This window comes from Euprymna scolopes, chromosome 45 (assembly GCF_053919585.1).
Source record: "Euprymna scolopes isolate OS-2025 chromosome 45, ASM5391958v1, whole genome shotgun sequence".
In the NCBI taxonomy this organism is placed as follows: Eukaryota; Metazoa; Mollusca; class Cephalopoda; order Sepiida; family Sepiolidae; genus Euprymna; species Euprymna scolopes.
The window spans coordinates 51135302-51207390 of record NC_136526.1 but is presented as its reverse complement, the minus strand read 5'-3'; the positions used below and the strand labels follow the sequence as shown (position 1 = coordinate 51207390).

The 72089-nt window shown below is 33.0% G+C and overlaps 1 long non-coding RNA gene across 1 annotated transcript; it reads right to left on the bottom strand.

The window, feature by feature from the left end:
* Positions 1 to 19279: 19279 nt before the first annotated feature.
* On the bottom strand, positions 19280 to 43304 carry LOC145269611 (uncharacterized). The gene is made up of 3 exons (XR_013865133.1): positions 43038 to 43304; positions 26525 to 26638; positions 19280 to 20604 (listed from the first exon to the last, which is right to left on the bottom strand). It is a non-coding gene; the product is annotated as an uncharacterized LOC145269611 (long non-coding RNA).
* Between the last annotated feature and the right edge of the window lie 28785 nt (positions 43305 to 72089).

Genomic DNA, 72089 nt, shown 5'->3' with positions numbered 1-72089 from the left:
TTTCTGCATGTTATATATTTCCGTCTGCTACCGACTTAAATCGCAACGCTAAAAGTGTGCGTATTTAAAAAAAAATAGCACAATATTTTATGTACAAGAACACGTTATGTGCAGATTTTAATAATAATTTAAAAAAATATAAGTAAACCTCCTTTTTTTTTCAATAACAATGTTATCATATCTATACAGGCGCACACTCTAAGCAAACAACGAATTTCACGACACGGAGCTGCGCCAAGCGACAGTTCTTCAAGAGGCTTTCATCGGCTGCCTAAAGCGTCTAATCCGTGCATGCATACAAGAGAATTCCATTAAGAAAGTGTAACTGTGAAGGCACCTCATGGAAGTCGCCACACAAGAGGGCCTCACAATGAATTCCAAGAAATGCGAGATAAAACGCCAGGAAATCTCCTTCTTCAGAAATATATACACCCATTCTGGAATGAAACCTGACCCAGAAAAGGTACGAGACCTACAGGAAATGCCAGAACCACGCAATAAAACAGAACTGCAACAGTTTCTAGGTGTAATGACATACCTATCCCGCTTTATTAAGGATTTCAGCTCAAAAACCACTGTATTACGTGACTTACTTCACAAAGAGTCAGAATTCCAATGGGAGCCACACCACCAGACGGTTTTCAAAAACCTGAAGAGTGAAGTGTCTGAAACGTCCCTGCTTCACTACTTTGACCCCAAGCGCCCAATCTACTTACACTGTGACGCAAGTCTTCATGGAATAGGAGCAGCGCTTCTACAACCAGACTCAGCTGGCAATTTAATGCCTGTCTTATACGCAAGCAAGAGTCTGACACAAACAGAACAACGATACGCATGTATCGAGCGGGAACTACTGGCAATCGTGTTTGGCACACATAGATTCCACACATATTTATACGGTCATGGTTTCCAAATTGTCACAGATCACAAACCTTTTGTCATGATCATTGACAAACCTCTCACCTCAGCTCCAGCTCGCCTACAACGAATGCTCATCCAGCTACAGGGATATAATTTCAGATTATCCTACAACAAGGGATCCGAAAACATATTGGCTGATGGGTTATCACGCCTGCCATCACCTGGTAATTCGGACTCTATCAATCTGGATGTTCGAGTTGACACCATTCGTTTCTCTGCTGACCGCATTGAAAAACTGAGAGACTGCACAACAGCTGACCCTCTGCTTAACCAGCTAAGAGATACCATTGTCATGGGATGGCCTGAGACAATCAAGCAACTGCCTACCGATATCAGAGAATTCTGGAGCCTAAGAGATCAGCTATCAATTGATGACGGCCTTATCCTTACAGGACAACAAATTGTCATTCCTCAGACCCTCCAAGAAGATATCCTAAAGCAACTCCACACCGCTCACTTAGGACAGGAGAAAACCAAACTCCTAGCCAAAGACACTGTCTATTGGAAAAATATAAACAGAGACATCGAACAATTCACAAGCTCATGTAGCATCTGTCAACAACATCAGCCATCACAAATGTCAGAGCCTCTTCTGCAGCACGACATTCCGACAAAGCCATGGGACGTAGTTGGAACAGACCTTTTCGAGCTCCATGGACATCAATGGCTGATCATAGCAGACTACTACTCCAAGTACTCTGTTATCAAACAGTTACCTGCCCACTCACCAAGCAGTGTTGTCATAAAAATAACGCAACAAACCTTCGCGGAGTTTGGCATACCGTCAAAAGTGGTTAGTGACAACGGGCCGCACTTCTCAAGCGCCCTTTACCACGAATTTGCCACAGAATGCGGTTTCAACCATCAGACCACCTCACCTCGAAGACCACAGGGAAATGGTTTCATAGAGCGCCAGATAACGACCATCAAGACCATCCTCAAAAAGGCCAAGCAATCTAGGACAACACCCGAAATTGCATTATTGCACTGGCGCTGCACACCTATCTCAAACGCCATACCCAGCTCCGCACAGCTACTCATGGGTAGACGAATCCAATCCCCAATTGCAACAAAAATAGAAAACAACCACCAAGATCAGGATCAAATATATGATGCTTTTAAACAAAAGCAACACAAGCAAAAGAAATATTTTGACCAGCATGCGCTCAAGGAAGACCTACCACCTTTATATCCTGGCCAGAGGGTAAGAGCACAAAACCCTACACACGGAAACTGGGACTTAGCAACCGTAGCTTCTCAAGCAGATGGTCCCCGATCATATCCCCTACAAACTGCAAACGGATATATGATACGGAGAAACCGGCAGCATATTAGGAGTGCTCCAATAAGGCCAACACCACCACAAACGCCAAAGCATGTAACATTTGCAGAACCACCTGCATGTACAACTCAGTCTCCACAAAGAGACTCCCAACAATACACTCGCAGTGGCAGGATGGTACGACCACTATCAAAAATGAACTTGTGAACATTTTCTAGAGAAGTATAGCAAGCAATTCATGGGGCAGAATAATCCCCTGCTTCGCTGTAGCTATTCAGGCAGTCTACCCTGAAGTAGCCTTTACCTTTTATCATATATTGAATATGCTCAATATCATAATCTTCATATTGGTAAAGGGGGGATGTAACGATGTTATCGTTTCGCTTCGTTACAATCCTAGTTTTGTAACAACGTTATCATTTCGTTTCATGACAATCCTTGTTTTGTAACAACCACGCATGCGCACTGGAAATAAAGGCCTCCATGTTTTATATTTAAAACTAACAATTAGCGTCTTTTCGTTTCTCTCTATTAACCAACCACACAACACGAGCAAACACAGCGTGACAGACTTAAGCTTTGAAAATAAAATGAATGCCGTTAAATGATCACAAAAGAAAAGAGTTGGGTTTTTTTTTCTGCAGCTTGCAATGTTTTTGTAGGTGTATCAGAATTTTTGTAGGAATTTTTGACACCCCTAACACGAGACTGCGAATAAAATATAAAAAAACACGTAATTTCTCTTTTAAAAGTGGGTTGTTTATTTTCTTTATGGATTATATTTCCAAAATAAACTAATAAAGGTTTAAAAGTAATAAAAATATCTTTTTTATATATTTTTTAAAAAACAGTAATGAAATTAATTGAATTTTACGGGCTCAGTACTTTTCAATTTTTAAATTTTAAAAATCTATCAAAATTTTTCTATTGATTCTATTTTTACGATATTTTCAGGGTCAATGTGAAATTTTATGCCCTTTTCAATAAACCGAATATAATATTTTAGACTGTGGGTACGGGTTTAGGTTCTTCCAAGTCCCAAAACTACCGACCAGCTTTAATAATTACTAAACGTACAACAAGTATAAATGACAAGAATTTATTAACAAACATGAAAACATGACAACACTGCAATTCAGAACATTAAGGTAAAAAGATTACTCACTTCAATAGTGGGGTTTACGGGAAGAGTGAGGACTGTATTCTAGAGTTGTACTCTGCCTGTCCAACATTGTCTTTTAGGAGAAGAACTTTTTTGCGTCCGTGCCTCATGTGTACGGACTCTCCTCTTCTTTCTCCAGGGACCTCACTCCTTACCCTACACCGGTAATCCGGTGCTCTTATTTATTCCCCTACAGTACTCCCCCCCCCCAAAATACGGAGTACCTGAAATAAATGGGCAACATTTTTAATTTTATTTAAACCGTCACAAAATTTTTTAAATGTGCTGGCCATCTGACATGTCTACCTGACCGTGTCTTTTTCTTTTCTACTTTCTGAAGCGTCATATCTACCGGCATGGCGTTTGGGGGTGATACTTTCAGATATGTCTCTTCCAGTGCTGCGGGTTTTAACCTGTGTACCGAAATGTTTTGTTCCTCATTCTTGATAAGCACCTTGAAAAACTTATTTTGTCTCTCCACAACCTTAAAGGGGCCACGATACGGCGGTTGCAGGGAATGCCTCCTTTCCGTATCATGGATAAAGACGTGCGTGCAAGTCTCTAAACCCTTAGGTACATATGGGACCATGTTCCTATTCGAGCCTGAGGGAGAATATGCCATCTTGGCCATTTTTGTTGTTAGCCGGTCGACAAATGCTGTCATGTCCATAACTTTTTTTGGTGCTTCAAAAAAATATTGTGCTGGAAACCACAATGTGGTTCCATATAGAGCCTCCGCTGCTGAGCACTCCATATCTCTTTTCACCGTTGTCCGCAGTCCCAACAATATTAGTGGCAGATGTTCTAACCACCTTGTATTGTCCGTAAGCTGTGCCCGTAAGGAGGCTTTCAGACTGCGATGTAGTCGCTCGACCATGCCGTTTGCCTGGGGGTGATAAGCCATGGTGTGTATACGCTTGGTGCCCAAAAGTTTTGCAAGTTTATGAAAAAGGTCTGACTCAAACTGTCGACCTCTGTCTGATGTAACATTTTGTGGTACACCGAATCTGGCCACCCAGCCAGCAAGGAATGTCCTGGCAGTTGTGTATGTCGTCATGTCTGGCATCGGTAGAGCTTCAAACCATCGTGAGAATCTGTCGATACATGTCAGCAGATAGCACTGACCTTCACATGTCGGAAATGGTCCGGTAATGTCGATAGGAATGTGCTGAAATCTCTCATCTGGAACTGGAAACGTGCCTAGAGGAGCCCGCGTGTGACGACCAACCTTGGCTTTTTGACACTCCACACTTGTTTTCGCCCACGCTCTTGTATCAGCTTTTATTCGCGGCCAGACATATCGGTCTGTTAGTAGCCTTACAGAGGCATTGGCCCCTGGATGCGATAGACCGTCTACTGCCTTAAATATGTCTTTGCGTAGCGATGCTGGAACGTATGGTCGCAGTTTGTTTGTGCTTGTGTCACACACTACTTTTGTGTGGCTGGTAGGGTTGGTAATTGTTACTAGGTTCAATGAAGTTGGATTATTCTGCAGGAGATTTTGTAAATGTTCATCCTTCTGTTGTTCTTTAGACAAGGTATCGAAATCAATTGCCGGCTGCAACAGGAAGGAATTAATTCCCCGCGATAAGGTGTTTGCTGGGATGTTGTCTGTTCCCTTGATGTGCCGGATATCCGATGTCAATTGAAGGATATAATCCATCTGGCGAATCTCTCTGGGAGAATATTTGTCCGAGGAAGACTGTAAAGCGCCTAACAGGGGTTTGTGGTTCGTGAGGATATGGAACTGCTGACCTTCCAAGAGCTGCCGGAAATGGCGTATCGCGGAGAATGCAGCTAACAGCTCTCTGGAAAATGTACTATAGCGTTTCTCGGTCTCTGTTAATTTTTTTGAGAAAAAGGAAATGGGTTTGCAGTCCGCATCACATTTTTGTTGTAGGACCGCTCCAATTCCAATTGCGGATGCATCCACTGCTAGGCACAGCTCCTGGTTGGGTTGGATGTGAGACAATTTTGCAGTCTCCTGCAACATAGCCTTGGTCTTGTTGAATGCTTCTACCGCGTGCTCTGAAAATACAATGTCACACTTCCTCACATTTGTCAACAAACTTGTCAATGGTAAAAGTACTTGTGCACAGTGAGGTAAGAACCTACGATAAAAGTTTATCAGCCCCAAGAATTGACGCAGCTGCCTCATTGTGGCAGGGATAGGGAAATTTTGAATGGACTTGACCATCTCTGGTGATGGGGATATTCCCCCCTCTGAAATATGGTGTCCTAAAAAAATTACTTCCGATTGACCAAAAGCACATTTGAATGGGTTTAGGACTATCCCATATTGCTTCAAACGTTCGAAGACCTGTCGCACATGACCGATGTGTTCCTTTCTAGTTTGGCTAGCAATAAGTACATCGTCAATATATGCACAGACGAATGGCAAATCTGACAACACCTGGTCTATGAACCGTTGGAATGTTTGTGCTGCATTCCGCAACCCAAAAGGAACTCGCATGAACTCGAACATCCCGAATGGGGTGACGATAGCCGTTTTATGAATGTGTTCGGGCTCCACCGGTATTTGGTGATATGCTCGAATTAAATCCAATTTTGTAAAAAAACGGTTATTTTGAGCCACTGCTGTCACGTCCTGGACATGTGGTACTGGGTATCTATCTGGTTTAGTGACTGCATTCAGTGCTCTGTAGTCCCCACATGCCCGCCATGTGTTAACACCTTTGTTGACAAGATGAAGAGGTGAAGCCCATTCGCTCTTTGAAGGGCGAACTATGCCTAACTTCATCATTTGCTGAAATTCAGCCTTGGCCGCTCTTACCTTTTCTGGTGCTAAGCGCCTAGCTTTGCTATGAACGGGCGGACCATTTGTTTCGATATAGTGTGTGGTGGAGTGTGGCAAAACGTCCCTATGGAAAGAAGGCACTGAAATTGAACGGTATTCCTTCAAGAGACTCAGAAAATCGTTATCCTGGTTTGCATGTGCCACAGCTGGACACAATGGAGTACCAGTCCTAACTACCCCACACGCTGTGAGATGCGTTTCTGGATCTTTCAGACACTGGCCTGTTATATCCACCACCAAACCGAACGCCTGTAAAAAATCGGTACCTAAAATAGCACTGTCTACATCCGCCACTATAAAAATGTGGGTAAATGTTCTATGCAGGCCTAAATTAAGGTCCATACACTTCTCCCCATATGTGTGTATTAACGAGCCATTCACAGCTCGTAGTGTGAATTTACAGGGAGGGGATTTCTTGTCGGCTGCAGTCGCAGGAATGAGAGACACCTGTGCCCCGCTGTCCACCAAAAAGGATGTACCTGAGTTTTTGTCCACCACATACAATAGGCGGCCTGAACGAGATGCACCGACAGTTGATGCCGCATTCTTCTGTCAGTTTAAGCTTTTCCCGAACTCTTGTAACTACACGGTGGGATACAGGAATTTGCCTTCTCCCCAAATCTCTTGTGCTTCCAGCAAATGGTCCTATCCTGCCTCAGTTCTCTGGAGTGGCTGCGCGCACCCCCCCCCTCGCCTTTGCTTATTCTCGAGGGTAAGTCTCGCGATGTCCTCCGCCATTTTGTTCATGCAAGCTTCCAATCTAGTCTGTCCCTCCATTAGTTTGGAGAGTAGCTCGTCTTTCTCCGATGTCTGAATGCCAGCCACCGTTGACGACCGTGTCGACATTATATCGGCAATATGGTCGGCTATCTCAGCCACTCGTTCCACTGGCATAGATTCATCTTGTGCAGCTATTACCACCTTATACTCGGTTGGTATGCGCTGTAGGAAGATGTGTTTGACAATATTATTGTCCATTGTCCCTTCAGCCAACTTCTGCAGGCGCTTTAGAAACTGTGACGGCGTGCTATCCCCCATCGTTTCCTGTTCTAATAATTGTGAGATTCGTCTGTGTGCTGAAACTGACACAGCAGTTGTCACTCTTTCTCGTAGGGTGTCATATGGTTTCTCCGTGGGAGGAGATATAATTAGGTATCTCACCTCGATGATAACATCCTGAGGTAATATAGTCGCCACATGGCAAAACTTTTCAGTTTGTCCTGATATCGTTTTCTGCCGAAAATATAAATCTAGCTGTGCGAAAAATAAAGCAGGGCCATTCCGTACATCCGTTGGAATCAGACTGAATGTGGGCGACGCCATTTCACATTTATTTATGATTTTTATTATTATTATTATTATTATTATTATTATTATTATTATTATTTATTTTTATCTTATTCACTTATTTATAGCAACAGTTAGCTAGATGACACCGTATAGTAGTAATAGTAGGGACAGAGCAAGAGGAAGACGAAGTGTGACGTAGTGTTCACATCAGCCAATCACGAGACTGGCGCCGCGTGCAAATTGAAGAAGACGCGGTCGGCCATATTTGTTGTGCGAGAAAAATGTGAATATCCCGATGAAAGGGTAACGATACTTGTATAAAATAAATCTCGGCACAAAAACGTAACTAGTCATTATTTTTTTAAATTTATTTTTAACTTACGTACGTAAATGTTTTGTTTATTTATTTTTAACTACTCTGACGCCGGGATTCATGTTATGGATTATTTTTATTTAAAAATAAACTTTAATTTTACGCATTTTCCTTTTGTTATTAAAACATAAAAAAACGTTGCTTTGCGTATTCTATGTTGCTAGTTGGGGTCACCACTGTTGGTACGGGTTTAGGTTCTTCCAAGTCCCAAAACTACCGTCCAGCTTTAATAATTACTAAACGTACAACAAGTATAAACGACAAGAATTTATTAACAAACATGAAAATATGACAACACTGCAATTCAGAACATGAAGGTAAAAAGATTACTCACTTCAATAGTAGGGTTTACAAGAGGAGTGAGGACTGTATTCTAGAGTTGTACTCTGCCTGTCCAACATTGTCTTTTAGGAGAAGAACTTTTTGCGTCCGTGCCTCATGTGTACGGACTCTCCTCTTCTTTCTCCAGCGACCTCACTCCTTACCGTACACCGGTAATCTGGTGCTCTTATTTATTCCCCTACAAGACAAACGTTTTTTTTTTTAATTCACGCCCCTCCATTTTCAAGTGTCTATTAAAAAGTAAATAATTAATTTACTCACCAAAGTTTTATATATCACAAATTGAAGATAAAAGATCAATGAATAATATAATCAAATTTTTAAAAAAAGTAGTGTTTTTTAGAAATTTACCTGTAAAGTCCGAAGTTTAAACCTTTTTTTTTTAAACACGTTGTTTGTGTTTCTTTTGTTATTTATTTTTTAATGAAACCCTGGTCCTTGCTCCTTTAATTGAAATAAAATCAGGGCTTGAATTACATTTTTCGAGTAGTTATAAGCTTGGAAAGACAAGGGGTCGAATGATTTCACGCCTCCCATTTTGAAATGTCTATTAAAAAGTAAATAATTAATTTACTCACCAAAGTGTTATATATCACAAATTGAAGATAAATGATCAATAAATAATATATTCAAATTTAAAGCAAAAAAGGTAGTGTTTTTTAGAAATTTACCTATAAAGTCCGAAGTTTAAAACCTTAAAAAAAAAACAAAAAAAAACACGTTGTTTGTTTGTGTGTGTGTGTGTGTGTGTGTGTGTGTGTGTATGTGTGTGTGTGTGTGTTTGTTTTAATGAAACCTTGGTCCTTGCTCCTTTAATTGAAAAAAAATTAGGGCTTGAATTACATTTTTCGAGGAGTTATAAGCTTGGAAAGACGGGGTGGAATTATTCACTATTTTTCACGAAATTTCTGACACACCTGCTTTTGGTACACTCTAAAACGAAAATCCTTTTTCTTTTCCTGTTTCGACATGCATAGAAAATCGTCTTTCTTTCTTCACACTGACACACGAATAAACTGTATGTTTAAACGACCCCGAGTCATCAAAGAGAATGCACTCGCCAATAAGAGAAATGCCAGCTTTTTTATAAACTCATATTCGACCGCATCTTAATTTGCATATGTTAGCTTTTCATTTCTTATCCATCGGGTTTTGAGTTTAAGTGTCGATGACTTTTTACACGCCAACATTATAGGCATGTTTCTATGACCGTTGTATTAGGTGTGTCAGAAATTTCGTGAAAAATAGTGAATAATTCCACCCCATCTTTCCAAGCTTATAACTCCTCGAAAAATGTAATTCAAGCCCTATTTTTTTTCAATTAAAGGAGCAAGGACCAAGGTTTCATTAAAAAAAAAAACCCAAAAAAACAAAGAACGTGTTTTTTTTCAAAAAGGTTTTAAACTTCGGACTTTATAGGTAAATTTCTAAAAAACACTACTTTTTTTGTTTTAAATTTGAATATATTATTTATTGACCTTTTCTCTTCAATTTGTGATATATAACACTTTGGTGAGTAAATTAATTATTTACTTTTTAATAGAAATTTCAAAATGGGAGGTGTGAATTATTAAACCCCCTGTCTTTCCAAGCTTATAACTACTCGAAAAATGTAATTCAAGCCCTAATTCTTTTTTCAATTAAAGTAGCAAGTACCAAGGTTTCATTAAAAAAAAAACAAAAGAAAAAACAAACAACGTGATTTTAAAAAAAGGTTTTAAACTTCGAACTTTACAGGTAAATTTCTAAAACCCACTACTTTTTTTTTTAATTTGAATATATTATTTATTGACCTTTGTTTCTTCAATTTGTGATATATAACACTTTGGTGAGTAAATTAATTATTTACTTTTTAATAGACACTTGAAAATGGGGGGGGGCGTGAATAAAAAAAAGACGTTTGTCTAAAATATTATATTCGGTTTATTGGAAAGAGCATAAAATTTTACATTCACCCTGAAAATATCGTAAAAATAGAATCAATAGAAAAATGTTGATAGATTTTTAAAGTTTAAAATTTGAAAAATATTGAGTTCGTAAAATTCATTACTGTTTTTTAAAAAAATATATTTCTATTACTTTTAAAACTACTTTAATAGTTTATTTTGGAAATATAATTCATAAAGTAAATAAACAACCCACTTTTCAAAGAGAAATTACGAGTTTTTTTTTATTTTTTAATATTTAATTCGCACGTGGGTATAGAAAGGTGAACGCGCGCCGCGAATTTCAAAAATATTTTTCTGACAGCTTTCGCTGGAGCCGGTCTGTCACATTTACATGTGAACCCAAATTGCATTGCGCATGAAACCCATCCGTCAAGCTTAGCACAACATGCTGTAGTACCTATTTACTATGCCTCCCCACGGGACAGAGTTAGACACCAGGGTCGTTTTTTAACGTGGAGAAAAGGTACAAAAATAAAAATTGTCTCAGTCGTGAAGGATTTCTCCTCCACCGAAAGAGAACAAGAAACAGAAGTGCCGCATCTGAAGAACAGATACTACACTTTGATCTTGTCCCGAAGGCCAAGAAAGTCCTTGTGACGTTAAACTCGTACGCACCTGTCATTTAATTATCAACGTGGAAAAGAATGTCTACCCTTATCTGATGTTTTTGTTGAAGTAAGCAATTGAATTCTGATTGTTTTAATTTCGTCAAGTCGATTCAGATTTCCCTTTCAGTGCAGACCAGTACCAGTACCACGACTACACGCTCCGTCTTGTGACGTTAAACTATTAATATGACTTTTCGCATCTTTCACCTGAAACTTATAAATCTCCCTGGATTAATTACCGAAGGAAAAAATATATAACTTTGTGTTGCATCAGATATATTCACAAAACCGATTAAAACGTTTTCCTTTTCGTAAAGAAACATTTTTCTGCAAAAATCACATTCTGCCTCAGTCAGAGAAAGATTTCTCTCTCTTGCTTCTCATTACACATTTTCATTCAAATCATATCAGACTATTTTAGAATTATATATAAAGCTTTAGCGACCATATATACAGTTACACCCCTTGCTTTATGCTAGAACATTTATTTCCAGAACATGTTTACGTTCTCAGAAACTTCGGACGGTTTATTCATTTATTACTTTCTTGCCTCGTGTGTTGCATCGGCAACTCGCATAAAAAATACGTCAACAATAAAAGCAGGATTCATTATTCCTTGCTATGTTAAATAAAAGCAATAATATTAATTATTATATCCGATTTCATCTTGATGCTGTTTTTCACACCTTTTTTTTAATATTTTGTTTACGTCGAGAAACCAGAAAAACCTTATTGCATTCACCCACGTAACACTGATGACACTCTTCGTTGATCTGGTCTCTTGACGTAACACTGTTGACCCCCCCCCCCGACAAAATCCGGTGGAACATGCAGCAAATAATAAACGAACAATGAAGGGTCCTCCGTCGTGACTAACACTGGTGTTACAGCTTTACCTTATCATGTGCTACAAAAAATATTTCTTCATTTCTTTTTCTCTCTTACCTTTCCTCTCTGCGCCGCTGCTCTAACCAAGTCTCTCGACCTATTCTACAAATCCCAAAACTCCATCATGAAAAGTCTCCAGCAAAAATACACAACTAAACCCAAAACTCCGACTTCCCACATAGACCACTACCATGTCTCCTTCTCCAATATCAGAGGTCTATATTCCAAGAATCCAGAGGTTAAAACTCAATTACAAAAGACTAAACCAGACCTATTATTCCTTAACAAAACTGGCATTGGACCGACTATTTCCCTAGATGTGTTCGTAATTAAAGGATACTCTAACGTTTCATCCAAATCTAACCCCCAAGATTGCCATGGGCATGAAATATGTACCTACATTAAAGATGGCTTTCGATTTGGTAGGGATATCTCCAGAAATCACCCCAATTTATACTATATGTGCTTCCGGGTTGCTCTTGATCGCACGACGGCGTTTATATTTGCCCTCTATTGCCCCTACAATAGCAGATTTACTATCTAAAAGCAAATTTGAGAAAATTCACCACATCCTGTCTGCTCATTTTTCGGTTAACATTCACGTCTGTGGAGATTTCAATGTTCACAATGTGGAACAGTTAACCCACTCAAACAAGACAGATGATTAATGGAAGTTCTCTCATGATTTCTCTATTGCTTATAACCTCACTCAGATTGTTCATGAACACTCCCATGTGTCCGATACTATCAGGGTACAAGTCTCCTAGAAATTTTTCCTACAACTTGCCCTGAGCTCTATTCATCTTCTGTTCTGTGACCACTGGAATCTTCCGATCACTCGGTTGTATCAGTTAAGATGAGAACAAAATGCAATCAGTCCTCAGACGTACATCTCCATCATACAGTATACCGATACTGTATGACTGACTGGGATAGCTTCCGTACATTTATATCAGATCTACCTCTGCATTCCATATTTAAAAAGAATGGGTCCTCTATAGTACAGAATTTACCTTACAGAATGGTTAATTTTAGGAATAGACCACTGCATACTCTCCAAAAAGTTCCAGCAAAAACCTTACAGCCAGCCATGATTCTCTCTGGAATGTGCTGCTGCCATTGCGCACAGAAATCTCTTTTCCCGTTGCTACCTATGTCATAGATGTACTGAAACTAATGCCACTTTCGAATTGTCAGGAACTACGGTAAAAGAGTACTAAAGAACGTGAGAGAGTTATACACTCAGTCCATTAAGTCCATAGTAGCTGAGAAGCAGCTTAGTTCCGACCAGTTTTTCCAAATTTCAAACAGGATCCTGAATAGAAGCGAGTGCTTTATCCCAACCATCATCAATGGACCTAAGGTAATCTCATCAACATCAGACAAAGCCAAACTCTTTTCCAAGAACTTGGCAACTAATGCTACCCTATGCAACAAAGGCTGCCAACCTCCATATTGCCACCTGTATCAGAAAACACGCTATGCAGCATCCAAATATCTGTGCGTAATGTTGCTAAGCTAATCAAAAGCCTTGATTCCAGTAAAGCAACTTCTGGAAAATCTCATCAACATGCCTTGTATTTAAGAAGTAAGGTGATTGGTAATCTTCCTCTCAGTACAGACGAATAATCTCCCGTGCATCCTGAGTAAGTTGCTGAATTATGTGTTAAATAGAGAAATAGTCAACCCCCTTAGCAAAAATAGCCTTCTTAGTAACATGCAATATGGTTTCCGTTCTGCTAGATCTACAAAAGATATGCTCACGGTTATATCTCAAAGAATGTGAATCTCTTGACGAAGGCTTCATTTCTAGGACAATTGCTCTTGACATATAAAAGGCCTTTGATAGGGTATGCCATAAAGGTCTACTTCACAAATCTCCAGCTATCTAGAAATGTTTTCTCAATTTTTAAATCATTTCTTTCGTGATCTTAGGTTGTAATTTGGAAAATCATTGATGGAGATCAAGAAGAGAGTTGAGCCCAGGATGGATCACTGATGGACTCCAGCATTAATACTATAAGTTTATGATTTCTGCCCATCAACCACTACTTTTTGCCTATCAGACAAATAATTGAGAAGACATTCTCAGCTATACTGCACCTGGAGATTTTGTGAAGTAAACCGTTATCCCATACCCTATTGAAGGCTTTTGATATGTCGAGAGCAATTGCCCTAGAAAGGTTGCATCTGTCGTGAGATTCGCTAATCCTGAGATATAACTGTAAGCACATCTGCTGTAGATCTAGCAGAACAGAAAACATATTGTGTGTCACTAAAAAGGTTATTTTTGATGAGATGGTTGATTGCTTCTCTATTTAACAAAGGTTCCAGCAACTTACTTATGACACACAGGAAACTTATTTGCCTGTATTGAGAGGGAGATTACCGATCACCTGAATTGATAAATACAGGGCATGCTGATGAGATTTTTTAGGGTGATGGGAAGCAATTCTCCTTAAGACAACGCTTAAACAGTTTTGTAAGTATGAGCGCTAGTTCTGGTTGAAGTTTTTTGAGTACTATAATGGGATTACCGTCAGGGCCGGTTGCTTTACTGGAATCAAGGTTTTTGATATATATATATATATATATATATATATATATATATATATATATATATATAGCGGTTAAAATATCATGAAAGGTCCACACAACAGGGGGTAGATTTTCCATATCTTTATTTTTCGAGTGTTAACCAAAAGAGAGAAGATTCTGAAGGAAGAAAGTTCCAAAAATAAGAGAACATCACTCAGAGTGTAAAAGGTTTACCTTATAAAAACGATTACTAGTTTTCAAACTAGAACACGTTTTCACAATATTTACTCAACTGATTTTAATGCAATCCTGGTGGATTTATTTTTTGTGTGCATGTGTGAGGGAATGGCTGTAGGTTATCGTTCGATTCTGCTTTCATAATAGATATTAAGTTAGACTTCATCATTGCATGATGTAATATGTGTGTGTGAGTGTTTATGAGAAAATATGGTTATTCAATTATATTTCATTTGTAACAACAGAGCATATACAAATAAATGACAAAATACTATATTTCATATTTCAAGATACTGTCCAGTTATATGCTGCTTTCAAGTATGTTAAAATGTTCAATCTTTGACAGACCCCTTTTTGTAGCGAAGAATCATTCATTTAATGCAATTAAAAAAAATTATTCTGCGCTTAACTCATCAGACGGTAAAAAGCTCATCAACTTTCAAAATAAAGGAATATGGTTATGATTAAAAATCCGAAAATCGGAACTGAAGGGGAAATTTTGTTTTCTTTTAGTTTCGCCATCTTGGAATTTTAATATAGACTCACCATTGCTAAATCTACGTATTTATAAATTGTATTAAATAGTAATAGTTATCATAAAAATAATTTATAAATTGTATTAAATAGTAATAGTTATCATAAAAATAATTTATAAATTGTATTAAATAGTAATAGTTAACATAAAAATAATTTATAAATTGTATTAAATGGTAATAGTTATCATAAAAATAATTTATAAATTGTATTAAATAGTAATAGTTAACATAAAAATAATTTATAAATTGTATTAAATAGTAATAGTTATCATAAAAATAATTTATAAATTGTATTAAATAGTAATAGTTATCATAAAAATAATTTATAAATTGTATTAAATAGACAAAAATGTTGTATATGGAAGGGGTAATTAAAGAAACAAATTAAATAGGACTGAAAATGATATTTATTGAAGCCAAAGACTAGAATCGAACCAAGTAATCAAAAGTTGAAAAGAATACATATTGCATTTTAGATGTAATCCTTGCAATGTGGAACATTGTTCATTGTGTTAGAAATAAGTAATATATATATATATATATATATATATATATATATATATATATATATATATATATATATATATTAGTTATGCCAGAGAGTAGAATGAACACTTCATTTGTGGACTTTTCTTTGTTTCCAAATATAAAATGTAATATGTAAATTCATGTAAGGAGACAATCACATGTTTAGTCACGTTATGAAAGAAAGATAGGTGAAAATATATTCAGTAAGTTAGGGTTCGATAAGCGGTCAGTCAGAGAAGTGAGAAGAGTTGAGTTGACAATTAGAGTCGGGAGAGTGAGTTGGCCCCTTTCAAAAGAACCAGAAAGCAAAACAAAACAATGCAATTCTGCAACGCATTCAAATACCTGATCATTCATATCATCATGTCATTTATAAGCCTTTGTCTTCGTCATAATTTCAACCAAAAGGTAATGTGTTTTTTTATTCCTTTTATAAAAATACTTTGTATGAAACCCCCCTTCTAAAGTGTTAACTGTATCCCCTCATAAATAATGAAGCTCTTCTCTGTGAAAAGAACTATTACTATTGTCACGTTAGGACATCACAAAGAAAGATAGGTGAAAATATATTCAGTAAGTTAGGCTTCGATAAGCAGTCATTCAGAGAAATGAGGAGAAGAGTTGAGTTGACAGTTAGAGTCGGGAGAGTGGGTTAGCCCCCTTCAGAAATGAACCGGAAAGCAAAACAAAATAATGTAATTCTGCAATGCATTCAAATACCTGATCATTCATATTATCATGTTATCATGTAAGCCTTTGTCTTCGTCATAATTTCAACCAACAGGTAATGTGTTTTTGTGATTCCTTTTGTAAAAGAACTTTGTATTAAACCCCCCTTCTAAAGTGTTAACGGTATCCCCTGATAAAGGAAGCTCTTCTCTGTGAAAAGAACTGTTTATTCCTACATAACTCCAGCATCTATATCCCTTCTACTATTAATACAAATTGTTATCTTCCATTACATAATCTAATTCTATTCACAAGTTTTTATGAGCTTTAACTGAATAAATGTTATTATTTTCTAATTCAGTTTTTTTTAATTTATCTAACTTTTTATCATTTACTACTGGGGGTGCCCGGCATTGCCCGGGTGTGGTGAGATGGGGTGGGGGTGGGAGTAAAAAAATGGAAAATAAAGATTAAGCGAACGTAATATTATATTATATATTATGTTTAAATATTATAACTGTATTTTAAAATCGGAAAAAATAGCGGACATGATGATTGAGAATAAGCAAACGATGTTAGAACTTTTTTAAAAAACTGGAAAAACAGAAACCAAAAAACAGAAACCAAAAAACAGCGAATGCGATTGAAACATAAACAAAATGAAAACTAGCATAAATAACCCAGTTTCAATATTAAAACTTTAAAAATCGAAAAAAATATATCTGATATCTTGGCTTGAAAGAGCAATCTTAAGATAACGACACTGCTGCTATCACGACAGGTCTATTACCATGTGAGCGAAATAAGGTCAGTTCTTTTAATATTTAAACTAATTCAAGAAAGAACTTTTTTGCGCATGCATGTTTGGCTAAATTGTCATGAAAGAAACGATTTTTGGCTACCCCTCCCTTTAGAAAAGTGCCCAGTTAAGGGAGATAGAATTAATGTTTTCAGGCAATTTTTCGATATTTGTCGTCCAAATGGTTGAACTTAAAATGATACAGATCTTGTGAAAATCCGTCGCTACTGTCAAAAATTTGTTGTGATACATACATACATTTAAGCAGACAGGTGAGATTTATATTATAGATGGATTAAATCATTTATTAGAATCTTAATATTTTCAAACAATTTTCAATATATTCAACATTTTTCAAATGTAATAACAAAGATATTTTTGATTATCACTGACATAAACTTAGTAAAAAACAATGAAATACAATATTTCATACACAAATTAGTGTCTGGTGTGCGAATTATTATAGAAAAAACATTTTTAACACAACACTGTTTCAAATCGATTTTGTGTTAGAAAATATTTTTACAACTAATCAATTTCTGCATATATTGCATAAATCAGGCATTTCAGATTATATTGAATAAATCATTAAATAATAGTTTTATTTTGGTAATATTATAAATACTTGAAAGAAAATAGACAAATTCATATACAAGTACAGAAAAGAAATGCACAACCTTTCTATGAAATTTTGGTTATTTTATTTTTTTATTAAATTAGAAATTTATAATTACAAATATGATTTAAAAATTATCATTTTCTCACATTAAACAAGAAAACATTTCTGATAAGTCAGAAAGATCAGCCACAAATTTTGTAAAATGTTCAAATTAGTTTTTTGTGTGAAAACAAACGATTTTTTTTGCACAAAACATCCATATTTTCATTTAATTTAAGAAGTTAATCGTCTTTGTATTAATTTATTTTCTACAAAATATGTTTAAACATATGCACTAACAAATTGTTTCAAATGTTTATATCATTTTCCAATCGATTTTGTCTTAGAAACCATTTTCTTTTATTAAATAGAACAAACCAGTTATTGCAAAGATAAAATAAAACGGAATAAAAGTACAAGTTCTCCATGCACTGTCAATAGTATTCATGCTAATAATAATTATAATATATTTGCATATGTGTAAGACGGTCACACACTCCAAACTATGTGTTCGACTGTATGGCTACATAAAATTACTAAAATACTAGATTTATAACATAGACAGAACCACATAATATATGTCTGTCAAGGTAAGATTTATTAAAAATATGATTTCGCTTACAATACGTATTCGTAGATAGCATATGGATTTCTTATAAAAAAGGCAAGAAAGATAATTCACAAGAATATGCATTCATTTTAGTTTGGTCCTACTCTTGTAAAGAGCTACAGATTTGCAAGAATGTTTTGTTATGTTTTAACATACTTTGTGCATAAAAGAAAAGGAACATATTTCACAATATGTGTTCGCATATGAATGGTCAACTTGTTTATTTATAGTATTACAGTAACATTTCTAGATATGATTTTACATGGAATCTCTTCACTCATACGTCTGTAAGGGTGTAAAAAGTTTTAAATTTTAGCTGCTAACAAAGGAAAAGTTTGAGCAATATTCCACCATATATTTTATCAAAAAATAGTTTGAAACGTTTGCATTGATTTCTTGGAAGTATATGCTCCCATGCAAAATACTTTATTTCTTGACAAAGAGAATACATAAATATATAATTACTAAAGTATGTGGCCGAGTCATACGATGTTCCCTTTTGAAAAAGAGTCTGGTTATGGTTTCTTACCAGTATGCTGTGTCATATATTTCAACATTTTTTCTCTCCTTGTAAAAGAAGAGCCAGAACCCTAACACAAATATGGTTACTCTACAGTATGTTTGCATATGATTGACCAAGTCGTGTTTCCTTTTAAAATAGCCACATATATGAGAAAAATATGGTTTCTCTTCTGTATGTATTCGCCAAATAGTGTTTACTTGTGAAAGAAGAACCTCAAACTACACAAGAATATTGTTTCTCTTCAGTATGTTTCAACATATGTTGCAACATTTGTTGTTTTCGTATAAAAGCAGAGCCACATATTTCACAAGAATATGGTTTCTCTCCAGTATGTGTTCGTGTATGAACAACCAAACCTTGTTTACTTGTAAAAGAAGAGCTACATACTTCACAACAATAAGGTTTCTCTCCAGTATGTGTCCGCATATGTTGCAACATGTTTTGTTTCTGTGTAAAAGAAGAGCCACATACTTTACAAGAATATGGTTTCTCTCCAGTATGTGTTCGTAAATGAATAGCCAAATATTGCTTACTTGTAAAGGAAGAGGCACAGAGTTCACAAGAATATGGTTTCTCTCCAGTATGTGTCCGTATATGAACGGCTAAATAGTATTTACTTGTAAAAGTAGAGCCACATACTTCACAAGAATGTGCTTTTTCATCAGTATGTTTTTCCATATGCATGGACAAATATTGTTTACTTATAAAAGAAGCGCCACATACTTCACAAAAATATGGTTTCTTTCCAGTGTGTGTCCGAATATGAATCGCCAGATATTGATTACTTTTAAAAGAACAGCCACATATTTCACAATAATATGGTTTCTCTCCAGTATGTGTTCGCATATGTTGCGAGATGTGTTGTTTCTGTCTAAAATAAGAGCCACATATTTCGCAAGAATATGGTTTCTCTCCAGTATGTGTCCGCATGTGTTGCACCATACTTTGTTTCCGTGTAAAAGTAGAACTACATAATTTACAAGAATATGGTTTCTCTCCGGTATGTGTTCGCATATGACTGCCTAAATATTGCTTACTTGTAAAAGAAGAGCCACATACTTCACAAGAATACGGTTTCTCTCCAGTATGTGCTCGTATGTGAATAGTTAAATATTTTTTAGTTGTAAAAGAAGAGCCACATACTTCACAAGGATATGGTTTTTCTACGTGAACTGATTTAGTGCTCATTTTAAAAATTTAAATATTTACGATTGTTTAGTTGAATTAGTTATATATATATATATATATAGTATGCTCCTGTGTGCCAGCTCACCATAAAACCAGAATAATTCACGTCAAATGATTGATGAATACTGAACATATATGATAGATCCAGTGAATGTTTATGCATTTTTTATTTTATTTTAGATTTACAAATAATGTGTATAGATTTTCACACTTCAGTTATAAATCGTTTTCTGTGTATTTTAATGGATAGTTCTAACAAATCCATTTTTGCAACTTATTATTAAAGTCTCACATAAGTTTTTATTATTCTACTAGTAACTGCATTTAAGAAACTCTTACTGAGTTTATTAATCATACGCACTTGTGATTAGTACAATAATTATTTATTTCAACTAGTACAATATTTAATAAGCCTAAGAATAGAAGAAATACATACTCAGTTGTCAGGATTTTTTTTCCAAGTATTTTCATAAAATTCTATTTTATAAAACAAAAACTTGTATAATTCAGAAAGATATGATTTCTCTTGTTTTCCGGCTTTTTGCATTGATTTCTTGGAAGTAGATGTGTTTGCATAGGAAGCCTGTGTTTGCATATGATTGACTAAGTCATGTTTCCTATTAAAAGAAGAACCAAATATATCACCGGCTTTTAACTTTGTGCAACTTGCATTACACTGGATACTCTGCAAAATAAAATAAAGACAAATTTCACAAAATAATATAATTTCATACATGTTTTTTGCAAAATAAAGATGTTCATGTGTATACACAGTTATTTTTTACATGAATAAATCAGATATAGACGTCTGCATTGTGAACTGTGAGTTACAGGCACAAATAATCATGCACTATTTTCTAAACTCATTTTTGATCTCAGTAAAAATATAATCCAGATATTTGTTGCAATGCTTATCTATGCAGAAAATGAATTCTTTTTCATAGATATTAAACTAAATATCCACAAAATTCCTCAGTGACTTTAAAAATTAAACAATATATTTTTTCTTAATTTACAAAATTTTATAGATTATAAAAATTTTTATTTTTTACATAGGAGTCACAACTTATCAAGGCCCGGAAGCCACTCAGGGATATGGGTTAAAGAGTGTACAGTAGTCAATGAAACAATACAATAGTAACCATTGGAAATTTGGTAAATTGGATTATTAAAAGGGGAGGGTTCATCTAGAATTTGTTTACATAGGACTTGAAGACAACCATATTGTAGTCAGCGGGAAAGCAAGCAAAAAGAAGAGAGTTCCACAGGTGTGCAGTTCTAAGAAAGAAGCTTTGTTCAGAGATAAAGCACAGATCAAGAGTGGGAGAATGTATTGATAGTGTTTTCAGCTAGACGAGATCATCACATGAGAATTTGGTGAGGGGGCACCACAGATTGGACCTCAGACGAGTACTCGCCATGAAAATAAGGATAAAGCAGAGACATGCTCGCAACGTCTCTTCTGTGAAGAAAGTGAGCACAGGGAAGAGAAGAGAGCATCTTCTTGTGAGATACAAATCTATTTTGAAGTCTGTCAAGGCAGGATAAGGTCTGTCTAGCAGCTTCTGCCCAAATGTCGTACAGAACTCCATCATTGGAATTACCTGGTTCTTATATAGGTAGAGAATTGCATCAGCAGTTAGATATCTACTGGAGCAGTAGAAGGATCCCACCATGTTTTTAGCAACTTTAGTAATGGATTTGATATACATGTTCCATTTCAGATGAGGAGTAAAGGTGGAGCCCAGAAGCTTGTCAAAACATGAGGTTCCTCCAAGATGAGAGCCATTCATTTCAATTCATGTCAGATGAGGATCAGATCATTGATAATGTAAACATAGAAGCCTGGTCATAGATGCATTAAAAGTAACCAGCCACCTCTTTCCCCATTGTATTGTATGCTCAATATCAGAGAAGAGAGAATCAGAGAATTAACCGTTTACAGCCTTTGATATGTTGCCATAGATGGTAGTGTCATCAGCATACATGCCTATGAATGATCTAAGGGTGTGATTTGGAAGATCATTGATAAAGATCAGGAAGAGAGTTGAGCCCAGGATGGACCACTGAGGGACTCCAGCATTAATACTATGAGCTTCTGATTACTGCTCATCAATCACTACTCTTATCAACCTATCAGAGAAATAATGTAAAAATTGAGAAGACATTTTCAGCTATACAGCACCTGGAGATTTTGTGAAGTAAACCGTTATGCTATACCCTACCAAAGGCTTGATATGTCAAGAGCAATTGCCATAGAAAAGAAGCCTCCATCAAGAGATTTACTAATCCTATGCGATATAACCATAAGCACATCTGCTGTAGATCTGGCAGAATGGAAACCATATTGCATGTAACTAAGAAGGTTATTGTTGCTGAGGTGGTTGACTACTTCTCTATTTAACACAGATTCCAGTAACTTACTCATGATGCACAGGAGACTTATTCGTCTGTACTGAGAGGGAGATGACAGATCACCTGAATTTTTAAGTACACAGCATACTAATGAGATTTTCCCGGGTGTTGGGAAGCAATTCTCCTTAAGACAATGCTTAACCATCTTTGTAAATATGGGAGCTAGTTCTGGTTGATGCTTTTTCAGCAGTATAATTGGATTGCGGTCAGGGCCAGTAGCTTTACTGGAATCAAGGTTTTTGATTAGCTTGACAACATCACACACAGATATTTGTATGTTACATAGCGTGTTTTCTGATACAAGAGGAAATACTGGGGATCGATGACTTTGGTCACATATGGTAAAATTAGTTGCAAAGTTCTTGGAAAAGAGTTTGGCTTTGTCTGATGCTGATGAGTTACCTCAGGTGCTTTAATGATGGTAGGTGTAGAGCAGGTGCTTCTGTTAAGTATCCTGTTTGCTACTTGCTAAAACTGGTTGGAACCAAGCTGATGTTTTGCTACTTTGGACTTAACAGACTGATCATACAACTCTCTCGCACTCTTTATTACTCCTTTACTGTAGTTGCTGGTGGTTCTGAATGCACCCTTAGTCTCAGTACATCTATTATGTTGAAAGCGATAGTTCTTTCAGAGATGCATCAATATTGTATTTATGATTTTTAGTTTTCGACACCTTTTGACTAATATTTCTCGATATATGAAATAAATCTTGCAATTTTTCTCAATGCAAATAAATGTTTGAACATAATGTTTAAAAATTCTAAGGAATTGAAGAATATATAAATCACTATAATTTCGCTGATAAAACATAATCAAAGAAAACTCATTCACCTTTTTCACAGAAAAAATTAAAAATATTTACAACAACCAAATAAAACAGCCATTTTGCAATGTACATCCTAAAGAGAGGATTCATTTCTCCACTGACGGTGGGTTAATACCCGAAAGGACCTTTGGAATTAAATACATCCCATAGTTAAAATTCAGGGAGATAAATGAATAAATGTATATTAAAAAATATATATATATATAATAAATAAAAAAATAAGAAAAATATTGAATTATCCATTATAAGAATAAATATACATGTAAAAAAATATTTTTTTTTTTAAATATTGAATTATTTATTTATTTATCTTCTCACAACGACTGTACATTCCTGCATTGTTCTAAAAATACATTTTATTCTCTAACAATGCTTCAAGCCAACTACACCTTACTTAGAAATATCTGATATGCAGGTAAAAAATCTGACTATTCTTTTCCTGTGCTTTTTTCAATTTTTTCATTTATGTCAAAATATTTCATTAGTTCATATATTTACCTGTACTAAATAAGTTTTGTTTTCTTTTAAAATGATTTTCACTTTAATCAAAAATGAATAAGAAAATGAAGCCGTCTCAAATTTATGTATCCATAAAGAAAATAAGATTTAGTAGAAGGTTAAAAATGTAATAAACCGTCATTATTGATGAGAAATATTTTTGTATATTTAATAAAATATTTAAGAAACACACGTTAGATTATTTCTATTTTTATGACTTGATTACATCAGTAAAATTACTTTTATTTACACACATATACAAGCTGATTATCATTTTATATTATATCAATTTTTATAAAAATAAGTTTTTGTGTAATTGCCATTGAAAATAAATCATTTGCAATTCTGGTGACTCGGTTTTTTAATTATAAACGCATAAATTTAATGCTGCAAATTTATACAGTTGTAAAACAGTCTATCAACATAAGGTCATTTGTGTCATGTATAATGGCTTGGCTACTTGTAATAAATATAGGACATTTTGCCTCTATAAAAACAATTGTAATTAAACTTATACAAATGTGAGCCGACCGATTGCTTCTCAGAAAAAAGCCTTTCTCGGACATACACGAAAATGCACACACACACACAAACATTTTCGCTTTTATATATATAGATAATTGTGGAAGGCCAGCTTAGCTTGGATCTTCTGAGGAAAACAGAAGCAATAAAAGCAGATTCCTTATTTAGCAGACTAAATAACAGATTGAATCATGGGAAACAATAGGTTGAGCAAGAATACAAGTACAGAAAGGGTTAAAATGTAATGTTGTGACATGTATCAAAAAGCATGGCCAGTAAGTTGCACTGGAAGTATGCAAGCGGGGATGTTATGTGTCAGGTGTTCTGGTTTGAGCAAGTTTAGTTGAGTTGGACCCTATAAGCTGAAGAAGCAGGATGGGCTAAATGGGACAGTCCATGAGGGAGGTGACAGTCTCAAAATGGAGGCAGATAACCCACAGGCCAATAGTCATCAGTCAGTCCATTTCTGCTGACAGGATGCCCGAGAGTGAATAAAATATAAAAACATATATCGTCTTGGGTCCCTGTCTTCAATCCTCTTCAGTAAAGTAGATTCTGGCTCCCCCATGGACGGTTGGTGAATCCTCAAGAAGCGGCCAGCAACAGACAGGTATGTCATCTAGGTTATGTGTATTATATACACATATTCACATTAGATGACTCACATGCTGTTTGGATAGACATTTAGGATATGGGGACAACAGTCCCTTTTATCTCAAACACAGTGTATATATACACAGATACATGTATATGGCATGTTAATAAAGAATATATATACAATTTAGTCTATGACAACACAACATATGTGGATTTGATGATAACTTTTCTAAGGTTGGATTAGCTGTGAATATGATTCTGTAAATAAATAATTGTCGTTAACAAGTAAAGCACTGTATGAAAGGTTGTATATTATCACATGGTCAGTTTATTGTTACGTGCACAAGCTATTACATTTTTATTACATTATTTGTTGATAAAACAAAAGATTTTTTACAAAAAGAAATTGTAGAACATTGAAATATTCAGTATTTTTAAAAAATATGAAGTTTAAAACGTATTCACATTTTTTTAAAGTAAATATCATGATGGAGAAAAAATATAAAGCAATTGTAGTTATTCCAATTTTAACTTCATAAAAAACAATAGAGATTTCATGATTATGGGATAAAAATTGACGATTTAATGATTTTATATTATAGAACAAATACTGCAGATTTCCAGATTTTATGGCCTGTTCATGTGGCATTATAGTACAATGACTGCCGTCCTGCAGAAGATAAAACTATCTCAGTAAGGCCACTTATTGACAATTGTGGTTCCCCAGACTTTTTTTCTATAAAATGAACTATGGAAATTTCATGAAATTCAGTAAAGATTTCCGAGTTCCAATGGAAGATTCCCAAGTTCAAGATACTTTCAGATGTATCTTGTACCTCTAGAAGGCCACCATTCGCCCATGTATGGAGTATTGTTGCCACATTTGGGCTGGTGCATCTGCTACTTGTCTCTCACTACAAGACAGGGTTCAAAAGAGAGTCACCAACCTGATAGGTCTAGAACTGTCATTTAAGCTTCAGCCTCTGGCCCATCGATGAAATGTTGCATCCTTCTGCCTGTTCTAAAAGTATTTTAATGTTGAATGCTCTGACAAAGCACTTGTACTCCGACAAAGCTGACAAGCAGCAAAATCCCCCCCTACAGAGTAGAGATCCCGATATGTAAAAGAGCTTTCAACTCCAATAGTTTCTCTCCCAGAACTGCCAGACTTTGGTACTCCCTTCTCTCCCAGAACTGCCAGACTTTGGTACTCTCTTCTCTCCCAGAACTGCCAGACTTTGGTACTCTCTTCCGGGTCCCTGCTTCCCCACATGTACTGACATACAGAAGTTCAAGTGTAAAGTGAACAAACATCTTGCTGCCCAACTCCCTACATAGTACCGCAATAGCTTATGTCCCTGATAGTAGCCTCCTACATCATAGTGGCAATGTGCCTTGTTTGAGGTGAAAATGAAATAAACGTTATGAAAATACTCAAAAATGAAAACAGTATTTCTAAAAATACAAATAAATATAAAGCATCAATCCTAATCTCAAAAATTTAGAAATATAATACCATTTTTTTTTTACTTTATCTTATTAAAACTTACATGGTTCAAAATTTAATTTTAAAATATTACTAACGGTGTCAATTTCTGAGCAGAACATTCATAAAGTGTGTGGTGTTAAAATTAATTGACCTTACAAAAATTTACAATTGAAAAAAAAAATTAAATTAACACATTTAAAATAATCATTAAAGAATTAATGAAAATCAAAAATTTTTACAATTAAAAATAATTACCTGTTATTAAAAGAATATTTTATTCTTAAGCCGTAGGTTTTCTTTAAAGGTCATGAAGCTGTGCTTGAGAATTTCGACAATAGATATAAGCAGTTCAGATTTTCTAGAAGAAGTCTGCAAAAATAATAATTTTGGTTTAATACAATAAAAAAACGTGAAACATTCTAATTTCTCATTATTATAAACATATTCAAAAATTAATGTTTTTACACCAAAAAATATATCTTTCATTGATGATGTTGCAACTGATCAGAACATTCCTAAAGGTTATAGTGTTGAAACTGACCTCACAGAAACCTACAAATCAAAAAAAAAAATAAACGTAATTAAAATAATTATTTAAAAAAGAAAAAAAAACACTAAAAATTTTACAATAAAAATAATTAACAGTTATTCAAAACAATTTGAACATTAAGCAGTCTGTTTTCTTTAAAAGTTACAAAAATATGCTTCAACATGTTGGTTATAGGTATATACAATTAAGATTTAATCTATATAATTTTAAAACTCAAATGACCTTGTAACGGGTGTTGTAACCCAACATCCGGTTTACAACTTTCAGTTGTGCATGCATAAACATAAACCCATAATAATCAACGTGACAATAAAATATATTCTTTTACTTTGTACGTTTTCAGCGTCCCAATTTATTTTCCGCATTTAAATTATTCAAATAAACAATTGTTAATACTTTCTGCTTTTTTACATTATTCATTTCAATATTACATTTAAGTAATTTTTAATTTATTTTCCATTTTTAATACACCTTTCTTAAAAAAAACATTCATAGATTTTCTTCTACACTACCAACATAAATAAATAATCCCGAAAATATGTTTTTTTTTAAATTTGCGTTACAAATAATCAACACGACAATAAAACATATTGTTTTACTGTGTTCGTTTTCAGCATCCCACTTTTTTTTTCACCTTTAAATGAAAAGATATATCAAAATTTGAATTTAACTTTAAGTATTATGGTATATGTTCAGTGCTCATTTATCTATAATTATTGCAAACCACTTATAATTCAATGGCTATAAGTTTTTTTTTCAAAAATAAAAAATTATAAACAGAACAACTCATAGAAAGCTATCTATATTCTTTTTCATTTTAATATACTTTCATAGAAATATTTCTAAGTCACAAAAAACTATTTTCTTTACATCACAAGTATCACGCTCATACATTAATTCTAGCTATAATATATATATAAATATTAATATAGCTAATATAACATACTGATCCAACGGGTCACAGGAAGTCTGGTAGTAAATAAGTCTGTAAATAATAATTTTAATTTAATACAAGATTTGATGAATTACGTTAAAAATGTATTCATAAAACGTCTAGTATAAAGATGTTATACAAATTAATCACTACAGTATTACTAAAAATATTTTGTATAATCAAATCATTCTTAGACAAAACAATGATCCAGGGTGTTGTTGTTGATCCTATATATAAACAACATGACATGATGTTGTTGATCCTATATATAAACAACATGACATGATGTTGTTGATCCTATATATAAACAACATGACATGATGTTGTTGATCCTATATATAAACAACATGACATGATGTTGTTGATCCTATATATAAACATGACATGATGTTGATCCTATATATAAACATGACATGATGTTGTTGATCCTATATATAAACATGACATGATGTTGTTGATCCTATATATAAACAACATGACATGATGTTGTTGATCCTATATATAAACAACATGACATGATGTTGTTGATCCTATATATAAACATGACATGATGTTGTTGATCCTATATATAAACAACATGACATGATGTTGATCCTATATATAAACATGACATGATGTTGTTGATCCTATATATAAACAACATGACATGATGTTGTTGATCCTATATATAAACAACATGACATGATGTTGTTGATCCTATATATAAACATGACATGATGTTGTTGATCCTATATATAAACATGACATGATGTTGTTGATCCTATATATAAACAACATGACATGATGTTGTTGATCCTATATATAAACATGACATGATGTTGTTGATCCTATATATAAACATGACATGATGTTGTTGATCCTATATATAAACATGACATGATGTTGTTGATCATATATATAAACAACATGACATGATGTTGTTGATCCTATATATAAACAACATGACATGATGTTGATCCTATATATAAACATGACATGATGTTGTTGATCCTATATATAAACATGACATGATGTTGTTGATCATATATATAAACAACATGACATGATGTTGATCCTATATATAAACATGACATGATGTTGTTGATCCTATATATAAACATGACATGATGTTGTTGATCCTATATATAAACAACATGACATGATGTTGTTGATCCTATATATAAACATGACATGATGTTGTTGATCCTATATATAAACATGACATGATGTTGTTGATCCTATATATAAACAACATGACATGATGTTGTTGATCCTATATATAAACATGACATGATGTTGTTGATCCTATATATAAACAACATGACATGATGTTGTTGATCCTATATATAAACATGACATGATGTTGTTGATCCTATATATAAACATGACATGATGTTGTTGATCATATATATAAACAACATGACATGATGTTGTTGATCCTATATATAAACAACATGACATGATGTTGTTGATCCTATATATAAACATGACATGATGTTGTTGATCCTATATATAAACAACATGACATGATGTTGTTGATCCTATATATAAACATGACATGATGTTGTTGATCATATATATAAACAACATGACATGATGTTGTTGATCCTATATATAAACAACATGACATGATGTTGTTGATCCTATATATAAACATGACATGATGTTGTTGATCATATATATAAACAACATGACATGATGTTGTTGATCCTATATATAAACATGACATGATGTTGTTGATCCTATATATAAACATGACATGATGTTGTTGATCCTATATATAAACAACATGACATGATGTTGTTGATCCTATATATAAACATGACATGATGTTGTTGATCCTATATATAAACAACATGACATGATGTTGTTGATCCTATATATAAACAACATGACATGATGTTGTTGATCCTATATATAAACATGACATGATGTTGATCCTATATATAAACAACATGACATGATGTTGTTGATCCTATATATAAACATGACATGATGTTGTTGATCCTATATATAAACATGACATGATGTTGTTGATCCTATATATAAACAACATGACATGATGTTGTTGATCCTATATATAAACATGACATGATGTTGTTGATCCTATATATAAACAACATGACATGATGTTGTTGATCCTATATATAAACAACATGACATGATGTTGTTGATCCTATATATAAACAACATGACATGATGTTGTTGATCCTATATATAAACATGACATGATGTTGTTGATCCTATATATAAACAACATGACATGATGTTGTTGATCCTATATATAAACATGACATGATGTTGATCCTATATATAAACAACATGACATGATGTTGTTGATCCTATATATAAACATGACATGATGTTGTTGATCATATATATAAACAACATGACATGATGTTGTTGATCCTATATATAAACATGACATGATGTTGTTGATCATATATATAAACAACATGACATGATGTTGTTGATCCTATATATAAACAACATGACATGATGTTGTTGATCCTATATATAAACATGACATGATGTTGTTGATCCTATATATAAACATGACATGATGTTGTTGATCCTATATATAAACAACATGACATGATGTTGTTGATCCTATATATAAACATGACATGATGTTGTTGATCCTATATATAAACATGACATGATGTTGTTGATCCTATATATAAACATGACATGATGTTGTTGATCATATATATAAACAACATGACATGATGTTGTTGATCCTATATATAAACAACATGACATGATGTTGATCCTATATATAAACATGACATGATGTTGTTGATCCTATATATAAACATGACATGATGTTGTTGATCATATATATAAACAACATGACATGATGTTGATCCTATATATAAACATGACATGATGTTGTTGATCCTATATATAAACATGACATGATGTTGTTGATCCTATATATAAACAACATGACATGATGTTGTTGATCCTATATATAAACATGACATGATGTTGTTGATCCTATATATAAACATGACATGATGTTGTTGATCCTATATATAAACAACATGACATGATGTTGTTGATCCTATATATAAACATGACATGATGTTGTTGATCCTATATATAAACAACATGACATGATGTTGTTGATCCTATATATAAACAACATGACATGATGTTGTTGATCCTATATATAAACATGACATGATGTTGATCCTATATATAAACAACATGACATGATGTTGTTGATCCTATATATAAACATGACATGATGTTGTTGATCCTATATATAAACATGACATGATGTTGTTGATCCTATATATAAACAACATGACATGATGTTGTTGATCCTATATATAAACATGACATGATGTTGATCCTATATATAAACAACATGACATGATGTTGTTGATCCTATATATAAACAACATGACATGATGTTGTTGATCCTATATATAAACATGACATGATGTTGTTGATCATATATATAAACAACATGACATGATGTTGTTGATCCTATATATAAACAACATGACATGATGTTGTTGATCCTATATATAAACATGACATGATGTTGTTGATCCTATATATAAACATGACATGATGTTGTTGATCCTATATATAAACAACATGACATGATGTTGTTGATCCTATATATAAACATGACATGATGTTGTTGATCCTATATATAAACATGACATGATGTTGTTGATCCTATATATAAACATGACATGATGTTGTTGATCCTATATATAAACATGACATGATGTTGTTGATCCTATATATAAACATGACATGATGTTGTTGATCCTATATATAAACATGACATGATGTTGTTGATCCTATATATAAACATGACATGATGTTGTTGATCCTATATATAAACATGACATGATGTTGTTGATCCTATATATAAACATGACATGATGTTGTTGATCCTATATATAAACAACATGACATGATGTTGTTGATCCTATATATAAACATGACATGATGTTGTTGATCCTATATATAAACATGACATGATGTTGTTGATCCTATATATAAACATGACATGATGTTGTTGATCCTATATATAAACATGACATGATGTTGTTGATCCTATATATAAACAACATGACATGATGTTGTTGATCCTATATATAAACATGACATGATGTTGATCCTATATATAAACAACATGACATGATGTTGTTGATCCTATATATAAACAACATGACATGATGTTGATCCTATATATAAACATGACATGATGTTGTTGATCCTATATATAAACAACATGACATGATGTTGATCCTATATATAAACAACATGACATGATGTTGTTGATCCTATATATAAACAACATGACATGATGTTGTTGATCCTATATATAAACAACATGACATGATGTTGATCCTATATATAAACATGACATGATGTTGTTGATCCTATATATAAACAACATGACATGATGTTGTTGATCCTATATATAAACAACATGACATGATGTTGTTGATCCTATATATAAACAACATGACATGATGTTGTTGATCCTATATATAAACATGACATGATGTTGATCCTATATATAAACAACATGACATGATGTTGTTGATCCTATATATAAACAACATGACATGATGTTGTTGATCCTATATATAAACAACATGACATGATGTTGATCCTATATATAAACATGACATGATGTTGTTGATCCTATATATAAACATGACATGATGTTGTTGATCATATATATAAACAACATGACATGATGTTGTTGATCCTATATATAAACAACATGACATGATGTTGTTGATCCTATATATAAACAACATGACATGATGTTGTTGATCCTATATATAAACATGACATGATGTTGTTGATCCTATATATAAACAACATGACATGATGTTGATCCTATATATAAACAACATGACATGATGTTGTTGATCCTATATATAAACAACATGACATGATGTTGATCCTATATATAAACATGACATGATGTTGTTGATCCTATATATAAACATGACATGATGTTGTTGATCATATATATAAACAACATGACATGATGTTGTTGATCCTATATATAAACAACATGACATGATGTTGTTGATCCTATATATAAACATGACATGATGTTGTTGATCCTATATATAAACAACATGACATGATGTTGTTGATCCTATATATAAACAACATGACATGATGTTGTTGATCCTATATATAAACATGACATGATGTTGATCCTATATATAAACAACATGACATGATGTTGTTGATCCTATATATAAACAACATGACATGATGTTGATCCTATATATAAACATGACATGATGTTGTTGATCCTATATATAAACAACATGACATGATGTTGTTGATCCTATATATAAACAACATGACATGATGTTGTTGATCCTATATATAAACAACATGGCATTAATAATGTAAGTGAACCCTCAGTATTCATCTTTGGATATTTATTTTTTCAGAATAACAATATTATATTTTTTTTACTTTTTCTTATTAAAACTTTCATGGTTTCAACTTTTTCTTTTCAAAAATATTACAGACAGCATTATTTTTAGCAGAATATTCACAATTAAAAAAAATAAATATCACACAAATTAATTGATGCTACAAACATCTACAAATCAGAAAGATAAAATAAACACACGATTTAAAAAAATTATTAAAAACATAAGGAATACTAATTATTTAGAAATAAAACTAAGTAACTCTTATTTAAAAAAAACTATTTAAACATTGAGCAGTCTGCTTTTTATAAGTGTTGTGGTTGCAAGGTTGAACAATAATTAGTAAGGAAATACAATGAAGACGCAAACAACAAGATAACGCAATAATAAGTGTATTAAGAAAAGGTATATTTACAATATGTACAAATGACGGTGTCGAGTCAGAGAGTCTTGGTGGGAGGACATGTACGCTCTTCGGCGTCACTTCCGGTGGCATTTGAGTAAGACACACCAAGGCCAACCTAGGCTTGCCATTTATAGTGTTATGTTATTCGCATATGCAAATAAGTGGTTGCCACCACAACAATAAGTTAAGAAAATATGCTTTAGTATTTGGACTATAGGTATATACAGTTCAGATTTATTAGTAAATAAGCCTGATCATAATAAATCAAATAATTTTAATACAAGATTTGATGAATTACGTTAAAAATGTATTCATAAAATGTTTAGTATAAAGATGTTATAGGAATTTATCACTACAGTATTACTAAAAATATTTCAAATAATTCTGAGACAAAACAATGATCCAGGGTGTTGTTGCTAACCATATATATAAACAACATAACATTAATGCAAGTGAGCCTCAAGTATTGACCTTTGGATATTTATTTTTACAGATTTTTATAAACGAACTCCTTGATGCAATTGAGTTTTAGATAAATATTTACTGGTTACTCTATGTTCTGTTCTAGACATCTGGGGGGAGATAAATGCACATATATCCAACATAATGATCAAATCCTTAGAGGATAACGTCTAGTTTGTAGTGGAATTAGATGATAAATTGCTAGTAAGAGAAGCCACTTTCCTTCAAAAGTTATGAGAAACTTTTTCCACAAGCTATTCCCATTGCTAATAGGAGCATACCTGAATGTCCGTAATTCAAACTTATTAAAATCTCATTTAACATGAAGTAGAATCAATTATACATGAAACTGAACCAATTAAATGTGAACTAGAATCAATTTAATATGAAATTAAATCAACTTAACATAAAATGAAATCAATTTAATATGAAATAAATTAAACATGAAATAAAATCAATTAAACATGTAATAAAATCAATTAAACATGTAATAAAATCAATTAAACATGAAATGGAATCAATTAAAAGGAAAAGAAATCAGTTTAACATGAAATGAAATCAATTTAACAAAAAATAGAATCAATGAAAAATATAGATGAAATCAATTTCACATGAAATAGAATTTAAAATGAAAAAAAAGTAGAATTCCATGGATGCTGTAAGAGTTGGGCCTCTTATACTGTGCTAGATAACATCTTATATTTGCCAGTAATCCTGCATATGTACAAAACCATTAAAATAATGTAATAAATTTGCAACACTTAATTCGCACTAGCTAAAGGTTACATAAATGAAAGTGGAAAAATTTTATACAAGTTTTTACTTTTTAAGAAAGATAATTAGTATTATGCCACAATTTGCACTAACTTTTCATCTTTTACTCCCATGTATTATCTTAGCTAATAATCACTCGGTTCATTGTCCTTCCAAATAAATACAAACACTCCCGTCATATCTCTAAAGCCTGAAAACTTCAACTTCTCAAATCATATTTAACAATAATGCAAAATTCTTTTTCTCTTACTGAACACTCGACATGGTCCAAACTAATTGCACTAACTTTAAACTTTTTTTAAAAGCGTTTGAAAATACTTTACAACATAAACTGAACTTATTCAGCTAGGTAGAAAAGAGGCATCTATTGTCTTTTGTTACAATTATTTATCGACTATTTGTTATTTTTTTACTATCTTTTTGGTTAACCATCCTTCAAACTCGATATATAATCGATTTTTCCCAGTACATTTTTATTTCAGGGGGCATTCCAGCCTGTATAGTTTAAAATACGATGTAAGCACTCCCCTTAATTTAAATATATTTTTTTCTTGATCAAAGTGTAGGAAATGAAACAGTCGAAAATTGTTAAAAAAGAAAGCACAACAACAAAAAAACTTATACCAAATGCAGTAAAATTTAATTATCTACCGATCTGTATACTGTTAACATGCTATTATGTATTTTTGTTTCTAATTTCAAAATATGTTGTTCAAAGTGATTTAAAAAAAATAATAAACAAAAGGCTGCTTATCACTTTACCTGCTTAATTCCTGAAAAGTTGTATACAGATAACTTATTACAAACATAAACCCTAAGTTCGAGTTGTACTCTCAACTTAGAGTTAGCGGTAATCATAGATGTTTTACATTTTTTAAAGAATGATGTCTTTAACTTTTAAGCAACAAGCTATTTGTTGTAAAGACAGTGGAAAGAAAGGAAATAAAAAGAACTTACATTTTCAGCACGAATAAAAGATACTTAAATTTTACTGCATTTGGTACCAGGTATGTGTTGATTTCTGTTATTGTTTACAATTTCTCTACTGCACTTTAGGGATTGACTGTGGTTTTCCCGCTTATGTAACATAGTCATTACCCTCTCTCAAACCCCCATGCCATCTGGTATAGTCAAAAAGGAACAAATAAACAAAAATAAATAAATCAAACATTTTTTTTTTCTATTTTAACATAAGGTATTTATTATCGTTACTTTTCAAACAATGCCTGCTTCTTACTGTTACATAGTCAAGGATATAGTGTTCATATAAACATATACATTGAATGCATGTAGTATCATAGTTTATAAACTAGAAGAATGTATAGATGTGTCATACCTTTTCTTTATCTGGAGTTCTTTCACTGCTGGGCTCTGTAATAAACATGCAACGACCAACACCATTACCGATTAAGACACCTGTTTTTTTTTTCTTTTGTGAAACCGCAAAATAACACTTCATATTTTTAAAATATAAATTTATTTCAGCTGTCTTAATGATCTTCACAAGGAGTCTGCGTATGTCTTTATATGATTGTTTTTCAGCCCCACTCCCGAAATTTTAAGAGCTCGTCTGTTCATTTTAGTGACCAGACTCAGACTCCTCAATTCAATCTTCCTATCCTGTTGGATTTGAAGACATCCAAGTTGTAATCAGATGGGAAACAGGCAAACGGAAGAGAGTTCCACAGGCGTGCACTTCTAGAAAATAAATTTTGGAGTTGGAGTCAGTCCTTTGGAAGCGAAAGAAAGCACATCAAACGCTGTAGATTCCAAATTTGAATACCTGACGCCATCATCCTTCGACAAGTCAAATGAATAAAGAATCATCATTTTGTTTTTGTAACTGTTGTCATGTGTCATCTTTCAACACCCAAAAGGTAATGTGTTAAACATCTTATTATGAACATTGTGTAACCTTTACAAGACTATGTATTTCCCCTCCCTCTGTGTTATAAGAACTGTACATCCATCACCCTTCTCTCTAATATATGTTACAAGGAAACCTCCCCCCCCTTTTATAAATGTCTTGTCTCCCTCATCATTACTATCATGTAATATGCGTCCCCTGTCATATATGACCCTGTTTATGAAACCCCCACCTGCTATATAACAATATTTCCGATGTGAGAATTTGATTAAAGTACTTCATATATTTTAAGTGATATTTGATCAGTTCCGTTATGTCATCCTGAAAAGCACACATATCCTAATGCATGATCCCTGTTACGTATGCAACTGTTGAAGGTTATTTTGTTTATTTTTAACTTACCTAATTAATGTAAACTTTAATAATTCCCAATATAAACTATTCTAACAATATTACTAGATAGGCAGATAAATAGATAGACATACAGATCATGATTTAAATTTTAACCATGTTATTATCTAATGTAATGATTCAGTTTGTCTGCCATGAGATTAACAAAACCCTGTCACCTCGACACCAGCTTAAAAGTCTCTCATTAGCAGTCTCACCCGGCATACATTTTTTTTCTATTAAATTTTCACCCCACACAAGGCATATTGCCACTATGATGGAGGGGGTTACTATCAGGGACATAAGCTACAGGGATGCTATGTAGGGAGTTGGGCAGCAAGATGTCGGTTCACATTACACTTGAACTTCTTCTGGGGAAGAAACTACTGGAGTCGAAGGCTCTTTTACATCTAAGGATCTCTACTGTGAAGGGGTGGGATTTAGTTGCTTGTAAGGTTTGTTGGGGGTATTTACCTCAAGGGGGTAGAAGTGCTTGCAGTTCGTCAAAGCAAGCACTGTTAAAGTACTTGTAGAACAGGCAGAGGGATGCAACATTTCGTCGCTGCTCCACTAAGTGCTGTTCTGTTTTTACTTGTCACACACACTTGCTAATTTGCATAGTGCTTAAACAGTTACTGCTGCTAATATCTTTCGCTAGCCATCTATCCTTCGGCTGCTGCCATTCTCATACACGCCCATACATACTCCTTTACATTTACTTGCCTTTCTAAGTAACCAATGTTCATACTTTTTTAATCTATTTTATCAATCTTTTCCAACATTTGTCAGCATGAACCACCTTTTCAAAAGACAACATATGTGTATTGCATTTATTTTTTAGCAAACATTAAAAACAGAAAGAAACTTTTTCACGTGTGAAAAAAAAAATGTTTTTTTCCTACAATGGCAAAGCAAGACACAAGGTCAGTTTTTAATACAGTGAAACCCCTGCTAACTCCAAAAGGAGGTTTTCGGGATTGGTGCAACTTTTTTTTATTCCTCTATTTTGACAGATTTCTCCTTTGACAAAGGACAGAAAAGATAAACTATAGTATCAGAACAGATACTATACTTTAATGTTAATTTTATTCAGAAAAGTCAAAAAATAATACAAATTAACCAAAAATAAAAAGATATTCTAAAATTGGTAAATAATTTAAATCGTAACGTTTTCTTCATTTCCAAAATATTCAGAGCAGACAATAATATATTCGATTGTGAATGGTGGTGAGCATGAAAAGTGCTGCCCAATTTAATCTAAAGTAATATCCTTATTTGCAGAGCTTTATAATAGTTTAGGACTCTAGACTGTTTAGATTTTCTTTTGCTATGGGAGATAAATTCTGCATGGTTTACTTTTTTAAGGTGATTTAGTATTGTTTTATGACATTGTGAGTCAGACTACGGTTAGACAGATGTTTAGTTAGAATGTCCTAGAAATGAGGGATCATTTTAAAAAAATTATATGAAAAAATGATCCCTGACTTATAATTCTAAAATATTTTTTCGGAATATTCACACGTAATTGCCTAAAAAAGCAGAATCTCATCTTTTGGAGGAGGAGAATAGGTAAGGGCCCTCATTTGCTTTTAAATAGAGATATAATGTATTTTTAAAATGACAAACTTAATGTATTTCGTTTATATATATTCTAGGTATGTGCAAAATGAATGCTAAGGCTTAAAATGTATAAACATTTTAAGCCTTCTCTTTACTTAAAAATTCAACAAAAGTCAAGAAAGTAACTACTACAGTTTATCACCGAAAATGAAGACACAATTTTTTCGGGCACCTGTCATCAGACTAAGAGGGAGAAATCAGTATTTTAAACTATGACTGAAGCATAAAATAATGAAAACAAACTAAATATTAATTACTTCCGGAAAGAACTAATTACTACATGCCCCAGCGTAGTATAACCTCCCCATGATTAGAACGGCTTTCTGAATGAATACGCCATATAGCAAAAGCTGTTTTTACATGAAGAGGTTGGAGGGGGGGGGAGGATTATACTACGTTGGGGCATATAACAAATAGATCTTTCTGGAATTAATTAATATCTAGTTTAATTGTTTAGTTATTTATTTTATGCTTCGGTCATATCTTTTTTTTTTTTTACATAGGCATCACCACATTATCAAGGCCAAGAGGCCACTCAAGGATAAGGGTTAAAGAGTGTACATTAGAAATTGGACAATATAGTAATCATTAGTAATGAAAATTTGGTAAATTTGATAACTTATATGGAACGGCTCATCAAGAACTTATTTACGTTAGACTTAAAGATAACCATATTGTAGTCAGCCGGAAAGCAGGAAAACGGAAGACAATTCCACAGGCGTGCAGTTCTAAGAAAGAAGCTCTGTTCATGGAATCTACGTTTAGGTTTAGGCACAGATAAAGAGTGGGGGGAATTTTTGATAGTGTTTACAGCTAGACAAGTGTTTCTTGTGAAAGTTTGGCGAGGGGGGACCATAGATTGAAGCTCATTCGAACACTTTCCATGAAAATAACGATACATCAGAGACAAACTCGCAACATCTCTTCTGTGAGATAGAGGTTGCAAGGAAGAGAAAAGGACATCTCCTACGAGGCTACGAAGTCTATTTTGAACTCTATCAAGGCAGGCCAAGTCCTTTCTAGCAGCTCCTGCCCAGATGTGGCAACAGTATTCCATCCTTGGACGTACCTGGCTCTTATATAGATAGAGAATAGCATCAGCAGTGAGATATCTACAGGATCGATAGAAAGATCCCACCATTTTTCCAGCGGCCTTGGCAACAGATTTGATGTACGTGTTCCATTTAAGATCAGGAGTAATGGTCAAGCCCAAAAGCTTGTCAAAACTTGAGGCCTCCTGAAGACGAGAGCCATTTATTTCAATTGATGCCAGATGTGGGTCAGAATGTTGATGATGTAAAGAGAGAAGCTTGGTTTTAGATGCATTAAAAGTAACCAGCCACTCCTTACCCCATTATACTACATGCTCAAGATCAGAGGAGAGAGAATTGGAGAGAACTTGGTCGTTTATTGTCTTAGATGTGCTACCATAAATGGTAGTGTCATCAGCATAGATGTCTACAAATGATGTAAGGATGTGATTTGAAAGATCATTAATATAGATCAGGAAAAGAGTTGGGCCCAGGATGGATCCCTGAGGGACACCGGCATTAATACCGTGAGCTTCTGATTTTTGCCCATCAACTACTACTCTTATGAACCTATCAGAAAGAAATGATTTAATAATTGAGAAGACATTTCCAGCAATACCATAGCTAGAGATCTTATGAAGTAAACCTTTATGCCATATCCTATCAAAGGCCTTAGATATGTCAAGAGCAATTGCCCTAGAAAGGTTGCCTCCGTCGAGAGATTTGCTAATCCTATAAGATATAACTGTAAGCACATCTGCTGTAGATCTAGCAGAACGGAAACCATATTGAGTGTCACTAAGAAGGTTACTTTTGTTGAGATGGTTGATTACTTCTGTATTTAACACAGATTCCAGCAACTTACTCATGATGCACAGGAGACTTATTGGCCTGTACTGAGAGGGGGATGAGCGATCACCTGAATTCTTAAATACAGGGCATACTGATGAGATTTTCCAGGGAGATGGGAAACTATTCTCCTTGAGACAACGTTTAAACAGTTTTGTAAGTATGGGCGCTAGTTCAGGTTGAAGTTTTTTGAGTACTATAATTGGAATACCGTCAGGGCCAGTTGCTTTACTGGAATCAAGGTTTTTGATTAGCTTGGCAACATCACGTACAGATATACGTATATCACATAGCGTGTTTTCTGATACAGGAGGAAATATTGGGGGTTGGCAGCCTTGATCGCAAAGGGTAGAATTAGCTGCAAAGTTCTTGACAAAGAGTTTGGCTTTGTCTGATGCTGACGAGATTACCTCAGGTCCATTGATAATAGTTGGGATGGAGCACACGCTTCTGTTCAGGATTCTGTTTGCTATTTGCCAAAACTGGTGGGAACCAAGCCGCTGCTCAGCTACTTTGGACTTAACAGATTGAGCATACAACTCTCTTGCATTCTTTATTACTTTCTTACAATGGTTGCTGGCAGTCCTGAAAGCGGCTTTAGTTTTCATACATCTATTACGTTGGAAACAGTGGAAAAAGTGATTTCTGTGCGCAATGGCAGCAGCACATTCTGGAGAGAACCATGGCTGGCTGTTAGGTTTTGCTGAAACTTTTTCGAGGGTATGAAACAGTCAATACCTACAATTAACCATAGTTTAAAATATTGATTTCTCCCTCTTAGTCTGATTACAGGTGCCCGATAAAAAATGGTGTCTCCATTTTCGGCGATAAACTGTAGTAGTACCATTTTTTTAATAAGAAAATATAATAAAAACAAATAAAAACAAAATGAAAATAAAATAAAAACAAGCATGAAATAAGAGTATGAATTAAATTCAATTAAAGAAATAAAAAAGTAAAAAATAAAATACACGCTAAATTAAAAAAAAAGTGTATGAGATATATATATATATATATACGAAGAAAATGAAAGAAAACCTCAGGGAGCAGCCATTAAATTAAAACCCATTTACACGGGGTCCAAGTTCCTCGTGAAGCAGCCATACATTTAGGAAGTGAATAAGTTTAAAATAAAAGTTATATTCTTTCCAAGTTGGTTTGCTCCCAACAATTCCTCATCTACACATGCATGCGTCTGGGACTCTATTATTTATTTTCTGTTAGTATCCGTATTCTCAACCTCCTTTTCCACAAAACTGTTATTAAAAATAAATATTTCCTATAAACATTGATATTTTCGGTAATATTTACTGAACCGTGAAATATCTTTTTATGATGTTTTGTAGAAAATAACTACCTACCTGCCATCGCGGCTTGGATGATCAGAGGAAACGGTAGCCTTCATTAGTTTATTTATTTCTATAGCTTTATCTTCTGGGAATTCCCCATATTATTTTGATCAGTTTTTAGCAGCGTGGTTTAAAGGGGTATTTTTTCCATTCATGTATTTTAGGCCGTTAGAAATTGTGCTGCTTCTTCAGTTTATTGCCGAAATTGAAGACGCCATTTTTTTCCACGCACTTGCTAGTAAAATTAAAGGGATATATCATTATCTGGCCAAGCGATTACTTCCGGAAAGGGAAATAATAAATTTGTTATTAATTTATTATTTTACACGCATATAGTGGAGTCATATCTAGCCGAATTCATGTGGCGACAAAAGTTTGGAGACAGTCTGCTAAGAAGTATTTTAGAGTTGATTAAAGAACTGTACCCACTTCCCAGTTAAAATAAAAACAAACAAAAAAAAACAAAACAAAAAAAAACACTTCCCGTTAAAAAAAAACAATCATTTAAATTAATTTATTGTTTAAATTAATTTGTTTAAAATTATTCATTTGTTCGAGAGAAAAAAACAACTATTTTTTACAAATACAATTTAAAATTATATTTTTTTATGCAAACTTTTCAATCAATGTTTTTACAATTATTTTGATAAATTTTTAAACCATTATGAACATGTCAGTTCATTTTCTGTTTTTAATTAAAAAAATATATATATAAATATATATATCCATGAAAAACATTCCCGCTCTCATTAATTAAATCGAAACATTTTCAAGTAAACAATTATTTTATTGCGTGAAAAAAATGTATTATTTCCCTTTCCGGAAGTAATTATTCGGCCAGATATCCCTTAAATTTTACTAGCAAGTGCGTGGGAAAAAATGGCGTCTTCCATTTCGGCAATAAATCGAAGAAGCACCGAAATTGTGTTAGCGTGCGTAATAACTAAACAATATACTTGCGACGTTTTCAATATAGTTTTAAAGTATTCGCACACAAAAGCATTTTTAAAACAATTAGAAATATTTCTATAGTACCTTCTTCATTTATATGCAATCCTCGAACGTTGACTCCTTTCTATATCAAAAAGAACATCTAAAAGCAATTGTAATACTTACTTTCTGTTTGGAAATCTGCTTTTAACAAAGTACGAGATGAGTTAAAACGAGACGAGTTTGACGGGTGAAAATCAAAATTTAAAGATGGCGACTGGAAAAGCAAGTTCGCAGAAAATTAAAAGAATCATTTTCATTTTTTGTGATTTCAAGTTTTGTTTTTATTTTTTTTTTATTTTGTATTGTATTAAATTTGCTTTTATTTTTTATTACGTGTTGTGTTAAATTAAAATTATGATTTTATTGTTAAAAATTGTTGGTGATTACGCATGTTATGGTTGCTTTTTGAATACGTCATAAACGTTAGGCACTACGATTTTTATGTAATCTTTTCCAAAATATACACATAATCTGGTGACGTCATCAATTGATGCGCTTGATGCACGCAAAACGGTGAACGATTTTTTTAAAATTATTATTTACTACTGTAATTTAATTTAATAGGAATTTATTTTACATTCAAATAGTTTACTTAAAGATTAAATTATCGAAATGTAAAAAAATATATTCATCATTTGGTAATCGTGAAGAAAGAGAGAGCCTGTTTCCTCCGTTTGACTATAGGTGGCGTTAATGTCTGTCCACCCAGTTACGGAAGCACAAAATGTATATAATGGCACCGTTGAAATAAAAATAAATGTTTAATTTTAAACATTTTTTTGTTTGTTTTTTTTTGCAAACATATTTAAGTTTTTGGGGGGGGTTTTTCAAACATATTTACGTTTTTTTTTTGTTTTTTTTATTTTTGCAAACATATTTAAGTTTTATTTTTCCAAACATTTACGTTTTGTTGCTGGTTTATTTTCAAACATTTACGTTTTTTTTTTTTGTTTTTACGTTTTTTGTTTTTACGTTTTTTGTTTTTTTTGTTTTTACGTTTTTTTTTTTGCAGGCATAAACTAATAATTTTTTAAATATTTTTCTTTTAGAAAAGTTTGCTTATGCACTTATTGTACCGCGCTATTTTTTTTATAGTAGTTTCAAGTAAGATTAAGGTTTTACAATATCCTTTTTCAAATATATATATATATATATATATATATATATATATATATATATATATATATATATATATATATATATATATATATAAATACTCGCGGAAAAGGTAAAATAAAAAAATTAAGAAAAAAGAGGGGGGTCCATAAAAAATGATAAAAGAAAAAACGTTGATTTTGTTATTATAAGAACGTAAAAAATACTCGCGGAAAAACGGTTGTACTCATAAATATGTTTAAAAGAAAAATATAGCACAAACATCTCATTTATGTTTGCAAAAAAAAAAAAAAAAATTAAAATTAAAACAAACAAAAAAAAAACGTAAATGTTTGAAAATAAACCAGCAACAAAACGTAAATGTTTGGAAAAATAAAACTTAAATATGTTTGCAAAAACAAAACAAAAAAAAACGTAAATATGTTTGAAAAAAAAACAAAAAACTTAAATATGTTTGTAAAAAAAACAACATAAAACATGTTTAAAATTAAAATATAACAAAAACATTTATTTTTATTTCAACGGTGCCATTATATACATTTTGTGCTTCCGTAACTGGGTGGACAGACATTAACGCCACCTATAGGCAAACAGAGGAAACAGGCTCTCTCTTTCTTCATGATTACCCATCATTTTCGTTAGAAATAATTAAAGAAAATCTGGGGGGGTAGTTTTTTTTTGGGGGGGGAGAAAACATAACACAAAAATAAAATATTACGTGACTTTTTGACATCTACGGAAGAGCAGAAGCGACAATGAAATACTTTGTTAGTTCAGTAAACATTTAAGTTTTCGATACTTTGGAACGACAGAGGCAGAGGCACCTCCAAAAGTCACCACAGAATTACCTCCTCCCTATATGTAAAACGATGTAACTTTATTATAAATTAATATTATCAATATAACTTTTGTACCATTTAAAAAAAGAAGGGAAAAATAAACCAGTAATAATTTTTTTTTTTTAATTTCTCGAACGAAAATAATGAAATTGTGAGACGAAAATCGTGTTTACATAATTGGCGCTTTAAAATAACGTTCCAATGTAGTAGACATTCCGAACGTGAAAACATACCCGTATTTAATAAATCTAGCAAAAATCAACTAATGGTCAGATTTTTGTGAGATTTTCGATACTTATCAATTTTAGAATGATTTAAATATATTTTGTTCAAATTTTGAAAAAATAAATATGGGAGTGGTGGACGAACTGAAAAAATATTTTCCCTCGTATATCTTACGGAAACTGCATTTTATATGTAATTTTATTCGGAAATTTCACGAGAATCTGACCATTATTTTATTTTTGCTAGATTTATTAAATACGGGTATGTTTTCACGTTCGGAATGTCTACTACATGGGAACGTTATTTTAAAGCGCCAATTATGTAAACACGATTTTCGTCTCGCAATGTCATTATTTTCGTACAATAATATTAACTTATAATAAAGTTACATCGTTTTAAATATATGGGGGGGGGGGCAATTCTGTGGTAAATTTTGGTGGTGCTTGTGAACGTCATGGGAAATAAATGATTTTCATTAATTACATTGAACACATTTTTCTTTAGTTTATCTCAACTGCAAGAAAGCACATTTTTAAATGTTTATTTATAGAAATATTTTCACAGAAATAATTAATATTTAATATAAGATACATGAAATGTTTTGGGTAAGTATTGATAATAAGGGTGCCGGGAAAACTCGTCCCGGGAAAACTCGTCTCGGGAAAACTCGTCCCCTTTCGCTAGGTAGGAAAACTGGTCCCTTATTGAATAAATATCGATTGAAAACACATTTTATGATCGTTCTTGAAGGAGATATTGTTTTTTAAAATAAACTATAGCCCCCCCCCCATAATATTTTTTTAAAAATATTTTTATTTGTTTAATGTTTTTTTTTTGTGTTTTTAATAAAAGTGTTTATTATGTTCATAAACGAGACCGCATATTTTTTTTCATATTAATATAAAAAGAATTTACTTATATACTGTTGTTTATAAAATAAAAGGGTAGAATCGATTTTTCTACCTCGCCGACTATGTTGTTTATTTAATTCATTTGGAATCGTTTTTTTGGTAAAGAAAAAAACCCAGAAAACAAACAAAAAACATGTCGGTCGAGTGTTACGGGAGAACGAGAAATAATGCCCTGTATATCACATCTTAGGGGGGTCTTGATAATCGCTAAAAAATAGAAAATTAAAGAAATTACTTAGGGAGATTTGGTTTTAAAAAGAAAATAATAAATTTTAATATTTTTTAAAATATAATTTAGAGAGAGAGGGGGGGATAAAACCTATATCTCCCTTCGAAAAGCAACCAACAAAAAATGAAATTAAAAAGATTCTTGATAAACGATAGCGGAGTTTTCAATAAAATTGATTAATAAATTTATTTAGTGATTACTTTCTTTCTTAATGATTGATTTTAGAATTTTGAAGTAAAAATTTAAAAAATTAAAAATGAGTTAACGAGAGATGTTAGCACATGGCATCTCTCGCGCCAAAAAAAATATTTCGCTTTTAATTTATTAGTTAATTTTTGCAAAATTTGACAGGACGACAATAAATGTTGATGATTGATAAAATTATAATTTTAAATAACGCATGAATGCATTTGGTATGACAGAAAACAAAAACATAACAACAAAAAACTATCATAATTAAAAAACAAAACCAAAAGCGTAACGAAGAATCGAATCGCTCCCTGTTTTTTAATTTTGGGTTTTGTTTTTTTTATTGTTTTTATGACTCCAAAAAACATCGTTAAAATAAGAACAAAAAAAAAATTGTAATTAACTTTGTATGAACGCTTTAATATAAGCGAAACCACTAAGAACTTAGCCAGTTAGGTAGAAAACGGACACTTAGAAAATCGATTTTATTTAAAAAAAAAAAAAAAAAAAAAAAAACATTAAACAAGTAAAAATACTTTTTTAAAAATATTATGGGGGGGGGGGGCTATAGTTTATTTTAAAAAAAACAATATCTCCTTCAAGAACTATCATAAAATGTGTTTTCAATCGATATTTATTCAATAAGGGACTAGTTTTCCTACCTAGCGAAAGGGGACGAGTTTTCCCGAGACAAGTTTTCCGGAGACGAGTTTTCCCGAGAGGAGTTTTTCCGAGACGAGTTTTCCCGGGACGAGTTTTCCTAAATTCGATAATAATACACCAACGCACAACTTACCTTTAAAATGTCCATTAGGGTCTGCCAAACGATTGTGAAAAATGGACCGCATGTTTCCGTGACGTCAGATTTGTGTTAACTATACGAACTATGGAAAAGCAGAAGCGACTTAATGTTTTTTAAAAACCTTTGTTTCTATTTACAATGCCTCCCCACGGGACAGAGTTCAGGGTCGTTTTTTTAATGTGGAGAAAAGGAGCAAAAATAAAAATTGTCGCATTCGTGAAGGATTTCTCCTCCACTAACAGCGAACAAGAAATTGAAGTGCAGCATCTGAAGAACAAATACTACACTTTGATCTTGACCCAAAGGCACCTTTGTTTATCTTCTTCAAACTGCAATTAATAATTAATCTTTGTTATAAATTTGTTAGGTTTTAAGATTTACACAGTTTAACGATTAATAATATTATAAACATTTGTATATTAAATATGAAATATGGTTTTACTGAATGTTCATTTGGTTACCTACGGGGTTCCATATTTTGTTCGGTAAAAAGAGACATACAAAATATTAGGGCGGGGCTACAAAATGCTTAATATTTGTGTAATAATATTTTCAAAATGGTTTTAATCTGGCGGTAAAATAGCTGACAAGAGTCACGTTTATATTAAAACTTAATATAAAAAAAAATTAAACACAATTAATTAAAAATCTATGTTGTAAAGGAACATTTTGAAATAATGGAATTTTAATCGTTTTAATCTTTTAAAAATTAAGTAATTTTTAGGAAGTTTCCTTTTCTTGGCAGTTCAACTGATTATAGTGAATTTAGGAAAACTCGTCTCGGGAAAACTCGTCTCCGGAAAACTCGTCCCCTTTCGCTAGGTAGGAAAACTGGTCCCTTATTGAATAAATATCGATTGAAAACACATTTTATGATCGTTCTTGAAGGAGATATTGCTTTTTAAAATAGACTATAGCCCCCCCCCTAATATTTTTTAAAAAATATTTTTATTTGTTTAATGTTTTTTTTTTTTCTTTTTTTTTTTTTTAAATAAAATCGATTGTCCGTTTTCTACCTAACTGGCTAAGTTCTTAGTGGTTTCACTTATTTTAAAGCGTTTATTATGTTCATACAAAGTTAATTACAATTTTTTTGTTTCTTATTTTAACGATGTTTTTTGGAGTCATAAACAAAACAAAAAAATGAAAAACTGGGAGCGTTACTTTTTTGTTTTGGTTTTTAATTATGATAGTTTTTTGTTGTTATGTTTTTGTTTTCTCTCATACAAAATGCACTCATGCGTTATTTAAAATTATAATTTTATCAATTTTTCAGGACGACAATAAATGTTAATAATTGATAAAATTATAATTTTAAATAACGCATGATTTGGTATGAGAGAAAACAAAAACATAACAACAACAAAAAAAAACTATCATAATTAAAAAACAAAACAAAAAAGTAACGAAAAATCGAATCGCTCCCTGTTTTTTTAATTTTTTTGGTTTTGTTTTTAATTATTGTTTTTATGACTCCAAAAAACATCGTTAAAATTAGAACAAAAAAAAATTGTAATTAACTTTGTATGAACATAATAAACGCTTTAAAATAAGTGAAACCACTAAGAACTTAGCCAGTTAGGTAGAAACGGACACTTAGAAAATCGATTTTATTAAAAAAAAAAAAAACATTAAACAAGTAAAAATATTTTTTAAAAATATTAGGGGGGGGGGCTATATTCTATTTTAAAAAATAATATCTCCTTCAAGAATGATCATAAAATGTGTTTTCAATCGATATTTATTCAATAAGGGACCAGTTTTCCTACCTAGCGAAAGGGGACGAGTTTTCCGGAGACGAGTTTTCCGGAGACGAGTTTTCCCGGGACGAGTTTTCCGGGCATCATTTTTTTATTATAGTTAAAAAAGTAATACCGAAATATTTTATAAAGTAATATAAAGTAATATGTATTTTTATTATACTAAAAAAAGAAAGAACGGAATATTTAATAATGTAATATATATTTTTATAATACTAAAAAAAAAAAAAAGAACGAAATATTTAATAAAGTACTACATATTTTTATTCTAAAAACAAATTCAAAAGTTGAGTAGTTCTTTTTCTTCGGTGCCCGGAAAACATTTCTGCTGAAAACTCGTCCATTTTTGCTAAGTAGTTAAACTGGTCCGTTGTTTAAAAAATACCGATTGAAAACACATTTTTATGACCGTTTTTGAAAGTGATACTGTTTTTAAAGGCGACTACGCATTTCATTAAACTGTCGCCAGGTGCGCCATCTTGGTAAAAAAAACAACAACAACAACAACAACAAACACGTAAATTATTAATTTATTGTTGACCCTTCAAACCCGCTTTAGTAAAAAAAATGTTTCATTTAAATTATCTATTTGTTCGAAAACATAAACCCATTTTATTTTACAAAAATCCAATGTTGTTTTCATTACCAAATTGTTTCACTAAAATTATATTTTCTTATGCAGACTTTTAAATAAATGTTTTTACAATTATATATTGATACATTTTTATACAATAAATGTTTTTACAATTATATATTGATACATTTTTATACAATTAATGTTTTGGTTTTCAAATATTTTTCTGTTCGGAAAAAAATCGGGTTTGTATTACTGTACACAGATTCGAAAAAGTTGTCAAAAAACAAATATTTAACAAATAAATGTTATCAAAGGCAAGCTAAATTACTTTTCTATCAAACTGGATATAATTTTCGTGTTTTTATTCAATTTAACATGTTTATTCAGCTCGAAAAGCATACAGTGTTTACCGATGTATTGGAAAATTCAAAATGGCGGCCAACTCTCTCTTTAACACGGTAAGTTCGGGAAAAAGTGTTATAAATAATAAACTAGACAAAATACTATTAAAAAAAACACCGAATATATGTCAAGTTATGTCACGGAAACATATATTGAGCGAATTTCTAACAGTATTTTGTCGAGTTTATTATTTATTACACCTTTTTCCGAACTTACCGTGTTAAAGAGAGAGTCGGCCGCCATTTTGAATGTGTGTACAGTAATACAAACCCGAAAAAACTTGTTTGTTACTTATTTGCTGCGTTATTTGACCAAGAAGGAATTAGAGTTATCGCCCTCTAACAATAGTCGCCGTCTTCACTCTTCAGAAGTGCCCCCGAAATTACTTTTAAACGATCCCCTCCCCCTCCTCATGTTAAGAATAGCTTTCGAAATAATAACATTATTATTGCAGCTCAAAATACAGTGTTTTCTTTTTTGTTGTTTCGTAATAATAACATAAAAAGTGTTAAAACTAAAGTATTTTTTTTAAATAAATATATTGTTTCGTTTTTCGTGTCTTGACTTCGTGATCAAGTTTATTTTTTAAAACAAGAGTTAAAATTAATTTTTAAAGTATTATGGGATGCGTATTCTCTTTTAAAGACAATATTTTCTTCAAGAACGGTCATAAAATGTGTTTTCAATCGATATTTATTCAACAAGGGACCAATTTTCCTACCTAGCAAAAAGTGACGAGTTTTCCGGGGACGAGTTTTCCGGGGACGAGTTTTCCGGGGACGAGTTTTCCGGGGACGAGTTTTCCGGACACCACCAAAAGTACAAAAGCATCAAAAACACTTCTTGTATTATCAAATATTAAATAATTATATAAAATAATTTACTTATGTTTGTGTTAAAAGTAAATTAAGTATTTTGAATAAGATATTTGTTTTATTACTTGACTAGCGGGGGTACCCGGCGTTGCCCGAGTGTTTGTTTCCGGGACGGGGGGGGGAGTTTTAAAAAATGTTATGGTAGGTAAGTAGGAAGGATCAAACCCGGAGTCATGAGTAAAAGTAGGAAAATAAAGTGTGAAAAAAAAACAAAAAAAAAAAACATCTGCAACGTTAACAGTTCGGCCCCCAAGAAAAGTCCATTCCAGTTGTTTAGGAAAAAAATAAAAAATAAAAAAATAAAACATCTGCAACGTTAACAGTCCATTCCAGTTGTTTAGGAAAAAAACTCAAAAAAAAAACACTATGGTAGGTCGGCGCGAACGTGAAAATATAATGTGAATTGTCCAGCACCCTAACCACTACGCCACAGAGCACTGCAGCTTAGTTTAGTGATTTTAAATAACTTCACATGATAGGACTACGAAGCCAAACCGGTGTTCTCTTCTCAACTGTTCCTTGTGAACGATCTCCAAACGGTGTTAAGTGGTGGCAGGGGGAGGAGGAATTTTTAAGAGAGAAAATATTTTACCACTTCCATTGATCTTAACCGATTTTGGCCGTGACTTCTCAGCAGAAAAAGTATAGAAATCTAAGATTATCGATGAATTTGAGAACTAATAAGCCTATAACAAACCTCAGATATTGTTCTGCCGTTTGTGCATAATGTATTTGCATGAAATATCTTGATTTTTAATCCTATTAAGGTCAAAATCCCACGGGAAAAAATGAGTTCATTTTATTTATATAGATAGATAGACGAATAGAAGATAGATTAATATAAGAAATTTTTTTTGTTTAAAATTCTTGGGGGGGCATTTCCGGCACTTCTGCCGTATGCAGACGGCAACTATTGTTAGGGGACGATAACTCCAATTTCCTCTTTGTCAAATAACGTGGCAAATAAGTAAGACCTAAATTTTTTTTTCTGAACAGAAAAAATATTTGAAAACTCAAACATTTATTGTATAAAAATGTATCAATAAAAGTTTGCGTAAAACATAAATTTAATAAAACAATTTTGTAATGAAGGCAACGTTGGATTTATATTAAGTAAAATAGCTTCGTTTTTTTTTTTAATTTTATTTTTCGAACAAATAAATAATATGAATAAATAAATTCTTTTTTTAATTAAAGCAACGGTAAATTTTTAGTTTACCAACCTCGCAGAGATCTTATTAGAGATGTCCCATGGGGAAATATTTTTTTTTCTTTCCCTGCTGAACAGTGCACAAATGAGACCACTTAATGGTTCAAAACGGCAATTGAAGCACATGTTCTCATGCGGAAATTTCAAAGCAAGCCCCACTCTCTCCAATGGTGTACTTCTATTTACGCAACTGCCATTGCTCAAAGGCAGCATGCATACCGCAGATTTAACCAACATAGTCCAGTTCAAACAGTCAGAAATATATAGAAGCTAGAAGTAATGTTAAGAAAGAAATTGCGACAGCTAAGAGAGAATCTACTAAACCACTAAAAAACGCATCGAAGCACAAAAATTGGGAACGCGTGACTTCTGGAAAATCTACAACAGTGTAGTAAATAATGGGCAATCAACAATTCCCCCACTAGCCAACAATCACGAGGTTGTTTGCTCAGCAACCAACAAGGCTAATATGCTTGCCAGTCGGTTTGCCTCAAACTCCATATTGGACACTTCCAACCACCCCCTGCCTGACTTTCCTGTGTGAACAGACGCCACGCTAGATGATCTAAAACTCATCCTTGCTCAGATGCATGCTATCATAAAAAACCTTGACACTTCAAAATCATGTGGACCCGATCTCATCCCAGCTGTGCTATTAAAAAAGTACTCAGCCAAAGTAGCTCCAGTTCTCTCCAAACTCTACAACAAATGCCTTAATGAAGCTTGCTTTCCGGGCTGTTGGAAAACTGCTTCTGTGGTACCAGTATTCAAGAATTCTGGCGAAAGAACTGACCCATCAAATTATCGCCCCATTAGCCTCCTCTCACTTTTCGCCAAAATATTTGAGACCATAATTAACCATGCTCTAGTCCATCACCTTACAGATGCTAAACTTCTGACTAAGAAATAATATGGATTTAGACAAGCCCGTTCCACAGCAGACATCCTCATTGTAATCTCTGAACATATATACCATTCACTGGGTAAAGCAGGGGAGGGCAGAGCAGTAGCTCTAGATATATCGAAGGCTTTTGATAGGGTATGGCAAGAGGGTCTCCTCAGGAAAATTAGATCATACGGTATCACTGGTAGAATACTTAACATACTTAAATCCTTCTTAGATTAGAGAAAAATCCAGGTTGTCCTCGACGGTTGTACATCTAAACAATATGATATAAATGTGGGAGTGCCTCAGGGGTCTATCCTTGAACCTCTGTTGTTCCCAATATTCATTAATGACCTCCCCGACCAAATTGCCTCTGAGATAGGTATATATGCTGATGACACCACACTCTATAACAGGCATGGCAGGAAAACAAATGAACACATATCTAAAGAAATGGCAAAAACACTAGAGGATGACCTCCAATCTGTAGTGGAATGTGGGCATAAATGGATGGTCACATTCAATGCTGCCAAGACTAAACTTGTTTCCTTCAATAATTACAAGAAACCTTCTCTTCCACCAATAGCAATGGCCAGTGACTCTTTATCTGAGAGTTCATCTTTAAAACTACATAGCCTAACGTTCACAGGAAACATGAGTTGGAACAATTACATTGAAAGCATTGCCAAGGCTGCTGCAAAGAAGGTAGTCTCTTTCTACCGTGCTAGAAAACTACCAACACCCAAAAGTATCCTGTGCCTCTATAAGGCCACCATTCACTCGTGTATGGAGTATTGCTGTCACATTTGGGCTGGTGCATCTACTACTAGTCGCTCGCTCCTAGATAAGGTTCAAAAGAGAGTCGCCAATCTGATAGGCCCTGAACTGGCATCTAAGCTTCAGCCTTTGTCCCATCGACGAAATGTTGCATCCCTCTGCCTGTTCTACAGGTATTTTAATGGTGAATGCTCTGGCAAACTGCAGACACTTGTTCCCCCATGACATAGACACCCTCGACAAACCCGACAGGCAGCTAAATCCCACTCCCACACAGTAGAGATCTCTAGATGTAAAAGATCTTTCTACTCCAGTAGTTTCTTCCTCAGAACCGCTAGACTCTGGAATTCTATTCCAGGTCCCTTCTTCCCCAACTGTACTGACATGCAGAAATCCAAGTGTAACACCAAAGTGGCAATGTGCCTTGTTTGGGGTGAAAATGTAAAAAAAAAAAAAAAAAAAAAAATTGTTTAATTAATGATAAAAATCATAAAATTGTTTATTTCATGATATAAACTATTAAATTGTTTAATCCATGATATAAATTTCTTAAATTGCTTAAGCGATTATATAAAATTATTAAATAGTTTAATCCATTATATAAAATCATTAAATTGTTTAATTCATATAATATCAATTAATTTTTTAACCCGTGATATAAAACAATTGGTTCAATCAATGATATAGCATTATATTGTTTAATGCTTGATATAAAATCATTATATTGTTAAATAAATTATATAAAATCATTGAATTATTTAATGCATGATACATAATCATTGAATTGTTTTATCATGATATAAATCCATTTTATTGTTTAATCCATAATATCAAACCATTAAATCCATGTTACAAAATGATTAAATTGTTTAATACATGATATAAATCTGTTAAATTGTTTTAATTATTGTTTTATTTGTGATGAAAAACGATTACATTGTTGAATCTATTGTAGAAATTCATTAATTTTTTTTATCCATAATATGGAACTATTAAATATTTAATCCATGATATTAAACCATTAAATTGTTAATCTATGTTACAAATAATTAAATTGTTTTATCCATGATAGAGTCGGGAGATTCTATTTATAAATGATACTGCTAGGAACTGACGAATCGAATTGATTAAAGTCCTGCTACCAACCAATCAGAAACCAGAATTGCTCCATAAATATTAAACCTTTCTGTAGCAATTTCGCATGTTTTTTTTTTCCGTATCAACACAGGAAGAAACTTTTGCTCTTGGATTCCAACTTGAGAACTGTCTACTGTGAACCAGTTACCTCCCAGGACTTGTGTAGAACAACGAACAATCGGAAACTGTTCTGAAACTAAACATGGCTTACACTTCTAGATAATTATTTTACAGTGCCTAAAAAGAAGTTTATTATGTATCATAAAATTGTGTAAATTAATAAACGAAAAACGCTGTGCCATTAGTTAACATGCATTAGCTAGTGCAGTTACATGTCGATATAATAATTAGGCATTACCAATAAATAACCTCCCATACAATGCATCATTGCGTAACGACAATTATTCATTAATCTATGAATACCTCAGCAAAGCATCTCCTGACGGTTAGTATGCACACAACTAATGCCGTCAAGAACACAAACTAACTGCAACATTTTTGAAGCTACTGTTATTTAATACGCACTGCAAATATTTTAAGGCAGTAAATCTCTTAATAACATTCCTATTTAATGCTGATGTTGCTGTAAGAATTCTTCGGATTATTGACTCTATTATAATAGAATTAATACACTTATAGACGTAGAATCGTTTCAATATATAAATCACCAGATTTGTAGGCCTGTAATTGATGAGTTAGAAATAGTGTGGGTAATATCAATAGCAAACATTTAGGATTCTATTGTCTCTTTCCCATCGAATATGTACCGGATAAATGGACAAATCAGTGTTGCAAGAAGAGATCTTGCCCTGATGCAAGAAACGGAAGTTGTCATCTCGAGTGCGGAGAAAAAGGGATTTTGGAATATCTGATATATGGTAATAGAGACCCTTAAGAGGGTAAGATAAGCCGATCTATGCAAAAGAAAATAAGAGATTGCCGGAAACAATCAACAGGGATCTTCAGCTTACTGATATATTGAAGATAAATTACAGTATGAACGGAGTCAAATAGAATACATCTATTAGAAACAGTGTCAATTCACTAACATCGAACGAAATGGACAACTATTTCAGGAACATCACATTTACTGATGTTATATTCTATATATTGTGGGCGAGAAAATGCGTATGGTTGTAAAAACAAGAAATCGATAACTGAGTAAGTTGAACATATATTTATTTACTACAAATAAGATGAGGTATTGTTTGGATCCTTTCCCGGCATCCGCAATAGTCACAATAAAGTCTTGTCGGGTTGTAAGGGTCGTCTAGAGGCGAGAGCAGGGTTTAGATACAGCTCGTTTGTTAAGACGTGGGTGTTTCGATGATACGGGGTATAGGCATGGCTTGTCTGATCGTAACGTTGCAGAGATGACGTGATACACAGTAAATGTGGAATAACCACAAAAGTACACAAATAAATACCGTTCACTTGTGAACAGAAAATCTCGTAGCGGCTGTGATTTTCTGGTCGGCCATATGTGCTGCACCTATTTAAAAATTTTTCTTCCGGAAGTCTGATCGGATTGCCCTGCAGATGTTCCCAAATCCCTTTTTCTCCTCACTCAAGATGACAAAAACTTCCGATTATCGCACCAGGGCAATATCTCATCTTGTAACATGTATAACATAACAAAATAGGGCCCTATGTTGAAGCAAATTCAAATGTATAACGTAGATTACGAAATATATTTTGGTGAAATATGTGATTCTTTCTACAAACATATTTAATATGCTAATCTTTAAAAGCAACCATATACTATTGAAATATTTGGTTCATTTCCAATGTAACAGCATATGCTGCAGCACATTCACACACATATTTTGCACTGTGTGACTTTGGTGCAGATGTGCAAATATGTATTCTTGTAAAGTGTTGTTTTTTTTTTACAAAAAATAAAGTTGAATCATTCTTGTGAAATATTGTGTTTTTTCAACGAAATCCAATATGTTGCAAAATATAATATTTATTTACATTAAGTGTTAAAATGTAGTTCATATAAATATATAGTGGGTTGATTTTTAAATGTGAAGTATGTTTCGTTTTTGCAATGTAACTCATGCTAGAAAAATATTATTGTCATATATTGTGGATTAAGTAAGGGAACAACAAGGATACTAAAAATGCTCTATGTTGGTTTCAATAAAAAGCAGAGCAATGTTGGCAGCTGGTTTGGCTGCCCCATACCCAACGTTACAATCTTCAAAGGAAGAAAATTTAAAAAAAAAACAAAAGAAAACATTTCGATGATGAAAAAGAAATTTTATGAATTACATGGCGAATCTACATGAATGAATGATACAATAAAAATAAGAATTGTACATACATAACCCACTTAAATCCTCTCTCCAAATTATATATTTGGATCCCTTATATAGAAACAATTCATTGCTGCATGTTATAACACATAAGAACAAGTGAAGCATGCATAGTCCCCCGTGAGTGTACAGTGAACGAGGCATAAAAAAATGACTAAGTTTAGCATTGCTCTCCACCCCCATTTAGCTCCAAATCCTGGTGAAAATGAACAAACGGTGTAGTTTTAGGCCATAATATTTGTAAATTTTAGTTTTGCACCATGCAAAAAAAGAAATGACCAAGTCCACCATCCACCCCTCCCATTTAGCCCCAAAAGTCCTCAAGGCCTGAACATATTTAAATTTAAGTTCAGCACCATGCAAAACTGCTAAATAGACATACACAGAAAATTTTGGACAAATATGGTAAAATAGTAAAAAAAAAATTGAGTGTTTTTATTAGCCTTAAAAGAACCCCTTGGGCACACCCAAGAGTTATTGTGAAGTATAGACAAACAAAATTATATAGAAATCAGTTAGTTACAACTTTTCAAAAAGTTTTATAAAATCCAAGGCATCAATTTTTTTTTTAAATATGCACAAAAGTGTCAATTTCAGCCATTTTTATCTGACAGGCACCCCTCGGCAGTAACCGGAGTTTTCCCGGAAAATCTGCTCTGTTACATTTTTGCTCATATCATGTTTAATGTTTGTGCAACATTTTAAAAAAAATCCAAGGGGTAGTTATTGAGAAAAGCATGGTCGGATGAACAGACAAGGGTGAACAGACAAGGATGAACAGACAAGGGTGAACAGACAAGGGTGAACAGACAAGGATTAACAGACAAGGGTGAACAGACAAGGGTGAACAGACAAGGATGAACAGACAAGGATGAACAGACAAGGATGAACAGACAAGGGTGAACAGACAAGGATGAACAGACAAGGATGAACAGACAAGGATGAACAGACAAGGGTGAATAGACAAGGATGAACAGACAAGGGTGAACAGACAAGGGTGAACAGACAAGGGTGAACAGACAAGGATGAACAGACAAGGGTGAACAGACAAGGATGAACAGACAAGGGTGAACAGACAAGGGTGAACAGACAAGGGTGAACAGACAAGGATGAACAGACAAGGGTGAACAGACAAGGGTGAACAGACAAGGGTGAACAGACGAGGGTGAATTTACAGGTCCACCCTCCTTTTGTCAGGAGACCAAAAATGACATACAAGACTAATGATTAATTTGATAACATTAAACGAATACTGATAACATTAAACGAAGGCTGAATAACTTTAGAATTAAATAAAAATGTGGATATGACAATTATTTTTAAAATTTATTTTATAACAAAAAATATTGTAATTTGAAGATTAGTCTGATTTTTGGATTGAGTCTGATTTTGGATTGAGTCTGATTTTTGGATTGAGTCTGATTTTTGGATTGAGTCTGATTTTTGAGACATAGTAGAAATCAATTTTTTTTAATTAAATTTATAATAATAACACTGCAGTTTTTTCCTGTGTTTGTATATGAATTTTCTATTTCTTTTCAGATATTTAAAATGCTAATACAAAAAAACGTGATGTTCTTTTAATAAAATTGATTATTTGTTCAATATACATCAAGAGTGTATTATTAGTTTGAAACCATTTTGCATCTTTTCGATATTAAATGAAAAACAAGTATTTCAATGGCTGAACTTTTATAAGTGGATTAGCGTGAGATTTAATCTTTTCTTGTCATTTGCTAGAAGCGCTCAAGTGAAATAGAACTACATATTGTTTTCGAAAAATAGCAGCCTTTGGAAATCTCTTTATATGTGCAAGAGTATAGAATAAACTTGCTTTACACTTCAGCAGAGAACTACAGTATTATTAATGGAACTCATGAACATAGTTCCAGAGATTAAAACTAAAAATTGATGAACACAGCATTAAAGCATGCTATCTTATAAAAAAAAAAACAATAAAAACATTTAAGCCATTTTTGTTGTCCCAAGTTTTATTACATGTTCAAACAAAATGACTATGTTTACAGACATGTTAAATATATTTTTAAACAAGGACACTGTGCCATATGTAATGGACGTTTTTTGCTTTAAAGCGAATGAAATAAATTCAAAATAACATTTGTGTACAATCAAATATATTTCCTACAGATATTTTCGTTGATTATTCGAGATGTGCTTTCGCATGGCCCGTTTAAGATATTCATTATATAGTTTTGCATACATTTTATAGTTGCTGACATGTTACTTTTAGCAAAGTGTTTCTTTTTTTCATCGGAGATATTTGGGCTATTAGATATAATACAAAAATTAGGGGAAGGAGAATAGTATTTAATTCTTTATATAATGCATCTACAAGGATTATAATTATGAATTAAATACAAAATAAATCATATAAAAAAAGTGTGAGAGCTGTCTGCCAATTTTTCATATAGTCAATATGTGATGTACGATTTCTGCTCGAGGACACCTCAAAAAGTGTTGATTTGAATTTTCACACACTTCAGTGCAACGCCATTGGAATATATACTTTTCTATTTTTCTCTGTTGCAATCAATATTTTTTAATATTTGATACTGAAAAAACATAAAAGTTTTGATTTCATCCTCTGAATAATATGTCAATCACACAATTTTTTGGATAGTTGTGCTGCCTAAAGGAAGTTAAGACACATTTCCCAATTATTTCGTGAATTTTATTCCTTAACTTGTTCATGACATAGAAAAATCTAGCCCTTTTGATATTGGTGTATTTTGTGTTCATTTCTCATGTGTAAACTTTACAAAAACTTCAGACTTCTTTTCTTTTCATGATACCTTATTTGAAATAATATTGGTACCTATCGATAGTGAGCAGTAATCTTATAAAAAATTTTCCCAAGATGTGTGCTGTGGTTTTTGCAAATTAAGACATATTTGTCAGCGACAATATTACTTCAGTGTCTAAGTGATTAAAACTCTTAATACTGCGTTCTCAACATGTTAAACAGTTAAAGTGAAGAGTACAGACCTTAAGCCAGTTAAGTATTTCATCGCAAAACTCTTTTCTCTTTGCTGAATGTCATTTTCAACTTCTATAAGGCCACCATTCGCCCATGTATGGAGTATTGTTGTCACATTAGGGTTGGTGCATCTGCTACTAGTCTCTTGCTCCTAGACAAGGTTCAAAAGAGAGTTGCCAACGAAATGTTACATCCTTCTACAAATATTTTAATGGTGAATGCTCTGACGATTGACAAGCACTTGTACCCCCATGACGTAACTACCCCCAACAAACCTGACAAGCAGCTAAATTCCTCCTCTACACAGTAGAGATCCTTAGATGTAAGATAGCTTTCTACTCAAGTAGTTTCTTCCCCCAGAGCTGCTAGACTTTGGAATTCCATTCTGGGTCCCTGCTTCCCCAATTGTACTGACACTCAGAAGTTCAAGTGTAACATGGACATACAACTTCCTACCCAATCCCTACATAATACCCCTGTAACTTATGTCCCTGACAGTAGCCCTCTACATCAAAGTGGAGATGCCTTGTTTGGGGTGATAATGTAATAAAATACTGTAATAAAAAATGTCTTCACAAAAAACTCACATGCCTAGAACCTTACAGTCGACTATATGATTGGACTATTATTCTTATTTTGTCAGTGGATGTTTCTGTTTAGTGTGTAATCGCATATGTCTAACTAAATGTCCCTTTTGACTAAAAGACGAATCACAGACTGTACAGGAAAATGGTTTTTCTCCAGTGTGTGTTCGTATATGTGCGACTAAATTTCCATTCTCACTAAAGGAAGCAGCACACACAGTACAGGAAAATGGCTTTTCTCCACTGTGTATTCGCATATGTCTAAACAATTTTGAATTTTGATTAAAACAAGATCCACAAATTTTACAAGAATACGGCTTTTCTCCGGTGTGTGTTCGTATATGTTGAGCTAAATGTGATGATGTTCTAAAAGTCGAGGCACACACATTACAAGAATATGGCTTTTCGCTTTCGCCTGTGTGTACTCGAATATGTTTAACTAAATCAATTTTATTACTAAAAGAAGCAGTACAGATTTTACAAGAATATGGCTTTTCTCCAGTGTGTGTTCGTATATGCACAACCAATTTTGATTTCACGTTAAAAGTAGATCCACAAATTTCACAGGAATATGGCTTTTCTCCAGTGTGTATTCGTACATGTACAACCAATGCTGATTCCCACTTAAAAGAAGAGCCACAAATTTCACAGGAATATGGCTTGTCTTTAGTGTGTTTTTGCATATCCGTAACTGATGTATCTTTATGTGTAATTAACTACTGACGTTTTTTAGAAGACTGTTTTTACACATGGATAAGTATTTTCTCGCTAAAAGAAAAAACCACATTATATGAAAAATATAAATATTCAAATATTCTTGTAGTCTTTTTGTCTTACAGGATCTAAATACAAGAGTTCATCATCTCTGGCGGATTATCATATTTTTTGATGTTACTATGTTTTTACATATAGACAACTTTTTTCTGGCTAAAAGAAAATCCACACTATATGAAAAACATGAGTATTCAAATATTTAATTAACGCTGTCATTTATTCTTGTAATTTGTTTGTCTTATGAGATAAAAAAATGATCATTTCTGGTTGAGTGTCACTTATTGATGTTACTAGATTCCAACATCAAATCATAAAAGTGTATGAATCCTTGCCTGCCTCAATGTATAGTTATAAGGATCTTTATTGGCATTGAAAACTATGTTATTGTTTATATTTGACCAGGGTTGTATTTTCAAGCTGAACAACAGACATTACACATTCGCAGATGATAGTGTTTGATTAGCATTTAATTTTTCTCCAGTCGAGGAGAATGGAACCGCTTTTGTGGGGGAGGGAGGGGGGGGGAAAGAGGCCGAGTGCACAGTTTCCGAAGCATTACCTCCTATTAAAAAAAGATGCACACTTTATATTTACTTAGTGGGGTGGGGTGGGGAGAATGGAACCGCTTTTGTGGGGGGAGGGGGGGGGAAGAGGCCGAGTGCACAGTTTCCCAAGCATTACATCCTATTAAAAAAAGATGCTCACTTTATATTTACTTAGTGGGGTGGGGGGGAGGAGAATGGAACCGCTTTTGTGGGGGGAGAGGGGAAGAGGCCGAGTGCACAGTTTCCCAAGCATTACCTCCTATTAAAAAAAGATGCACACTTTATATTTACTTAGTGGGGGGGGGGAGGAGAATGGAACCGCTTTTTACACATGCCAAAACATAGTTACTGTGTGAGTAAATCAAAAGCCATACAACTGACAGGAATATTGATGGATGTAGTCATATACGTGTTAAAATGTTGAGTCATAAAATCGACATATTTGTCAAAAATATGAATTGTTCCCACACTTTTTTGTAAGCATACTGCAAACCCTGATTCATATTTAAAAGAAAAAATATGAAACGTTGACAGGAAAATTGTGATTTGTTTTGATTTGTTGTGTGAAATGTACATGAAAATATTGAAGGAAGCTTTTCATATTTTTTTAGAGTATATTGATGTTTTAGGTGTTTTATATCTTAATATGATGAGATCAATAGAGTGTTCATAAAACTGTGCAGGGAAAAGGAAAATATTAAAATTCTTCATGTGAATATGGCCATAATAGTCAAGAAAATCCATATATTGTACGATATGATTTTTTTCCAGCACATATTATTTGCATGGAACCAAGCGATTGGTGGTTTGGTTGTTATGTTTTATGGTTTATAATAATTGCAATAAGTTTTTATGCTTCAAGTTCTTTATATAATCAAATAATTATCCATCGATTTTTGTTTGCTTTGCTTATATCGTTTTATGGCATATCAAGCTTTTCATATTATTCACTGAAAAATGCAGTAAAGAAAAATAATTATGCTTCAAGAATGTTATATCTTAAAATTTGCGAGAAGCTTTCAATAAACTTCCTTTTGGACTAAAAGATGAATCTCAGGCTGCACAAGAATGTGGTTTTATTTATTTTAAAAACTAGGAAAAACATGATTGAGTTTTGTGTATTAAGTCAGGAAGCTTCTATCTTCAGACAGCCTGATAGCATCAGGTGACCAAGTGAAAGTGATCATACTTATCATTATCATATTCATTAAAGTAGTGTTTTTAATCTTTTTGTAATATTCTAATATTGTTGTTGGTTGTTATTATATTATCAAGGTTTTTCTTTATTGTAATCTTCAGCCTTTTTCATCTATTTTTACCAGAAAAATGATCCATTAAAATTCATTTTGAACTAATATTTGTCGGACAGGAACATCTGTAACAATAATAAAGACAATTTCATTATTTACAATCCAAGTCATATATATGTATTGAATTTATTATAATCATAATTCTAAAATTAATCTCACCACCAGGAATTTATTCCAAGAAATCAAATTAGATTGTCTCAGGGAGAAGAAGAATATGTTTTATGATATAACAAAAAATGCATTTTTTTATAAATAAATATATTTACGAATAAATAACGCATGTGTAAAATAATAGAAAATCAACTATTAATATTTGGGAACACAAATTACAAATTAGGCATAAAAAGTCTTGGATTATCCTAACAAAGGTTCTGCTACGAAGTAAAAATTTGTTCTTAAGCAGGACTCATGCTCACACTATCAGAGGCTATAAAACCTTGCTTCAACAATATATTAAGGTGTTCAAAGCATTACCACCTACATGGATTACTCTGACGAAGGTTCTGCTATGAATCAAAATTTTTGTTTTTAATAAATATATTCATATATTTTTAAATATGCACTTTTTGGGTCTTTCAAACCGTTAATATTTATTTGTATTTCATTATTAACAGTGCCTTTTAACACTGATTTTCTATTTTATTTTTATCTTATTAAAATTCAGCAAGATGAGAAATATTCATCACACAGGAACACTTATGAAAAAATAAACACAATTCATTCCATATTATACATAACCATTCAGTTTATTTATTATAATAATTCTAAGAGTGATTTTCAGTAGAAAAGCATGCTAGATTGTGTAAATGTTCAAAGCTAAAATTTTTAACGAAATATTACAATGTTTAGTCTGTAACAATGAGTAAAACATGTTTATTTCAATAGACTACATAAAGTGTTCAATTACAATTCGTTAGCAACGCTTACCAAAGACATCAAAGAACGCAGAACAAAGCAAAAACTCATAGTAATAAACAAGAAAAAAAGATATGTTCTATAATGTTGTTGTTGTTGTTAACTCGTTCGGAAATTATATTACTATCTTAGCAAATAAATGTAAATACTTAAGACACGTAATTTCTGACATCTTAAAAATTGACTATTATAATCATCATGATTTTTAAATATATATAAGAAATTTACTCTATATATATAAGAAGAAATTTACTCTCAAAAATTATACTAGATTGTTGAAGTGAGAAAGGGATATTGTTTTATGCTATTGCTGTTATTCTTCTAGAACCTTTTTTTTACGTTCTGATCCCCATCTGGCATCAATTAAAATGAATGGCTCTCGTCTTGGGGAGGTCTCAAGTTTTGACAGGCTTCTGGGCTTGACCTTTACTCCTGATCTTAAATGGAATACGTACATCAAATCTGTTGCCAAGGCCGCTGGAAAAATGGTCAGATCCTTCTATCGATCCAGTAGATATCTCACTGCTGATGCAATTCTCTATCTATATAAGAGCCAGATACGTCCAAGGATGGAGTACTGTTGCCACATATGGGCAGGAGCTGCTAGAAAAGACTTGTCCTGCCTTGATAGGGTTCAAAATAGACTTCGTGGCCTAGTGAGAGATGTCCTTTTCTCTTCGCTGCAACTTCTGTCTCACAGAAGAGATGTTGCGAGTTTGTCTCTGCTTTATCGTTATTTTCATGGAAAGTGTTCAACTGAGCTTCAATCTATGGTCCCACCTCGCCAAACTTTCACAAGAAACACTAGACTAGCTGAAAACATTATCAATAATTTTCTCCACTCTTTATCTGTACCTAAACCTAAACATAGATTCCATGAGCAAAGCTTCTTTCTTAGAACTGCACGCCTGTGGAATTGTCTTCCGTTTTCCAGCTTTCTATAATATGGTTGTCTTCAAATCCAACGTGAACAAGTTTCTGATGAGCCGTTCCACCTAAGTTAACAAATTTACCAAACTTCCATTACTATCGATTACTATATTGTCCTTTTGACTACTCTACACTCTTTAACCCTTATCCTTGAGTGGCCTATCGGCCTTGATAAGTGGTTATGTACTATGTAAAAAAAACACAAAAAAACATGGAGGTCACCACTTATCAAGGCCTGGAGGCCACTCAGGGATAAGGGTTATTGCGTGTACAGTAATCAATGAGATAGTATTGTAGTAATCATTAGTATTGGAGATTTGATAGAGTGTTTTACTTAAGGGGGTGGGTTGTCAGGAATTTGCTTATGTTGGATTGTCGAAGTGAGAAATTGTTTTATTCTGTTGCTGTTATTCTTCTAGAACCTTGATTTAAAATGATTTTTATCTTATTAAAATTCATCAAGAATTAACAATATTCATTACAAAGAAACATTGATGAAACATATGCAGATAAGAAGCTGATTTATTAAAACCGTAATAACTCTTAAATTGATCACACCACCACAAATTTACTCGGACAAATCATAAATTGTCTAAGTGTAAAAGAGAACACGTTTTATGCTATTGCTTTTATTAATGTGACCTAGAATCTTGTTTTATAATTATATTATTTTCAGAATTTTACAGTTTAAAAGACCCCAGACGAATGCATTTTTTTAATAAAGAGATACATTTATTAAAAACAAAATTATCAATTTGTAGCAGAAATTTCGTCAGGGTAATTCCAAATTTTTTTACGTGCCATGCTGTAAATGTTAACGCTTGAGACACTTCCAGATGTTGTGACAAAGTTTTAATATTTAATGTCTCTGAGCAAAACAAATTAACTATGAAAATATTTTCAATAAATTAAATTGTAAATCACAAGAACAACATACACATAAGAAATGTGTAGGAAAACAAAACAAAAAGACGAAGAACAATTAACATATCAATTGGATACAGAGAATAACTAAAGAAATCAACAATAAATTAAAAAGTGAATAAAATAATAAAAAAAATAGATGCATATAATCAAAGACAAGTTATCTCCCTTGCATAATGATCCACGTTTTAATAAACTGCTAATAATGGCCAGTCGTTAAAACGTTCTTGTTCTATACACACTTGTCCAGCTATTTCTTATATAGCCATTATTAACGTGTATATTCTTTACAAATAAATATAAAAAAGAAAAAAAAACGAAAAACTGACATGCAAAGTAGCAGCAATCTAAAAGCAGTTATTATGTTACATAGCATCTTCTCTCCTATTCTGATGAAAAGCATTAAGCTTCGAAATAGCATCGTATAAAGAGTCTTAATTATCATACACCACTAATTGATGTATCATCCTTATTGAATAAACGAATGAATCTATATGTATTAGTATATATTTTTATATTGTAATTTTCTTACTTTATTGATTTCTATATACGCTCCAAACTAATTTGTTGAGCTTTACATTATCCTGATAAATCTCGTCCGACAGAATCGATCTTACTCTTATTTTTTAACTCCCTCTCATTTATATATATATATATATATATATATATATATATATATATATACATGCTGACCGCCCGCATGTTGGTCCCAAAGATAAATCCTCATAAATTTTATTCAAGACGTAAAAGACCTACAGAGACAAGATTTGCATCATTAAAACGAGCGAGCTTTTGTAATACGGATTTATTTTTTTCTACATAGTCATCACCATTCTTAATGCACTTTTGCCATGAATTCAATGACGCATCTCTGTTTTCGATGCACGTTGATGACGAAGGTTGCTTTCATAGTAAATATTTGCAACAGAAAGATGAAAATTTCAGAACATGAATGCTTCATCATAACAATTTAATTTTGCAATTCTCTCTGATTTATTCAGGCAACGCTAATATTTGTGTATCAAAAACATTTTTTCCCCCATTGCAGTTTTGACTAAAAACTCGGTACATTTTAACTTTACCTATCCTGTTTTACTGTTTCTCTTTTTTTTTCTTTTTGTTAAATCTTTTTTATCAAATATGCCTGGTACTACTTTAAATCAGTTTTTAAGTGAGTTCCTCCAATCTAAATTCCAAATAACCCGACTTTACAAGTTCCATTATTAGAATTTAATTATAAGGTGAAGCTCGAACGTTCTACCTCGAGGTATTTTAAACAAAAAATAAATAAATAGATAAATAAAAGCATTAACTCCCCACCACCACTACCAACCTCCAGCATATCCTTTATGTACCACGAACATATCAATAGGTCTGCTAGTGTTTTTCCTTCTTTTTTTAGATGACCCCCAAGAAGGAAGGGCTGGATGCCTCAGAGCTAAGCTAAGTTAAACAAATTTTTATCTATAACTTCTGAAATCTATTTTTGTCTTAATATCGCTTATTGATAAGTGGTGACCTCCATGTGAAAAAAAAAATAATAAAAAACATGGTGCATTACATTAGAAACACTGCTTATGTATGGGTACAAATGTTAATTCAAGATATAATCCTTTTCACCACTTTGCCTCGACGGCACCGGCATATTGCTTGACAGTTGATGATCTAGATAACAACCATTTCGCTGAGCTTTGCAGTCCACAGGGGGAATAGCGATTGGTTAGTCATCTCATGCAACCTTTCCCAGGCACACTGTGCATGACCCAAGGTGTGGTCCAGAGTGAATGGCCTTGCAAAAACCAAAAAAACACCTGCTGACAATCATGGATTGATTATTACATTTTGTAGTTTTCTTCATTTTTTTATATTAACAAATATATAAAGTTGATGATGCAATATTAGTGTCACTGTAGAAATGTATTACCGCAAAGATTTGGACGATACCATTCATAACAATCGGCAATGAGTCCAAAATAATCAGATGCTTATTCCGGGTGCCTTCAATAGTTTCCAGACTTCTTTGTACAGACATTTAAAATGGTCATAGACTCTTGACAATGCAGTATGTTATTGCTATACATCTAATGAGATCAGGGACTAATTTTTAAAATTTCAGGTTCTAATGAACAGCTTCAGCTTAAAGGTGGATTGTCACAGCTGGTATTAGGTTGTCCGGAAAATAATGGCCATTTCAGGAAGTCTGTTTTGAAATTGGATTTTATCATAGGATTTTTATTATATTTCAGGTAAACATCAACATGATTATTGATTTATGTGTGCTCTTAAATAATTTCTTACTTTTTCCTTTCAGAAAACGTTTTATGAGCGAATGAGCCCATAATTTGGAATATGAGAAAAGAAGACTTACAATTACTTTTCCTGCATGCGATACGAAACTTTACCACATCCTCCTTATTCTACAGATCTTTCACCCACAGACTACCATTTTTTCAAGCATTTAGCCGCTTTTTTAAGCAACAAAACTTTCAGATCTAATGCAGAGGTTGAATCTTTTTTCAAAGATTTCTTAGCATCTAAGCCAAAGAATTTTTATCAACGAGGCATCAATGATCTAGTTGATAGATGGCAAAAATGCATGGCTGTTCAAGGATCATACTTTGAAAATTTCATTGTCTTGTGTCACCTATTTGATTAATACATCCTTTTTCTCTAAAATTGGCCATTATTTTCCGGACAACCTAATAAATTTCAAAAATGCAATCTGAACATAAGGACACTTTAGAAGAACGATATACAATAAAATTCTGTTTTAACCCTTGAAAAATGCAACAGAAACGTATGGGATGCTTCAGACAGGTTTTGGGCCATCTAGCATGAATCGAGCGTCAGTTTTTGAGTGCTGTAGGAGATTCAACGATGGAAGGGAATTTGTGATGAGGAGAGATGTAGGAGTAAGGAAGTAAGAACACTAAATTTGATTGGCCAAATAAAGAATTTCATGGATAAGGACAGTTGTGTATATATAGAGCCAATAAGTGCACACTTTGATGCCAGTGTATGTGTATGTATGTGATATCATATGTAAGTGCATATGTTTGCAACTATTTATACTTGTATGTATTGGTATAGGCATGTTAACTAATAACAATCCTATCTGACTTTTTGGGTAAAATAAAAACAAGATGCATTACTTTTGGAACACTCCTTATGAATGTGTGGATGATACCGTATGTGTATGTATGCAAGTGCATATGTTTGCAACTATTTTACTTGTATGTATGGGTATACATATTTATTTTTTGCTTTGTCTGTGATTTGTTTGTGGTAGAATTTTCAATAACAATTTCAAACATACACGTCATAATTTCATTCATTTCACATTGAAGTATTTTCACATTCCTTGAGGTCCTTCAAACTATATCCAGTGGTGAGGCCCCAGCTTGACGGCTTTGAGGAGTGTGGAGCCACACTTAAATTGCCACTGCTCTCAGGTTCACTCTGACCCAGAGTGGTAGTACCTGTTAGGGCCCCAACTATGGGTTAAATAGAAACCGACTTGAAAACAACAAATATATTCTATTAAACAATTTGTCTTCAAAATCTTTGGATTCGGCATTAAATAACCTGAAAAGGGTTGATATGCCGTAAAACAAAAACAACCAACCAACGTTCCTTGAGGATAACTAATTTTTGTAGGTGTTTTTTTTTTATTTTAGAATTTTTTTGTTTTCCTGATTTTTATCTGTTTCTTTCATTGTGGTTTTAAATATGCAAAGAACTACTTTTGTAATTTTCCTTAATATTTTATTCATGGTATTTGACCAGCCCACAACCATTTATCATCATATCGAAGCTGAAGGACCAATTGAGTTGCTGACAGCAAGATGGTTTGTTGTTACGTGTCCTTTTAAAAACATTTACATAACCATTTTTATTTATATATCTGTTTGAGCTTTTCTTTGTCAGTGTACTAGAAGGAATTCAGTTGATTACAACCCTTTCTGCGTGTTCTTCACATTACAATAGTACAACCCTGAATCCGACGGCGCAATACTACACGGTTCAATAATGTACAACTGAAACGTAGCTGTTCTGCTTGAAAAGGGCACCATTTTCTTCTTATTCATATTTATATCGATTCTTTGCTTTATAAAACTAAAGCTGAAGGACCAATTGAGTTGCTGACAGCAAGATGGTTTGTTGTTATCATCATTGTGTGGCTGACATCTCTAAAGAACTAAAAGGGATTAGAAAGAGACAGCTAAATTTTCATGATTTTTTATGTATACACTGTTCATCTCAAAAGGATTACAATGTTGAAAATAAAAATGCTTCTGCAAAAAGCTTGAGTTGATTAAGTGGTTCAGATTTCTTATATGAAAATATCAACGAAACAATAAAAGATGGTAATGATTTTTCATAGTTTGTTGTTATCATCATTAATTGTGTGGCTGACATCTCTAAAGAACTAAAAGATATTTGAAGGAGACAGCCGAATTTTCATGATTTTTTATGACTAAATTCTTAGTTTACGACACTAGAGTAATTGAAGCTTGGAAATGTTGAATCTGGCAATACCATTTTATGATCTGTTTGATCTACTAGTAGAGGTTGTGGAACATGAACTGTCAGTAAAGTTGATATTCTGTTATTAAGAATAAGCAAAGACTCAAAGGTTAAACATTCTAAGTATTTGAGACCAAATGCATAGCATGAGCAGATGAAATTGGGCAGATTTAGCACTGGAAGATTCAAGTTGAAGCCAAGTTAAATGATTTAGGAAAACGTTGATCTGGTAATATGAACTTTGAACATAGTTTGCATTGCGAGTAAACTAAGCAATGAATGACATTATTGTAAGAGAAACGGAGGAGGAGGAGGAGGAGGAGAGGTAAGGGTTAGGGTTAACAGAAGAAGAAGGTGTTGTCAAGCCTTTTACTTTCTCTGAAGAAGAGTTCTGTGAGAAGAAGGAGCAAAATAGTCACACTCTTGAAGAAGAAAAGAAATAACGGAGAATATTCTACCAATAACTTAAAAGATATCAACAGATTAAAGTCGACAGAAAATAAGGAAGAAGTATCTTTTTAAGTAGATTCACTATTAAAAGCCGTCGATCTTGGCATTTTTCATGAAAAATAATCTATCCTTATATCATAAAAAGAATAGAGATGAAGACAGTATCATCTCATCTGTAAAATCATAATTAAATTTGCTTGAATATTCAGAAGTGTCTGTAGAGAGGTATATGTGTTATATACTGGGTGATATGGCCGTGACGTCTATTTTGTTAGCACCGTCTATATTCTAGCTATCCGAGATTTTTGAATATCTCGATAGATAGAGAGATAGTTTGTTTGTGCATATATGCATATGTTGTTGTAACTCGTCTAGTGAATGGATTCACCGCTGTTCATCTATCTATGAATAACAAGACGCTTTGTTATAAAACAATTTGATTTATTTAATAACAACATATACACATCAATACGGCGGTGAAGGAAGGAGAGGGTGGCGGGAAGGGTGTGGTTGCGACCGTGACAGGCAGTTGAGCGTCGTCTGTCCTTTTCTGCTGTCACCTCTCTCTCTGTCTCTTGACTTGTTTATGATTGCTTTTTATGAATTTTCCCGTTAACCGATTTACGTAATCGACCCACATTCTGACCCTGTTGATGTTTGCATTTGGTCTTATTTGCAGCCGAATTACATCATCTTATTCCCGGGTTTCATTTTTGTCGGTCAGGGTTTAAGTTCATCCAAACTTTGCTCCATTCAACGTCTGACCCATAAACCGACTTGCGTCATAGGACGAGGTCATCCAATTCCAGTTCATTCGCCCCTCCCCTTCTTATTGTACATATATATTCTCAGTGTTTGCTGATGAAGTATTATTTATGCTGCGTACCTGACAGATGGAATGCAATGCTAATTTGAGTGATTATGCTTACAAAGAAGGATCGTCAAGATAAATTTAAGAAAAT